The sequence below is a fragment of the Anolis carolinensis genome, chromosome 1 (assembly GCF_035594765.1).
Source record: "Anolis carolinensis isolate JA03-04 chromosome 1, rAnoCar3.1.pri, whole genome shotgun sequence".
NCBI classification, from domain to species: domain Eukaryota; kingdom Metazoa; phylum Chordata; class Lepidosauria; order Squamata; family Dactyloidae; genus Anolis; species Anolis carolinensis.
In genome coordinates this window covers 138,882,879-138,954,967 of record NC_085841.1, presented here as the reverse complement: position 1 = coordinate 138,954,967, position 72,089 = coordinate 138,882,879, and the positions used below count along the sequence as shown (strand labels likewise).

The 72,089-nt window shown below is 40.5% G+C and overlaps 1 protein-coding gene across 1 annotated transcript; it reads right to left on the bottom strand.

Moving 5' to 3' along the window:
* Window positions 1–25,734: 25,734 nt before the first annotated feature.
* On the bottom strand, window positions 25,735–66,778 carry agpat5 (1-acylglycerol-3-phosphate O-acyltransferase 5). The gene is made up of 8 exons (XM_003215441.4): window positions 66,341–66,778; window positions 58,098–58,167; window positions 57,458–57,573; window positions 42,418–42,507; window positions 37,610–37,700; window positions 34,933–35,094; window positions 28,893–29,016; window positions 25,735–27,858 (listed from the first exon to the last, which is right to left on the bottom strand). Exons 1-8 carry the CDS (start codon window positions 66,560–66,562, stop codon window positions 27,633–27,635), a joined length of 1,101 nt encoding a protein of 366 aa, XP_003215489.1. The 5' UTR covers window positions 66,563–66,778; the 3' UTR covers window positions 25,735–27,632.
* Window positions 66,779–72,089: the final 5,311 nt, after the last annotated feature.

The window sequence follows — 72,089 nt, the reverse complement described above, 5'->3', positions numbered from 1 at the left end:
AACTCTTCCAAAATTGACTGACACACTTCCAAGCCCAAGTGAGAATCCTTGAAAGTAAGCACCTCTATCTAGTCTGAATTTTCATTTTTTTCCTCTTCCATCCCATTATCTCCTCTAGGAATTCATTCAGAGGAAGCACACTCTCCTGTAAATAGGTTTGGTGGAATCACAAGACATGGTTGTCTCAAGGCCACCAAGAAATATCCCCCTTTTGGTTATTATTCTGCTGGCAAACAATGACTTTTTAAAAATGCAATTATGGTAAGCCTTTCATGGTTTCTGTTTTATGCTTTCGGCTATATTGATCTTTATTTTAATTTTGCTAAGCTTTTGGCTGCCTCTGGTGCCCAAGGATGTTGATTTTTCTGGTAGAAAAAGAAGATATAGGCCCCTTTCATACAGCTTCATAAAATCCACATTGAACTGGCAGTGTGGCAGTGTGGACTCAGATAACTCAGTTCAAAGCAGATATTATGGATAATTTGCCTTGATATTCTGAGTTATATGGCTGTGAGGAAGGGCCCATACTTTTTAAAATAAAAACTACAGAGACACTAGGAAACAGCCTGAGTATCCTTGGGAATTACAGTGTGGGTTCAGTTGGAGGACCAGAAGCTTTATTCTTTTTGTGCTGGCAATCCATACAGCAGCTCAAAGCTACACAGCAAAACAGGAAGTATCACAGGTTGATGGGAGACATAATATTTGCATTACCAAACATTAATGCACAGTTCAACGGAGTGAAAAAAACAATTTAAATCGTTATGATGCTGTTATTAAGGAAACTGCCATTCAGGATGGGAAACGTCCTATTAAATGCTTGAAATGCAACGCTCTATGCAGGAAAGGAAAATACTTGCAGGCAGAGTTGTCCTCATGCTACTTCTTTATGATAGTAAAGCCGTTCAAATCCCTTTTGTCCCAGGCAGCTGATCAAACAGGGTGGTGTTGAAGTGCTGATAACCTCGACCCCTGGCAGGGGACACAAAACAGTGATGAAGGAGAAGGTCACACCTGGGTAACTGAAAGCACCAGAAATTGTCAAAGATGTGTATTGCCAGGAACAAATGCACCAACAAAAGAAAAATCAACATAGTTGTATTACCAAAAGGGCTGCTAGGCTTATGGGAGAAAGGACTGCTAGGTGTATGGGAGAAAAGCTTGGAAGGCCATATGCCCTGAACTTGCCACGTTATATTGTACATAGCGAGCCCGCACTGGTTAAACCCTTATGCTGGCAGGACTGCTGACCTGAAGGTTGCTGGTTCAAATCCAACCTGGGGAAAGCGCGGATGAGCTCCCTCTGTCAGCTCCATCTCCTCATGTGGAGACATGAGAGAAGCATCCCACAAGGATGATAAAAACATCAAACATCCAGGCGTCTCCTGGGCAACGTCCTTGCAGACGGCCAATTCTCTCATACCAGAAGTGACTTGCAGTTTCTCAAGTTGCTCGTGACACACACAACATTGTACATAGCAGCGTTCATTTTAGGGATAAAGAAAGAACAGATGTGAGACATAGCCAGATTATTATACTAACTTGTTCTGTGTAGATAAGAACAGAGGGAGAATATGTTAAAACATATATAGAATTACCAACTTTATTTTTTATTTTTAAATTTTATTTTCTTTTGATCTAACTATAAAGAAGATTTAAAGAAGTTTGGGAGGATGAACATTTTTGTTCCAAGGAGAATGTCTTTTCCCTGAAGAGGCCAACTGAAGACACCGATATGAAAAAATAGAAAGGGATCCCTATTTTGGGAAGACAGCTCTACACTCTCAATGTTGTTGATGTGTGCCTCCAAGCCATTTCCGGCCCATTACAATCCATTCACCGGATCTTCTTGGCAAGATTTGTGAATCTTGGCAAGAAGGGTCTTTCTTTTAACCTTTACCCTTCCTCTGTGGCTGACAGTGACTTTTCGAAGTTCAATCAGTGAGTTTCCATAGCAAAGCACGGAGTTGAATTCTTGTTTTCAGAGTTGCAATCCAGTGCTCAAACCAATACACTATCCTGGCTCTCATATCTTAGTAGCACACATCTAAGTTGAATATGGTGATTGGGAAATAGTCCATAGGTACAAACTACATCATTAATAAGTAAAATAAAGGTTTGTAAGTAAGCATCCATTTCTCTTTACTCTGCAAGCCAAATATTATGTTGTGTCTTCCTGTAAATGATCTACAATTCCCAGTCTCTTTTTAATATAAAAAATCCTAATTGGAATAAGAAAAACTTATTTTGAAGATGAAGCAGTTAGAAATGATCATTCAGAGAAGTTGGATGTCATGGGAAGACCTCTGTTCTCACCAAGGGCCACAACCATCAGCACATTTGAAGGTACATTTGGGAAAACACTAATTTAAAGGCATTTGACATCTTAAGGAGCATATTCCACCCTTTCATAATGCCATTTGTATTCAGAGCATGACAAATCTGCTTGTGGAGTTAATTAGTTTGTAGTGTCAAAAAGGCAATTCAAATGTGTGTGACCCCAATGATACCATAAAAGCACCATATCCCATCGGATCTCAGAACACCCTTTATTTCAAAAACTAGCAAAATCACCTTTGAGTATTCTTTGCCTTAAAAAATGCTAAGAGATTAATGTTTCACCATAACTTACCCTGTGTATTTTGAAGGCATATGCACAGACTGCTTTTGTAACATAGCAAGAAGGTGTCAAGTAGAATTTTAGGAGCTCGGTTGAGGCAAATGTTTCATAAACAACCATTTAGTAACGTCATTAGTCCTTTATACTGAATTTTGTACAAGGTATGTCTAATGCTTATAGACTTCTTTCATTATAGATACTGCTAAGCTTGGTTTTATAAGCACCATATGGTCAGAGAGTCATCACAGCACAATAAATTGTAGGAATTTGTCCTACACATGAGTATTTTTGCAGTTTATACAGCAGTCAGGAAACATATTTTGAAAAAAATAGCCGATTATCACTTTTTTAAAATAAGGGTGACACTGCATGTTGCCTTGAAGTGGAAACATTAAGAGAATAGTGAATTGAAGAATTAATGGTTTGGTTGCTATTTTAAAATTCTGAACATGTGAGGAGAACCTCTCTCAGCTGGAAAACCCATTCCTTCATGGCTAACCTTTCAAAGGCCACAAGCATATAATAGTGAGCAGCAATCTCAAAGTATATTGCAAGGGTGAAAATCATATGATTTTTCAGATGTTGAACAGTGGTTATTGGCAGCCTTGCCCACCATACTCAATGAGAAGGAATCCTGGGAGATCTTGTCCAATAACATCTTAAGCAATATCTGATACTCATCCTAGAGTAATACTATAGCTTGGAAACATGGGGTGGAATCCAGGTAGGGAATTATGTAAATGCCATAATCACAGTGCTATGCAGTGAATTCCATCACTCCCTCTCCCCCCACTAATCCCCACTTTCTGAGAAGTCTTCATTTTGATTTGTGAGGATCAGTTTCCCTGTCAATCTAGAAACAGCTCTGTTGATGGTCCTACAACTTCACATGATTCATGAGAGATTCCTTGTGTAACAGACAGGCAGGACTCCTACTGCAGTTCCCCTAATGCTGGATATTGCTTGCTTCTTTTTGCCAGAGAAATTTTTCACGCAACACCAGATATATAGATGTCCAAAATAGGCAGAAAAATCAAACATTTACTGATATAAACTAGCATTGTTGAACAGATTGCTATTTCTTTTTTATGAAGTACAGCTGAAGCAGTTGCTACAGAGTCCATTGGAAACACTGCACACTGTTGCTAACAGATTCGTATAAATGTCTACCAGCCACTAGATGGCATTGAAAAACATTTTACTGTTGCAAAATTTTTCACTACCCCAATATTAAACTATTTGAGAGCAATAGTTTAAAAAGCAAGGCCTTGCTTGATTGTTAGCTAGCTGCTTCCTGTACAACAAGGAGGATCTCAGGAGCTGATTCCTGGTGAGTAGAAATGGGGAACTTTCATAGTCCTTAGATCAGGGGTCCCCAAACTAAGGCCCGGGGGCCGGATGTGGCCCTCCGAGGTCATTTACCTGGCCCCCGCCCTCAGTTTTATAATATAATATATTGTATATACAAATAATATTGATAATAATATTATAATGTAATACAATATAACACTAATAATAGTACCATATAATAATATTAATTATATATTCTATATTACATATAATATTACTAATAATATTACAGTATAGTGGTATAGTTCAATATAGTAATATATAATGCTAATATTGTGCTATGCTAATAATATAATATATTGTATGTATGTATAATTTGTAAGCCACTCTGAGTCCCCTTTGGGGTGAGAAGGGTATGATACAAATGTAGTAAATAAATGCAGTAAATAAATAATAAATAAATTTTAGACTTAGGCTCACTCAAAGTCTGAAATGACTTGAAGGCACACAACAACAACAACAACAACAACAACAACAACAACAACAACCCTAATTAACTTGACTATCTCATTGGCCAGAAGCAGGACCACACTTCCCATTGAAATCCTGATAAATGTATGTTGGTTAAAATTGTTTTTATTTTTAAATATTGTATTGTTCTTTCATTGTTCTTCTTCTTGTTGTTGTTGTTTTTGCACACATATGCAGTGTGCATCGAAATTTGTTTGTATTTTTTTCAAATGATAATCTGGCCCCTCAACAGTCTGAAGGATTGTGGACTGGCCCTCTGCTTAAAAGGTTTGAGGACCCCTGCCTTAGATGGTCCTTAAAGCAGGGGCTCCATAGGGATCATACATATAAAACGGTCATAAGTATGTAGCCCTAGGTTACACATTTATAATTGGCATTTTTGGACTATAATTTGCAGAATTGCTAACTGGTCAAAAAATATGCTTTCCCCTTACTTAAGATAAGTAACCTTCCCTCAAGCTATGAACCTTCCGGAAAAAAAAACATAGACTATGGAGCCAAATGAACGAATATGAAATAAAACAACATGTCAAAGAGCCAAGATAAGAGAATGAAGATAAGCAGCATTTCTGTCGATTGGAGGGTAAAATAAAGTGCACTTATTCAAATAATCTGTTTTGAGAAAGATCATCTTACTTGGGCTCGTCTTTCCAGCAAAATTTGACTGTCCAACTAATAGAGGATTCAAGACTTTCCATAAATAAACTATACTAGATTTAGTGCCCGAGTCATGCTCTACAACAGGCCTGAGCATTTCTGTTGCATGCTCTTCTCTCTTTTGACCACTGGTCGCTCTGTTCTAAACAAACTTGGCTTGCAGCCAAGTACACAGCGAGAAGGCTTGACAATGTGGCTCCACTGTCAGCACTTTAATATATCTGTTTGTGAGACAGTATCATAAGAATATAATCTAAGGTCTTGTCACACATTGCCATGCAGGGACAGTGAAACCCCTTTCAGATATAACCAGGCATAGTTATACCACAAATGCTGGGCATTCTTCTGGATTTCTGTCTTAAAATCAGAGGAATCTAAACAGGGCTATGTTACATTGTTCATGAATACTACCAAAGGCAAATCTGAATTAAATATATAATGTGGCAACCTATCTCAATGGGATACACTTGAAATCTATATTTATTATTTGCTATTGCAGGACAGCCCAAATCTGAATTTTATGGCTGTTTTCATGTACAACAATATTTATTTATTTATTGCATCAGAAGCAAATTGAGAATACAGCTATGTACAGCAATGTATTCTGCTAAATTTGGGTGGGTAATCTTCTTCAGATAGGTTCTATAGGTCGGTTCTTAACTTGAATTTGTATGTAAGTCGGCACAGGTGTAACTCCATCCAAATATACTTTAGCTTTGGATAGCATAGGGAAGGGTGAAGACCTCTGTGGTGTTTGTTTTGCTGTCTTTGCCCCTGAGTCTGCTCAGGGAGATAGGGTGAGTTATAAATTATTGTTGTTGTTGTTATTTCACCTCACTTTCTGTCCCTGTGAGAATTGGATTTTTAAAACTTGGCTTGTTGTGGAATCAAGGATTGGTGATAGAGACACCTTTTCTCCATGATAACTCTTTCAGGAGTGAATTTCCCTTCCTAGGGAAAGATTTCTCTCACTTCCTGTTGTCTCACCCCAGTTCTTAACTGAGTTGCTTGTAAGTCGGATGTTTATGTCTTGAGGACTGCCTGTATATTCCCTAGTAGACACTGAGAGCATATTCCTTTTGAGTGTTACTACTTTCTCTTTTAAGAGTTCTTAGTTATAAAATTATAGCTAAACATCGCCTTACAAAGAACAAAAAACAATCTTAATCAATATTGCTGAAAGCAAAGAAGTGGTGTCTGCGTGTGTTGCTTTATAGGCTTTGTTGCATGCATCCTGCATCCAACTAACAGGTCTATTTTTTCAACTCATTCTGATTAAGCAAACATTTGTTCTTTGTATACTATCAGTGAGAAGTAAATTACAAGTATGCCCTGGATCTGGATGAGCTTCATTTCCATGCCAACATGTTTTTCTTCTATTTGAATAAAAACCTTCTTTTCCATTTCCTCCATGGTACACATAATTATTATTGGGATTAATATTTGCTGCCATTTAAATGCTGTCATTTACTGCTGTGTTCACCAACAGAAATTCTGCCAAATGATAAAAAACAAAGGGCTACTGTAAATATAGTCTTGCCATGGTGTTTCTTATAATTGGTAAGATTTAACAGACATTGTGTTGTCAAATGCTTTCATGGCCAGAATCACTGGGTTGCTGTGAGTTTTCCAGGCTGTATGGCCATGTCCCAGAAGCATTTTCTCTTGAGGTTTCACCCACATCTATGGCAGGCGTCCTCAAAGGTTGTGAGGTGCGTTGGAAACTAGGCAAGTGGGGTTTATATATCTGGGGAACGTCCAGGGTGGGAAAAAGAACTCTTGTCTGTTTGAGGCAAGTGGGAATGTTGCAATTGGTCAGTTTGATTAGCATTGAATGGAGATTCAAAGCCTGGCTGCTTCTTGCCTGAAGGAATCCTTCGTTGGGAGTTAGCTGGCCCTGATAGTTTCTTGTTTGGAATTCCCATTTTGTAAATGTTGTTCTTTATTTACTGTCCTGATTTTATAGTTTTTAAATAAATACTGGTAGCCAGATTTTGTTCATTTCATGGTTTCCTCCTTTCTGTTGTCCACATGCTTGTGGATTTCAATGGCTTCTCTTTGTAGTCTGACATGGTGGTTGAGTGGTTCAGCATTTCTGTGTTCTCAAATAATATGCTGTGTCCAGGTTGGTTCATCAAGTGCTCTGCTATGGCTGATCTCGTTGGTTGAATTAGTCTGCAGTGCCTTTCATGTTCCTTGATTCATGTCTGGGCAATGTTGCTGTGTTTGGTGGTCCTTATGTAGATTTGTCCACAGCTGCATGGTATACAGTAAACTCTTGCAGAGGTGAGAGCATCCCTCTTGACCTTTGCTGAACGTAGCATTTGTTGAATTTTCTTAGTGGGTCTGTAGATAGTTTGTAGGTTGTGTTTCTTTATCAGCTTCCTTATGCTTCCTTGATGTATGGTAAGAACACTTTTCCTCTGGATGGATCTTTGTATACTTTGTATACATTTGCATACAAATTGTATACATTTGTATACATTGTATACAAATGCAATTTCCCTAGTCACCACCAGATGGTATTTTGAAAACAAGCTCAGGTTAATGCAGTATTATCTGGTTGCAAGGTATATTGCACTTAGATATCTTCCAGGAAAGGCATGATAAAATAATGTTTAAAAACCCAAATTAAACATAGATACTGCTCAAAATATATAACTGTGGTGTTCCGTTTGCCTTTTCAGATCCTTTCAATCTAAGTTTTCACTCTTCTCAGAGTTGCAAGACATGTTTCTTTCTAATGTAATAATTTTATCCCAGACAAACAAATATTTGCAGATTGTGATGGCACGCCCAAGCCTTTGGGAAAACTATAGTGTCTGGCTTTAATCAGGGCTATACCTTCTGTTAAGATCAAGATTCTTAACATACAGAGGCACTTTAGGCAAGGTGAGGAGATAACCAGAATGAGTTTACTGAAAACAAGATGAATAAAGGATTAACTCCACTTGGGATTATTATAAATTAGTTTAGGACAATACATTATGAAAGGAGATTTTGCTGGTTGCAGTAATCTCTCTGGTATCCTTGAATGTCTTTGGCCTCTGATGCAAAGTGATGGTTTATAAGCTGGTGCTCATAAACTGTCTCAACCTTCTTAAACTGGTCAAAAGCTTATGTTGTCTCTGGGACTGGTGGTATATGAATACTGGCTGAATGCAGGTGCTAAAGATGCCTGTTTTGGATTGCTTGGGCCTAGTATTACCAGACAACGCCCAAGCCTCTGATCACTGTAGCTCTGCTGCAGAAAGAGGAGAAGTTTAGCAAGAGAGCTCTGTACAGGCAAATGGAATAAACCAACTAACGCAGGCCTCTAGGGGTTTTTTATGCTACACCCAAAACTAATACAAAGGGAGGTATCTACACTATTGGGAAAACCTATAAACGGGGAACTAAAACAAAGGAGAGGAAAAGGCAGGCATGTAGCGGGGGGGCGGGGCGCTTGAGGGGCTTCAGCCCCCCCCCCCGAAATTCTCAGGGTGGTCCACGAGAAGACCTTACTGGTATTATTTAAACTGTTATGTTTATTCATATCATGATCTGATCACCATGCTCAATATATCCCATATGCATGGGGGTATTGGGATAACGTTACAAAAGGTTTGCTAGAGTAGATTCTCTCTCACTCAGACTCAGCCTTCCCCCCCCCCCCCCCCCGAATCAAAATCTTGGCTATGGGCTGGGTAGAACCAAGACTTCACACAGATATTTCTTCAATGGCTGAGCTATAGAGATCAATCTACCTACCTACCTCATTTCCATAATCATTTCAATGCTAAGGAACTTCTTTCAGTGATGCTTCCACATGCAGTGGGACTGTGCATTCACAGAAAATGAGCACATACATTGAGAATGGTCACAGGCCAAATTCAGTTAATCACTATATCAATGGGAACATTATGAAATACATAATACCACCTGTTCCAAACTACTTTCAGCTTCTTTGCTCTTTACAAAGTATTGTGTCCTTTAATGCGCATTGGGGGAGGGGAAAGGGAAATTGATGACAGCAGAATATCTCTCTTGTACAAAACTCTCACTTTGGATTTTAGTGTTGCTTAGCCACTCAGAGTAAAGTTGCCAACAGAGAGCAGTTCAGAAAAGATTGCAGGACCTTTCACAACTTTGGTACACTGCTTAAGAATGCCTCTGTGATGCTTTTCTCTAAACCAAATATAAAGATTGACAAAAGATTTCTCTGAGTTACACTTATGGATTTCAGAAGGTTGCAGGAAAGAGTGATATCACTTAGCAGTGAAAATCCAACTGCTGGTTTTTTTTTACCACAGTTCTCCCTTTGCAAGATCAGAGCTGAGTTGTCAATACTAATATGTCTTTATCATTATTATTATTATGTTTATGTTTATTTATACCCTGCTTTTTCTCTCCACAAGGAGACTCAAAGCGGCTTACATAAAAACCATTTCAATACAATTTTAAATCTCAAACCTTTCAAAGACTCTGAATGTTCAAATTATGACACATTGGCACTTATCTGTTTAATGACTGTGGGCAAAAATATCGAATTTCAAGTTTTAAGTTTTGGCATGATTTATGAGAAGCTTCACTTCAGCCAAAGGAGGTCCAAGGTAATTTTCAAGTGTAAGTGAACAGAAATTTTGCCCCCCCCCCCCAAACCACTCACTGAAAAATAAAAGCGTTGGATAAGCAAAAATGTTGGATAATAAGGAGGGATTAAGGAAACGCCTATTAAACATCAAATTACATTAAGATTTTACAAATTAAGCACCAAAAGGAGAAAGGACTCTTGTCTGTTTGAAGCCAGTGTGAATGTTTCAATTGGCCAGCTTGATTAGCATTGAATAGCCTTTCAGCTTCAAGGTCTGGTTGGGAGGTGTTAGCTGGCCCTGATTGTTTCCTGTCTCGAACTCCCTTTTTTTAGTGTTGTTCTTTATTTACTGTCCTGATTTTAAGAGTTTTTAAATACAGCTTCTCTGTGTAGTCTGACATGGTGGTTGTTAGAGCGACCCAGCATTTTTGTGTTCTCAAATAATATGCTCTGTCCAGGTTGGTTCATCAAGTGCTCTGCTATGGCTGGCTTCTCTGGTTGGATTGTAATAATAATTTTATATTTATACGCCGCCAACCATCTCGGGGCGGCTTACAATTGGGACCAAGTACAGAACATACACAAATACAGCAACTAAAACACAGTTAAAAATATAATAGCATATAAACAATCAAGTTAAGACAATTAAAACTCAGGGTATAAAAACATCATTAAAAGTAAAACAAACAACTCAACAACCAGAACCAAGACTAGGGCATGAGCAGATTAGAGAGGGCTGGGCATAGACTTAGTTTGCAGTGCCTTTCATGTTCCTTGATACCGGCTGTTAGGAATTGTGGGAGTTGCAATCCAAAACACCTGAAGGGCCACAGTTTCCCATGCCTGGTCTATACTGTAGAATAGAATATGGGAAGGTTGGCACTTTAAGTGCCCTGACACTATGTTGTAGAGTTGTGGTTTCACAAAACCATCTGTTCTCCTGTTGCCCTCTATCTCTTTGTATAGATCTGTGAGTCCTTCTTCCGCTCGCCTTGGGCCTCCCTAGCTTTGTGAGACGCCCCTTCCCTTTTCCCCCTCCCCCTCCTCACCTGGATGCCACGTCCTGAAAGAGGGTTGTGATTTGCTTCACAGTTGCCAAGCAACAAGGGAGCGAGGCGGCCTGCGCCTCCTGCCACCAGGGCCGGCAGCACTTCCTCTGCCGACGACATCACGCGCCAGGCCCCGGCTCAGCGTGGGTTCGGCTTGGCTCCGCCCCTGGGTTGAGCCTTGGGCCCTTCCTAAGTGGGCCTGGCCTTCCCTCACCCTCTCTCGCCCTGCAGTGTTCTATCTTGACACGATTGCGCCACAGGCGACTGCTTAATTGGCCTCACCTGTGGACTGCCTCTGACTCCAGCTAACATTTACCACACTGCAGAATGTGCATTTTGCCAGCAAAATAAATGAATCTGTGGTACCTCCCACACTACATCTGCCTCTTTGAGGCAGGTTCAAGGAAGGAGAATATCACAAGCCCAGAAATGACAAACTAGAGGCTGATTCCTTATCTTCCTTCTCTTTCTCTAATCCAGGAGGCTTGCCCAGTAAGGCATTAGGTTACTCACTGATGTTATAAACAACTCAATTGCACTTCTACTGTACTGGTGTTAAGAGGCAGGGTACAAACAGTATATTCTGATATATCTTCTTTCAAGGACCAAAAATAGCAGAATATGTCAGAGTTTCTTGATCAACAAATGCCCCTCAAAAGGTTCACTCTATCTCACTGCCCCAAGCTTTTTATTACCTGAAACAATACCAAACTTTGCAGAAGACACTGGAGAGTGAGACATATATTATTTCATGTTCCTTTGGGCAGACTCAGAGCATACATCTTGTTACAAAAGCTGTGCACTATATTTAAAAAAACTGCTTTGTACTATTCATTTTCTCCCTCATCATGGCCAAAGGCATCTTTGTCTTGCAGAAAACAGCAAAATTGTTGGAAATAGCAACCTCCCAAGCCTTTCACTATTTATTTGTTAATGTATATATTTGCAAACCTGTATTCTATGTGTATGCTGATTTGCCAGTTTGTACCTCTTTGGTGTAGGAGTTGCTATAGACAGGTGATTGTACTGAGCATGTTCAAACTCAGGAATTCATTTTGTATTCAGTCTTGCATTAGACCTCAGTGGAGGTGGATACATGCATGTGTTTGGACTTCAATGAAAGCAGATGTATTGTTTTGCATCAGACCTCAGTGGAGGTGCATGCATGTTGTTGTTTAGAGACTTCAATAGAGAAATATGCTTATGGACTTCAGTGAGTACAAATATACTTAAAGACTATGGACTATTAGGAATGATACCCCCCCTGTGTACTCAATACAGAGAGAAACAACATATTATCTGTAACTGAACTTTAATAAGAAATGTGCCTTTATGGTGAATTAATGCAAGTTGTTTATGGGTAAAGAAGATATGTTATTTTTTTTAAAAAAAACAACAACCAACCTTTGTTTTTTTATCTCTGAGTGCATATTTTAAACTAAGAGGTTTCAAGGGAGTGTATATCTTTTGGGCAACTACAAAAGAAACATCTTTAAAATTCTGCTAACCAAGTATATTTTTGCAGTGGTATGTCTTTATCCTTGGCACTTTAAAGGCATGTTTCTTCAGTTTAACAGCCGAGTTACTTGTGTGCCATTACATTAATGCTTGTGAATATCACTTGTTCAAAGAGTTGACTTCTAACAAGGTCATGCTTTTCTTGACTAGTGATTTTCAAAGGGTGGTCTCCACATATTCATGGAGATTCACATTTGCCAAAAGGATATGTGCCCCAAAATTGGGTGCAGTTATTTTCCAATAGGTTATGCAATAAAGATATCCCCAGATCTGTCACAGTTGTAACAAATGGCTGATTTTAGATATCACTGAATTCCCAACAGGGTACAGGAACAGTAAAAAAATGGAGAGAAAAATCTGAAGACATGGAGAATTTGGAGCATCATGGAAATGAACTGCACATCCGTTCAATAAGTCATTTTGAATGTTGAGAAATGTGTGACCCTCCAGATTATGTTGGACTACATGTTCCATAAGCCTTAATCAGCCAAAGGTGAGGTATGATGGGAATTAAACATAGCACCATCTTCTGCCCATGGGGATATTTGAACTGCACAAACAAATAGGCAACTGGATTTAATTGAAAATTGGTGGATGTTTAATTTATATTAAGATGACATAATGGTAACACACTGTTAGTTTTAGATGTAACTGGATTCCCAATAGGGTCCTGGAGCAATAGAAAAACAGAGAAAAAAATTCTTAAGATACATAGGAGTATAACGGAAATGAACTGCACACAAATTCCATTTACAAGCCCAAAGCCAAGAAGCGAGATCCCAGGGCCAATTAAATGATGTAGGAACACACAAAGGGGTGTGAGATGACTGAATTTTTCCTACATTCATGCGCATCTACAACTTATATATTCCTTGATTATCCTTTGACTCAGCTGATGTCTTAAATTTTGTTTCAAAAATTTTGGGCCACTTAAGACTTTTTTCCCCATCACTCCTTGAAAGCCACCCTAGAATATCCAGTTTCTTGAAAACAACAAAAATAGTATCAACACTCCAATCACTCTCCAAGTGGTCTATCTTCATACGAAGGCTGCACTCCTGAGACTCATTCCTGCTTGCTTAGTATCTCAGAAACCTTTTGGGACAAAAAGCAATTATGAGACAATTGGAGAAAGGCAGGGAAAAATTGCCATTCCCTCCTTCCTTTGCCAAAGTAGTATAAATCCACCTCAGTACATGACCCCCTTGGCCATTACATTCCCACTGCTAAGGAAGCAAAACGTGTTTGGCCAAACAATATCAGACTGTTGTCAGGGGCGGCCATAGGTAATTTCACTTTGTAAGCAAACCTAGTGGCCACGCCCCCCCCCTGAAATTGTGCCCCCTACCCCCAAGGCCCCACACATACCTCTGGCAGCGGCGGTGGGGAGGGCCATCACCTCCCTCTCAGGCGAAGGTCTTCCACGTTCGCCGAGGAGGGAGGCAATGATCCCCGCTGCCTCCCTCCTTGACGAATGTGGAAGGCCTATCTGAGGCCTAGGTATTCGCGAGAATACCTAGGCCTCAGTAGGCCTTCCCCTCCTCGGTGGAAGTTGAGGCCTTCGCCAAGCTGGGAGGTGATGGCCCCTGCCGCTGCCTCCCTCTTTGGCAAATGGGGAAGGCCTACGGAGGCCTAGGTATTCTCGTGAGACCTCGCGAGAATACCTAGGCCTCTGTAGGCCTTCCCCATTCGCCAAGGAGGGAGGCGGTGGCGGGACCATCGCCTCCTTCCTCGGCGAAGGCCTCATCTGAGGCCTAGCTCTTTGCCGAGGAGGGAGGCGATGGTCCCCGCCACCGCCTCCCTCCTCGGTATATTTACACAGAGGCACTGTCGAGGCCTCAACAGCGCCCCCCCTTGACGTGCGCCTGACACGTCCACTTCAGTGGCCTCTATGTTGCACCGGCCCTGACTGTTGTCAAAATAGCAACAATTATTAAGGAGAAAGAACATCCAAGCTAGAAGAGGGCTCTTCAAACTTTTACAGCTGAGATCCAGTTCACGGTCCATCTGGCTGTTGGGGGGCCTGAGTATAGTTTTTTTTAAAAAATATGAATGAGTTCCTATGCACACTGCACGTATTTTATTTGTAGTGCAAAAAACTCATGAAAGAACAATACAATATTTAAAACTAAGAACAATTTTAACCAACATGAACTTTCCAGTATTTCAATGGGAAGTGTGGGCCTGTTTTTGGCTGATGAGAGAATCAAGTTCATTATAATTAGGATTGTTGTTGTTGTGTGTCTTCAAATCATTTTAGATAGGATGACGTTGGCTGCCAGTTTGCTACCAGGCTCAATTCAAAGTGCTGGCTTTGGCCTATAAGGCCCTAAATGGTTCTGGCCCAGCTTACCTGTCTGAACACGTCTCCCTTTATGAGCGAATTAGAGCTTTAAGATCAGCTGGGGAGGCCCTTCTCTCAGTCCCACCCCCTTTGCAAGTGCGACTAGTGGGAATGAGAGACAGGGCCTTCTCAGTAGTGGTCCCTCGGCTGTGGAACGCCCTCCCCAGTGACATCAGGCAGGCCCCATCTCTCCTGGTCTTCAGAAAAAAAGCTAAAGACCTGACTTTGTATGCAGGCATTCAAAGAATAGGGTATTATGGAATTTGACTTCATCAGCCTAAATAATGACTATGGATTAATTAATAAGCATGAAATCAAGACTCAGCATTTTATTTGTTTTTAATTTTTTATTGTTCAATGTGTTTTAGTTGTTCATATGTTTTGACTGTTTTATAGTTTAACAGGGTACGTTTTTATTGTTTTATTGTTTTTATTGCTATGTCTATATGCGGCATTAAATTTTGCCAGAGTTTATTTATTTATTTATTTATTTGTTGATTTGTTGCGGCTGGCTTGCTTTCCAGCCTGCGCCACAGCCCAGTCCTGTGTTTGCAAGTCACCTTAAGTTCCCTGCAGGGTGAGAAAGGCAGGGTATAAATGAAGTAAATAAATAAATAATACATAAATAAGTCTAAAGTTTAAGGCAGGGGCCAGGTATATGACCTTGGAGGGTCGCATCCAGACCACGGGCCTTAGTTGCTATGTTAAATGACTGCAAAATACTTTTGTATTTTTAATTCAGTTTGTAGCAACTGAAGTAAACTGATGACAAAGTGGGAAGGTGGGAGAAGGATAGAGAAACTGGGACATTTTAAAAGCAGTTGAGAAAGTAGGACAGCAAAGGACAAATCAGGACTAACCATGTCAAATTGAGATAGTTGGAGGATAGGAAATGATATTGGGAGCATTAACAGTAGGTATTTCTTGACTCTCTGCCACTTCTCCATCAAAAGGCTGAAATCTTTTGCTCATTTTCACACTTAGAAGTTTGCTTCTGAAACTTCACTGAGCTGCTAATATGTATAATCATCCCAGCCTAAAAACCTTTGACATTTAATTTAGTGCTGCTCTAGCTGTGTCTGAAACACCATCTATTTGGTCACAGCAGTTCAAAAGATATAATCCATGCAGTTAACTTTTAATTATTGCCCACCTGGAATGCCCAACAATATTGGGGAAAAGTAAGGGTTTGCTACTAGAGATGTAAGAACAGTGTGTGAAGCCTTTGACTCCAGGACCCGGAGCAATGGGTTCACATTACAGGAAAGGAGATTCCACCTGAACGTTGGGAAGAAAAGCTATGTGCAGAGAAAACAGGTGGTGAATATTATGTACAAAAAAACAAACAAAACCCCAGGTTGAAAAAAGATACATTTTAAAAAGAAAGGCTATAGAATGAAGTAGATAACTTCCATTTCCCAAAACAGTCTACCAAAATTAATATGCTGTCAAATGGCTATACAAGTGACGCTAGTGAGATTTGGCAGTTTTTATGGCAAAGACATGAACATTGCCTTACTTTTCTTATTTGCTTTTAAAGCTCTTTACAAAAACTAACACACAGCAATAGAATGTCCTTTAATACATTCTAGTTATTATACTGCAAGCGTCGAACAGGATTATAAAATCAGAGAACATTGTTTGCTTAGTTCACCAGTTCTTTTTGCTTTTGTCATTTAAGGGGTTTTCGCTTCAGGCCTCCTAACACAATAAGCGCAGGTGCTGTCACAATTCCAGTAACACTTCAGTGTGTAGGGAAAGATTGAAAGTTTCCACATCCTGCAAAATTAAAGTCTCTATTATGTGAGATGCTTTAAAGCTAAGGACCAAATTCAGGCTGCTGCCTTGGAGAGCTTAGAAACCTTTTGTAGCCAAAGACTGTGGCACTCCAGCCCTCCTTTTTGAAATAGGAGCTAACAATAAAAACCAGTCTCCTGGCCAAGTACCCTACTAGAAACTTAAATCTTGTCTTGCTTAATTTCCCCTGCAGTTTCATTTGGATGTTTTTGGATGGTTATCGCCATGTGTGGCTGACTTTTTTGTGCAAATACCTTTCAATCTATTAAGGAGTTCTTTACAAAATGTGTCAATGTGCTTGAAGAAGTGTGTAGGGATAAAACCTGTAATAATGTGTGAATGGAAGATCAGGTTGAAGTGAGATGAGGTAATAAGGCTTGATGAAGAACCTGCCCCACAAATCTTCCCTCCAAAAGGGTAAACATGTCCCATTGAGAGGCATCACACCTCCCACAATGTTTTCAAAATCCCCTACTTTAAGGTTATCTTGAAGTTGGAGAACTTTCTCCCCCAAATGTTCCCAGAAGCTTTTGCTCGTTTGCTTACTTTGCTTCTATTCCAGCCAACATTCCATTCCTCTCTTTTTTACTTTTTCCACTTATTTTCTGACACAAAAGATTCAGCTCTAAATTAAAAAGCCAGATTTTAAAGCTTGGTTTAGTATTTTTATAATTCAGTTTAACCCTCTTAGTAAAGGTAAAGGTTTCCCCGGACGTTACGTTCAGTCGTCTCCAACTCTGGGTGGTGGTGCTCATCTCCATTTCTAAGTCAAAGAGCTGGCGTTGTCCATAGACACCTCCAAGGTCATGTGGCTGGCATGACTGCATGGAGCGTTGTTATCTTCCAACCAGAGTGGTACCTATTGATCTACTCACATTTGCATGTTTTCAAACTGCTAGGTTGGCAGAAAGTGGAGCTAACAGTGGGAGCTAACCCCGCTCTTTGGATTTGAACCACCAACCTTTCAGACAGCAATTTCAATAGCTCAGCTGTTTAACCCACTGTGCCACCCAGGGCTCCAAAGACTAGAGTTTAATATTTCCTATGAGAATGCCACTGTCCCGTCTACCACTGAGAAATGCCTACATTCCCTGAACGGAGACAACCCATATAGGACAAAGGGCATTTTATTTCTGCTTCATCTATTATGGTTCTCATGGTTCACTGGACGACAATGTGGGGCACTTTATGTCCCAAAACGTTACACATTAGGCAATACATGTCCCCTAGTAGCTGGGTAATTTTAATTATAAACTAGCTTGTGTACCTGGCATTGCCTGTGAATGCATTTTCTAGGGATGTTTATTAGAAATATTCATTGATCCTCTGAGGTTGAGAGTGTGATTCAGACATCAGATCTGGCCTCTCCTTGGAAGCTAAACAGTCACGCTCTCTCAGATTCAAAGGAAGGCACAGGCCATGCTATGAATGATTGTTGTCATCATCTCCCTCTTAAATCAGACCTATATTCAGGCAGGTTGGAATCTGGGGCTTCAGGTTATGTTGAAATTTAACATTAGATTGGCTGTTTTAGAGAGAGAGGGAGGCAGTAAAGTTCTTGCCTCTGCTGCTCTTTCTCTCTTTTCTCCTCTCTTGTGAGGGAGAAACTTATCTTAACCATGAAATTGTTGTGGGATCTTCGTGGCAAAGCTGCGTTTCTACCTCACATGTGAAAGAAATAACAGTGTGGAGTTGGTGGTTTTCCCATCAGAGGAGAAGGAGACAACAAATGCAACCCAAATAGAAAGGAAGAGCGGTGGAGGCAAGAGCTGGGGCACTTATTTTTCCCCTCAGGAAAGGACTGCAACATTCCAGCTGTGCCCTCAGTTCACTTCTCATATGATAAATAAATACCACCATGCTGAGTGGAGGCTAGGAAACTAAAACTAATCTGCATTACTGCTTGCTCTGCGGGAAAAGTGCAAACCTGTAGTGAGGTGTTAAAAGCCAAACTACAGCCAAAAAGTTTAGCCTATTTTAATTTTGGCCTCTTACTACTTCCAAGTTGTGCAGGCCTGTTCCAGATCTATCAAGCCATGTAGAAGCCTTTGCGGGTCAAACAAACATACATACATGCGTACAAACATACTTAAGACTTTTATATCGAGAGATGGCTAGTACCTGACATTTGGGATAATTGCATGCAATTTTGCAGATCTCAAAATATGCTGCTGCAGGTTATATACATTATATATTCAGTTCAATGTGTGTGCATATTTGGCACCAAAATGCATTGTGGGTACCACCTTGGTGCCTGGAGTTGACTTCAAAATGTGTTGTTGGTGGTGATAGAATCATAGAATCATAGAGTTGGAAGAGACCTCATGGGCCATCCAGTCCAACCCCCTGCCAAGAAGCAGGAAATCGCATTCAAAGCACCCCCTACAGATGGCCATCCAGCCTCTGCTTAAAAGCCTCCAAAAGAGGAGCCTCCACTACAGTCCGGGGGAGAGAGTTCCACTGCTGAACAGCTCTCACAGTCAGGAAGTTCTTCCTAATGTTCAGGTGGAATCTCCTTTCTTGTAGTTTAAAGCCAATGTTCCGCATCCTAGTCTGCAGGGCAGTAGAAAACAAGCTTGCTCCCCCCACCCTATGACTTCCCCCTATGATGATGGATGAAATGTTGCCCAGCAAATCTTATCATGCCTTTAAAAACAAGAAAGGCTTAGAAACAAGAAGACACAACAGTATTTCATCAAATGCTGTTCAGCTGACTGGAGCGGTTACAAAGTAATTGTGACTGTCTTGAAGTATCACAGAACACTTTGGACATGTATGTTAAATGATCTGACAAAACTATATACTGCACTCCACCTCAATGGCAACTAATGAAGTTTACTTTTCACATTAGAAATTGGGCTAGACACAGCTTTCATTCTTGAAGGGCTGTTCCAGTTTCAATATTTACTTGTGATTATACACTTTCAGAATCAATGCAACGATCCTTTGAAGGGAAAGCTCTACTGTGATATGTTTAATTTTAAACCTGGCATTGCTGTCTTTTAAGTTTCCAGAACAAGGGCAATGAATCTGTTCCATAAGTACAGATCACGACCCTATCCTACGACAGAGTTCGCATTAAAAGTGACAAGAGAAGTTGTCAGATCATTTGCCAAAGAAATATTTGTGTGAACTCTAAGGCATGAAACATAAATCACCCCAATTCGAAGCAGGTATTTTTCTTCTAATGTGAAATTACTAAACTGCTCTTTGGTAGCAGTTTTCACTTTAGCGATGCCTTTCACAGTTTGAATTGTATCAGTGTCACACTTGTTTCACACTCTGTAAGCAGCTTTGGCTTCATGTCCCACCTCTGTGAAATTGCAACTGAACTAGTCATGCGAATTACCCAGGCAGATATGATATATACACAAGTAGCAGAGGAAAAGTGGCAAATGGCTTGTTTGCTTTCATGAAACATTAACAATTCACTTTCTGAATATAGTTTTGTTGTATTTAAATAAGCTTGGGTCAGAGGCCAAAGACTTAAAAGTGAAAAAAAAAAGGCTTTTTTACTTACGTTGGTAGAAAAAGGAAGAACAAGGAGGCGATAGGGCCTCTGCGAGAAGATAGGGTGATAGTGACAAGGGACAGGGAAAAGGCAGAACTACTTAATACCTTCTTTGTCTCAGTCTTCTCACAAAAAGAAAGCCATCTACAACCTCAGCAACATGAATTGGATGAAGGATTAGGGGAAATCCAACCCCAAATAGAAAAACAAGGCCACTCTAAACGGATTCAAGTCCCCAGGGCCAGATCAGCTACATCCAAGAGTATTGAAGGAACTAGCTGAAGATATTTCAGAACGACTGGCAATTATCTTCGAGAGTTCTTGGAGAACGGGAGAAGTCCCAGCAGATTGGAGGAGGGCGAATGCGGTCCCTATCTTCAAGAAGGGAAAAAAGGACGATCCAAACAATTACCGTCCGGTCAGCCTCACATCAATACCAGGCAAGATTCTGGAAGAGATCATTAAGGAAGTGGTCTGCAAACACGTAGAAACAAATGAGGTCATTGCTAATAGTCAACACGAAATTACCAAAAACAAGTCATGCCAGACTAACTCGATCTCTTTCTTCGATAGAGTTACAAGTTGGGTCGGGATTTCAGTAAGGCCTTCGACAAAGTCCCCCACGACCTTCTGGCAAACAAACTAGTAAAATGTGGGCTAGACAAAACTAGTTAGGTGGATCTGTAATTGGCTAAGTGAACGAACCCAAAGGGTGCTCACCAATGCGTCGTCTTCATCTTGGAAAGAAGTCACAAGTGGAGTGCCGCAGGGTTCTGTCCTGGGCCCGGTTCTGTTCAACATCTTTATTAACGGCTTAGACGAAGGGTTAGAAGGCACTATCATCAAGTTTGCAGACGACACTAAACTGGGAGGGATAGCTAACACTCCAGAAGACAGGAGCAGAATTCAAAACAATCTTGACAGACTAGAGAGATGGGCCGAAACTAACAACATGAAGTTCAACAGGGACAGGGATACTTCATTTCGGCCGAAAAAATGAAATGCAAAGATACAGAATGGGGGACGCCTGGCTCGACAGCAGTACGTGTGAAAAAGATCTTGGGAATCCTCATGGACAACAAATTAAACATGTGAGGGGAAGTCATAGGGATGAGGGAGCAAGCTTGTTTTCTGCTGCCCTCTGTCAGGGGTGCTTTGAATGCTATTTCCTGCTTCTTGGCAAGGGGTTGGACTGGATGGCCCATGAGGTCTCTTCCAACTCTACTATTCTATGATTCTATGAATAAACTTCTGATTTTTCTTCTCCCACCACTCTTGTAGATGTGCGTAGTTCAAAGCATTAAGCTATACTCCAAATCCCTGGAATATAACAGACAACTGGACTTATTATCCTAAAAAGTAATACCTTAAACCTCCCAAGACTGTATTCTGTAGTGTAACATATTTATACCTTTCATATAGATCTGCACAGGCATGCTTAAACTCCTTTTATAATGCTCTCCCACAATGCTATAAAAGCATGTATCAAGCAAGTCTACAATTAGGATAATCAACTGGGTCTTTCCAACAATATCATTTCCCTCCTTCTTTAAAAAGTGGTGTAAAAGTCCCAGGGGGGAAATAAAACCACAGCTTGCGCTGACTACCTCTTTATGATTTTTTTTAAGGTGAAATCTTGTATGAAGAGGAACGCCGGCAATCATCATTCTAGGAGAGTCTGTTTTCTCATTCAGCTGTGCCTTAATATGCTTGCAACAAAATACCAAATTTCTGTAGTACAATCCTCAAATCCATGGGGGATATGCTCATGAACTTACCGTGGAAACAGGAAAGCATGGATAATCGCGAACTATATTGAAATGAATGACATCTGCTGGAAGTTAAACCACAGCCACACTGGAGGACCTAAAATTCAGAGGTTTTCTCTCTAAAAATTTGCTAGCTCTGCCAGGATGACTTTAAGGTAACTTCCAGCAAGAATTGCCTGGAGGAACTAGAACAGGCATCCTCAAACTGCATCCCTCCAGCTGTTTGGGCTTCCAACTCCCAAGAGCCCTAGCCAGCTTGTTCAATGGTCAGGAATTCTGGCAGTTGGAGACCCAAGCAGCTTGGATGGTTGCAGTTTGAGGACGCCTCAACTAGAACAAGTAAAACAGGACATACTTTGTCAGAAGTGGATAGGTAAAAATGTGGGTGCCAGTCCACTGAGAATTGTACTTTTGACAGTGCAACATTTAGTCCCAAACTTTTTCTTAGAGTGTAAGAAAAAGTTATATTGGAAGAAGTCTTGATCATATGATGCAACCCAACACTTCAATTTGTACAGAAGGGTTGGACAAAGTGTGGTCCTCTATATGTTGTAGGATTATAGCTTCCAGCATTTCTCACCACAAGTTGCGATAGCTAGAGCAGATGTGAATTCCAGGTCCATGTTGTAGGGGTTCATTTAGAGCAAGCTTGTCTAACCTGGACTTTACATGACCTGCACGAAGACTTGAGGATTCTGGATGAATGGATTTTAATCTTGGATTTTAATCTTGGACATTCTTAAAATTTTATATAATGTGATTTTATTTTGTAATGGTATCTGTTTTATATGAACTGTTGTTTTGTAGATTGTTTTATATGAATTGTTGTTTTTACATTGTTTTTAGGCATTGAATTTTTGCCATTTACTGTAAGCTGCTTTGAGTCTCCTTGGAGAGAAAGGCGGGGTAAAAGTGATGTAAATAAATAAATAAATAAATAAATAAACCTGCATTCCAGGACAACTAGGATTGCGGCCCAACACGAAATTGTGAACTTAAAACATAATGAAAAAAATTGGGTGATTTTGTGTGTATTGTCTCAATTGCATGGTTCTCAAACATTTATTTATTTATTTCCAGCATTTATACCCCGCCTTTCCCACCCGGGGGGACTCAGGGCGGCTTACAACAGTTGGCAACATTTAATGCCAAGAACATAGTAATAAAACAAAAACAGTACATATCCTCAATTAAAACTACAAAAATACGTTGGTAAAATGCATTATAACATTTAAAGCATATGTAAACTAGATCCATTTGTCTAAAACCCTCATGCTTCTACCTTAAATCGGACCATGTCGACATTATCGTATTTGTTAAAAGCTTGTGCACACAGCCATGTTTTCACAGCCTTTCTGAAACCCAGAAGAGTTGGGGCTTGTCAGATATTTGTGGGGAGGGTGTTCCACAGGCGGGGAGCCACCACCGAGAAGGCCCTGTCCCTCGTTCCCACCAGCCTCGCTTGCAAGGCAGGTGGGACCGAGAGCAGGGCCTCTCCAGATGATCTTAGGGATCTAGCTGGTTCATATGAAGAGATACGTTCAGATAAGTAAATTGGGTCATAACCATTTAGGGCTTTATAGGTCAAGACCAGCACTTTGAATTGGGCTCGGTAGCATATCGGCAGCCAGTGGAGCTGACTTTGCAGGGGGGTAGTACGCTCCCTGTAAGCCGCCCTAGTTATTAATCTTGCTGTCGCCCGTTGTACTAATTGGAGCTTCCGGGCTGTCTTCAAAGGCAGTCCCACGTAGAGAGTGTTGCAGTAGTCCAAACGGGATGTAACCAGAGCGTGGACCACGGTGGCCAAGTCAGACTTCCCAAGGTACGGGTGCAGTTGGCGCACAAGTCTTAGTTGTGCGAATGCTCCCCTGGCCACCGCCAAGACCTGGGGTTCCAGGCTCAGCGATGAGTCCAGGAGAACACCCAGACTGCGAACCTGTGTCTTCAGGGGGAGTGCGGCCCCGTCCAACACAGGCTGTAACCCTGTTCAACCCTACAACTTGATCAGGAGGACCTCTGTCTTATCTGGATTCAATTTCAATTTGTTTGCCCTCATCCAGTCCGACACAGCGACCAAGCACCAATTCAGGACCTGAACAGCCTCCTTAGTAACAGGTGGGAAGGAGTGACAGAGTTGGACATCATCTGCATACAGATGACACCGCACCCCGAAACTCCAGATGATCTCTCCCAGCGGCTTCATGTATATGTTAAACAACATGGGGGACAGTATTGAACCCTGCGGGACCCAGAACCAGCCCGAGGTAATTTTAACTGTTAAGCAAAAAAAAAAAATGTTGCCTCCCCATGCCGCGGGAGGCGTGCCCATGTGCCGCGGGAGGCAGGGCGTGGCCAGACTTGGCCCTGCCTCCCATGCCGTGTGCCCTGGCCCTGCCTCCTGCGTCCTGACCCCACCTCTTGTGCAGCGTGGGAGGCGTGGCGTGGCCGTGCGACGCGGGAGGCGGGGCCCCACCAGACGGGGCCCCGCCTCCCACCCCGCGCACCCTGGCCCAGTCGACTAAGGCGACCAAGGCTGTTTCAGTACCATGCCCTGGCCTGAAGCCAGACTGTGCCAGATCTAGAAAATCTGTCTATCAAGAATGCCTGGAGTTGTGCAGCCACCACACATTCCACGACCTTATAGTAACGGAATTTTCACTAAGAACGCTTTAGAAATGAAACGTAGCACCTCCTAATTTTGTAATGTGTTTTGAAACATTTTATTGATCGCACAGCCCTAGCAGGTATCACGAAAATTACGCATCATTCATGTTTGTGTATTTTATGTGGCCCAAGACAATTCTTCAAATGTGGCCCAAGGAAACCAAAAGGCTGGACACACCTGATTTAGAGGGATAAATAGCACTATATGATAGAATGGGAACTACATCACGTAAGGATGCAACTCCATATATCAGTTCCATGTTCAGAAAAACAGACCAGTCCATCGATCTATCAAACCCATATGTATGCTCTGATGACACATCAAATGTCACATTAAGGGAACTAATGTTCTCATTGTGTAAATGAAACAGATTTCTATTGTGCTCAATATAGGGAATGACAAAAACATTTTTTCTGATGAATACCTGAAAGCCTTCCTCCAAACTCTAGAAAATGGAATTTTCTGTGTCCAGGGAGACTTACGTAGATGTTTGTCAATAAGTTTGACTGCAATTTAGAATCATAAGATCCTAGAGTTGGAAAAGACTGCATGGGCCATCCAGCCTAAGTCTCAAAAGGAGCCTCCACCACACTCCAAGGCAGCAAGTTCCACTGCTGAACAGCTCTCAGGGTCAGGAAGCTCTTCCTAATGTTCAGGTGAAATCTCCTTTTCTGTAGTTTGAACCAACTGCTCTAAGTTTTAGTCTCCAAGACAGCAGAAAATTATTTGCCTTAATTATCTACAGTAAAGGGAAACTAACAGGCCTGTATATTTTGAGTCTCCCTTATGTGAAAACCCGAACTCTCTCAAAACAAAACTGTCTTCCACCAGCTGCTCACATTTACCTTTAAAGCAGTAGTGGTGGTGGTGCTACTTAAAGCAGAAGCTGGTGGCTGGTGTAGAGAGAGGCAAGACTGGAGAAGTTGATTTGCTGCTTGTGCTGTGTATGAGATACAAGGTTGCAGAGAGTTGAGGATGTGTGAAATGAAGGGAATCCAGCCATAGTTTTTGTCATGAATCCACCCCTTTCTAACTTTGTAAGAACTGGTACGTACTACTTTGCAATCCAAAATGAAATGAAGATGACATATTAAATACTTATCCAAAGCATTTTGGCTAAGAGAGGCTTAACTTGCATAGCATGTCACCCTGGGACATAGTTTTAAAAAAATCAATAAAAAGACCTATAATGGTGAGTGGCCTTTTTTTTTTAAACTGCCTATGTTCTGGAAATGAAACCAATGCCTCTATTACATTTTTATAATTTATGCACTTTGGGAGAGTTTATGCCAAAAACATTAAGTTTAAAATAAGCTTCATGAAGGGATGATCTCTGTTCCAGATAATTAAGATTTAGGAATATTGTAGTGTGTTTACTTATCTGACTTCCAAATAACCGTTCTGCCTCGCTGCATTTAAGCAGTTTATTTTTATTATACAACTGGACATTATTGTTGGGTTTCTGGGCTGCTGGACAGGCAAATCAATGTCTCTGAATTTTAATACTGAAGTTGAAAGGCAATTCTTCAGGTGTAGATCACAGTGAATGACAGGACATCCTTGGTCTTAAAAAGCATTCTCATTTCAGCATTTCATAGCTGTAATACACAATTCTTTCCTTTCTGAGAGTTCAATACAGGTTGTTTCATTAAGATGCAGAACTGAGTATGTGAAATGAGTATTAGGAGAAACAAATAAGAGCAACGTCATGCTTACTCATTACAGTTAGAGGCAAACACATTTAATATTGTAAAAATCTAAGACATGGCCATTTTAATTCACGTTGGGTCTTAAAAAAACATTCAAGCCCCATTAAAGCCAACAGAAACTGGATATGAAAAATACAGAAAGCTAAAAATTGCCTCTAATTTTTACCCAAGTGGAATCTTGATCTTTTTTGTTTTATTACAAAATATTGACTATGAAACAGAAACCATTCCCTGACTTGGTACAGAACACACAGTCCCTTAACATCAGGAAATAGTTTTATAATATATCACCAAAGAGTGACAAGAATAGTTTTTGAGCAGGTGAAATACTATTAAGAGTGTGCACCCCTCACAAATATGCTACAGTGCAAATTGCATATTAGTGCAAATTCGATTTTTTTCCAGTTCATTAGAACTGCACACTAACCACAAAAGCTTTGGAAATACTCCCCCAAGAAGTCTACTCGTTACTAAGCTAATGATTGTATTGTGAAATATTATATTAAGTTCAAATATCAGTAGACAAAGGCACATACTTTTATGTTTTGGCAAGAACACATGGATGTTTCTTGTTACCATATATTGTTCACTGCAGTTCACATTCACTGAATTCCATATGACTCAGAGTCATTTCAAAATGGTCCACCCTGCCCCCCACTTTCCCCAAACAATTCTTTTCCAGTTGGTACAGTCACAGAAACATATCCATCTGTATTCACAAATGAGTTGCTGTATATGCTTTCCCTGTTGATACAGAGATAGCTTCCATGAAGGCAAAACATCCTGTGTGAAGTAGTCCCGAGGTAACAGGAAACTTTGGAATGTTTACTGCTGTTTTATGGCACTCACAATAGCTTAGCCGAAGCGCTCCAAAACATTTCTGGAATCTAGCATAGGTAGGTTAGTCCAAATTTGCACACGCTTCATATAATCACATCTGCACCAACACAGGGCACTTGATTGAAAAACAAAACAGTTAAAAAGCAGTTTGTGTGTATAACAAAACATTATGCAATTAAACTAAGGTCAGGTAGCAAAATAATACAAGCAACATTGCATTCATTTGCTAAACCCATTCTGTCATAAACAGTTCACTCTCCTCTTTTTATAGAGAATTGTCACACTCTAATAATCTCTTTACAAATTTGAGAAACATACCTAGATTAAAAGAGAAAAAAAACACATTAGGCTTTGGTTTTTAGTTTGTGATGCGGCGGTGATATAAAATTTGCTGAAGTGAACTAAAGAAGAAAAAACTGGCCAGAAATAAATACATAAGCATAAAATATGAGTAAATACATTCACTGGCCCACTTAAACTATACATCTATGAACACATACTCTTTTTAAATCATGGGCAAATAGAGATCCATTCATGGAAGAAAAAGGCAGACAAAGTTTTGCTTATCTGCTTTTTCTCAAATTTCTGCAACATAATTACATATACATATATATTCTCTGCACTGACCATTACTGATTTAGGTCACAAGTCTCACATAATCCAGTGTACCATTAATAAGGCTTTATTTACATTTCTTTAATATAAATTCAGGAGAGTTCGATACAATGTGCAAGACAGGACTGTAGGCGCAGTATCTTTTTATGCTTTTATACTGACCCACAGACAGCCTAATAAAGTCCCATAGATCCACGTTTTCACATAAAGTTTCCGTCCAGATTCTGTCAGTAGCATACTAACAGTTAGTCCACTTAAGAACAAGAAGGATGGCAAAGTTTTCTTAAGACTGAGCTTGGAATAAACACATTTCCCAGGGAATTTGTTCCTCCTTTTAGGATCTTTTGAATCATAGAATTCTATTAGCAGCCTAGAAACAAAGAAAGGGTTAAAAAGTAGGGAAGAATGAATAGCAATTGAATATCTTATCCCCTCTGCCATCACATGTTCTGGATAGAACCTTTTATAAATCGATAGTGACAAGGGAGAATTCGCATGCTGATAAATGGCACTGTAGTATGACCTCTGTATCCCCAAAGATACATTCCAAGACCCCCTTTTGGATACCTGAAACCACAGAACAGAGTGAACTCCCTATTTGCACTACAGTTGTCCCTCCATGTTTGCAGTTTTGATTTTTGTGAATCTAATTGTTCACAGATTTTATCTCTAGGGCCTCCAGCATGTCTCTATGGTTAATTTCTTTATCCATGGACACTGAGTCCATGGATAATCGGTCATACTGTACATGAACTGGTTACATATCTTTTCTTTAAGAAGGCAAAACCAACGGAGTCGGGAAAACAACAGCTTTGCTTTGTCTAGGGACTCTATATACTGAATGGAGCAGCCACGTGAAACCATCCCATCACTGTCAAGCAGACATATCAAACAGATCAGCTTCACTACTTAATCAGCTTACTATAATTCTACTAAGCAAGAAAAGAAACCATGCACGTTTTTGGTGCTCAGGAAAACTGCACGCACAAGTAGCTATCTTAATTAATGAAAGCAACCTCAATCTCAATTAAATAGAAACAATATGGTCATAGCCATAATTAAAAGATCCATACAACAGTTCTGCATCTCATCTGTTATTACCTTAAACGATGTAAGATGCTATTATAGTGGCAATTAGATTGACAGTTGACTAAACAGTGTGAAAAGCCTGCTGAAATAGCCTCAAAGCTACTAAAAACCTTTCTGGTAAGATAGACATTCGAATGTCTTCTTTCCACACCCCACTTTGGCATCAGAAAGTGTTTCATGATACGTAAAAAATGCAGCCCTAAAGAGTATACCAATAGTTGGTACCAACCAGCCAGCTGTCCCTTAAGCTGAGTTGTAGGTGAGAGCTGGACTACTCATGATCCAGACGTAGATCCATGACATTTCATTACTTACTTATCCTTGATTTCAAAACGTTCATGAAGCCATCTCCTCATATACATCTGTTCTTCTGGAATATCCTTTAATTCAATTCGATCAACATAAATATGGATTCTTGGACACTCCTTACAAAGGAAATCTAAAATTCAGAAGAGCATTATGAAAACATTTGGCCCATGCAGTCAATTGTTCTAGCAGAGAAACCCTTGTTCCAATGAAGGTATTCTATTTTTATTTAGTAAAATTATAGCCAATTCCAGATGGTCTGCACCATTAAAACTATCTTTCAAGAAACCAGTTTTTTTTTAAACAGAACCAGGATTGGAACCTTGGCTAATATGATCATAATAAATAGGGGGTATTTTCCATCCATTTTCAGAGATGCCTTGGGTCTCAATTCTAAGAAATAAGCAGGGCAAGAATAAATCCAATTAATCATAATCATGACCGCTCAGTATGTGATGTGAAAACCTCTTTTTACCAATCTTCAATATATAATTGATAATTTTCTCTGAAGATAATAATAATTATTATTGCAGATGCTCAAAAGGTAGCTCTGCTTAATTAAGGAGTCCAGCTGGCTTGGATTGAGTAGAGACAGAGACTGTTCTTTTTAATCAATTATCACAACAAATACATGTTTCTCTGAAATAATTAAAGGGAAGAATGCTTCCCGCCCATGTTATCTGAAATGTCCCAGACAGGTACAGTCAATTCAAAGTATTGTGCTTTTAAAACTATACCACTTACAAAACTCCTATCTTAAGTTGCAATTTCAATCATTTCTTCAAGTTACACCATGAAATGAAAAGGAAGATATACTATTCAATTAAAGCAGCAATGCTCCCTGGCATCTCTCTCTGCAACTTTTATATCCAAGTGCCACGGTAGTGTGGGAGAAACCTTTGCTCTCTTCTGTATGCTATGTCCCTCTTAGCCTGAACACCTCAAATAAATCCAGCTTTTCAATGGAGAGAATGGTCAACTGGATACAATCAGAGTTTCAAGAAACTATGCTAATTATGTAGTTCATCTTAGCGAGACCAATTCATTTTGAAAAGACACAATGTCACTGTAACCACTTTTGCTTACTAGTGGATAAGGACAATTTACAGCATTCCTGTTTTTGTGAAAGAACAGCTGGATTATATCAAAAGAGCCACTAAAGGTTGCATAGTCCCATGACCCTCAATTTCACATCAGCTCAACTCCCCAAAGGCTTATGTAATCACACTAAAAAGGCTGAAGCTCACTGCAGCAATTCATTAAGGACAAATTACATCCAACTTCAGGAATATTGGCTTGAAATGCCTGGATTTGATGGGTGGCTTAGTTCTCTCAAACTTGCCAGAAGGCTATTCTTGGAAGCAGTACTAAAACAAAAATTGTCTTTACAAGAAACAACATAATTGGGAACCATACATTACCAAAAGCTTTTTAGCAGAGACAACTTTCTCAGTGTGAATCAGAAATTATTTTAAATTAAGGGAACTCTTGTGGGAACAAAACCATGATAGACACAAGAAGACACAATTCTAACACAAATTTCAGTCTCAAAAAATAAAGGAATTAAAAATGAACTTCAGAAAGTACCTGCATTTGCTTGCAGAAGAACCAGAAGAATGATAAATGGTTGGAAGAATGAAGACCATTTAAGAGAGTTTAAAAAGATATATCTCCATAATTTGTACTGATAGGAGTGGAATAAACAGAATGCAGGATGGATTTACACTATGTAGACATGTATATTTCATCCAAGATTTCATCTTTCTTTGAATGTGATTTTCCTGCTTCTTGGCAGGGGGTTAGACTGGATGGCCTGTGAGGTCTCTTCCAACTCTGTGATTCTATGCTCCCTGAACATGACATTCTGTTATGTGAAGTGAGAAACAAGTCATGTTCCAATTTAGGCTGTTACAATGAGTAAACCATGATCAGGAAATCTGTGGCTTATATAGCCCCTACCATTTTCAATGGCAGCAAGCAAGCAATGTGCACTGGCATGCTTTCTTGTTCACACTGAAGTGTACAAGGATGCTTAAATGCATCTACAGTGTAATTCTTGGGAGAGTGGAGTGGGAAATAATTCATAGCTAAACATAGTGGAAGTATTGGAGACAACAAAATAAGAAAGAAGAAAAGGAATGTCTAGCTCTCAAAAGGCATGTGTTGTGTTATGCATGTACAGTAGAATCACGGTAGTCCGAGTTAAACGGGCGAACCTCAGCTCGGTCAACCCGGATCTCTCGGATTACCAGGCTTCCTCTCAGTTCGGCCGGGGTTTGGATCCAGAACAGCTGCAAGCGCCACTGAATCCAGGCTGGGTCCGAACGGAGGGGAAGCCTGTCCGTTGGGACGCAGCCTGGATCTGGAGGAGCTGCAAGCTTCTCTGAATCCAGGCTGCGGCCGAACGGAGGGGAACCTCTCCATTGGGACGCAGCCTGGATCCAGAGGAGCTGCAAGCTCCCCTTAATTCAGGCTGCGGCCGACGGAGGGGAAGCCTTCATGGCCGCGGTTTGGATTCAGGGGAGCTTGCCGCTTCTCTGGGTCCAAGCACCCGCCGAATGGAGAGGAAACTTCTCTCTTCGGTGGGCGTTTGTGCCAGCCATTGAGCAGTGAAGGGGGAGGGCCACAAAAGCCCTCCCCGTTCACCCATGCCTCGGCTCCTTCGTGAGGCCAGGGCCGGCAGCTCCGGCGCCCGGCGTGGCAAAGGAGCCAGCCGTGCGTGTTGCTAGGTAGATAGCAAGCTACCTAGCAACACGCAGGGGGCGCTCACCCCTTGGGAGGTGCCTCCTGCGTGTTGCTAGGTAGCTTGCTATCTACCTAGCAACACACAGGGGGCACCTCCCAAGGGGCGAGCACCCCGTGCGTGTTGCTAGGAAGCTTGCTATCTACCTAGCAACACGCATGCCAGCAAGCAGGTTAACAGGGAGGGCCTTTGCGGCCCTCCCCGTTCATCCGCTCGGATTGCACGGAGGCTCGGACGAGCGGGGTTTTACTGTATTGCATTGAGGATTAAATTCAAGAATATAAAGAAGCTTACATTCACTGGCTTGGATTCAGATTTGCCATTCTAGAAAACGTTCTTACATTCACAGACTGAACTGTGTAGTATGTGTCTGTTTAGCACATTTCCCCGGTTTTGAATGTCCTGTAAACTCCTGTATGTTATCCACTTAACAGCTGCGGGTCCAATAAGTTTATAAACACAGATGGAACTGGTACCTGCTGGAAGAAGAAACAGGAGGAAGGAATTTTTTTCCTGTTTCCCATCTTCCTTTCAGAAGAGCTTTGAAAATGGGTCTGGGGACTAAAGAGAGAACCTACTAAATTGTACAAGGCTAAGTCAGAATCAGAGGGGAACACATTGCATTTGACATTGATAGTTAAGCAAGGCATTTAATAGGATCATCATGATTTTCATAGAGTTTTCTTAGATAAGGAATATTCAGAGCTGATTTTGCCAGTTTCCTACTAGCCAGGGCTGATTCTGCTTAGTTTATGTTACCCTCCTCTAATTTGGAAGAGACCTTGTCCCTCCAATGCTATGGATTACATATTAAAATGCATGAGAACCTCATATCTTTCTCTAATCATAACTCTAGAAAGAAAATAATGGTATGCCTTTATTTTGCTGAGCTTCAGAGGAGCTCTAAGCATCTCCAAAGTAAATTGCCGCTCTATATTTCATTACCCTGATCTGGAAAACAGCAGAAACATATTATGTTTGCCTGTGTGTGTATGTGCCTACATGCATGCATGTACTGCCTGCATGCTGTATTCTTACATGTGCAAAAATACTGCAGCAACAGCTGGATTAAATCTAGATGCCCAATGACAGCTAAAAGAATTTTATTTTTTATTTCTGGAAAGATGAACAAGTTCTGTATCTAAGAAAGCATGTGAAGTATGTTGAAGGCAAAGTGTCGTTTCCGGACTGATGACAAAAGATGGTCATTTCAAATCAGGAGTAAGATTTGTATAGAAGGAAGCTACTAACTTCTTGCAACAAAATGCAACAACTTATAATTGCCTGAAAATCCAATAAAAAGTAATAAACTACTGAATTTTAGCTGCCCTTCCCCCTACTAATTATAACAAGAATAAAACTCAGGTTAGTAGCTGCATTTTTGCCAAGGGATCAAATTAGTTCATCATTGAACAAAGAAAATATAGAATCAGTCCCCAGTGTTCTCCATAACACTCCCAAAACTTCGTCCTTTCTACAACAGTTCACCACACCACACCTCCAATTAAACCCCACTTACACAGATACATAAAGGTGACAGACACTGAAATCTGGTTTGCTTTAGAAAACAACTTGTTTTTACTTAACAAGGCTGTGGCACAGGCGGGAGAGCAAGCCAGCTGCAATTAACTGCAATGAATCACTCTGACCAGGAGGTCATGAGTTCGAGGCCTCTCGGAGCCTATGTTTGTTTGTCTTTGTTCTATGTTTAAAAAGGCATTGAATGTTTGCCTATATGTGTAATGTGATCCGCCCTGAGTCCCCTTCGGGGTGAGAAGGGCAAAATATAAATGCTGCAAATAAATAAATAAATAAATAAATAAATAAATAAATAAATAAATAAATAAGTCTAATTTCCATTTTCATGCTTGGGATTCCCTTGCTGCCACCACTTAGATTTTATAGCTTTGAATGAGCAGCATTTGGCATACACTGCTGTGGTATTAGTATTTCCAGACTGCCAGGGCATCTTTGGTGGATTTTATATTAAAATACTCACAAACTGTGACCATAATGACATTAAATTCACTATGGTTATGGGATCGTTCATCTTGTGCCCAGATTAAAATTAAGTGTGACATTAATAATCTTAAACAAAAGGATGAGATGCTCTCTGGAGATAAACATACATTTCAGACAACTCAAACAAGATGGTTAAGAACAAGGCCAATTTTTCAATTGGGAACTGATAAGATTCTTTAGAGAAGCTCCCTGTCCCCAAACCTTTAATGTTAACATAAGGGTCATCATTTTTTCTGCATTGCTCTGGTGATTAAAAAAATATTTGAAGCCTCAATTATAAGATAAATGCTAGATACAAGAATGTCTGATTTATATGGAAGAGAAACAAAATTCTACCAAAGAGTGTCATTTACAAAACTGAATGTTTGGAATGTAAGTAGTTCCCTGTTGGAGAGACAGGAAGCCTCCTCTTAAGATTCAAAGAGTATCTGGCTGATAGTCAGCACAATAAAACTCAGGCCAGTCCATTCATAAGAAGGAAAAGTATGCTGGCAAAGCTGTCCCAGGAAAACTCTTAGTGGTAGCAGTCTAAAAAAGTACAATCACCAGAAATTGACATTCACGTACACGAAGTTAAAAACAAACTATGATGTTTTATCAGTGAGGTTTCGTTGGTTGCCATGTGCAGATATTACCTATTAAAATATTTCCCTTCCTGTGGTTTATAAGCCATCATTTGAACACCGTCTATCATTTCACATCCACCTCTCTTCGAAATCTGCGCAATTGTTTGTTTACACCAGGCATCTGCACAAGTGATATGAGAAATAAAACTTGCTAGCCTTTAAGTTACACATATTATAGTTCTCTTTTTTGCATGTGTGTATAACACAGCTCCCATCTGGGAATACCATAACTGCACTTGTGACTGAAGCTGGCATTTCATGCTTATTTCATATTTGTACGTAACACACTTTAAGCAATGCATTTAAAACTATGTATCTTATATAAGTTTTTATGTAAATCATCAACTTCTAAATTTAACGTAAGTCTTGATTGCCTTCGTCTTTTTGTTTAGAGTATTCTGAGTATGTTCACTGCTTTGCGTACATTAACAAAGAAGCAACAGACTTCCTGATTTTCTCATCTGAATGGGACTGTAAAAATAAAAGCAGTTATAATGTATCTGGCAGTTTGACTTGGCAGATCACAAACTGGCAGAGCAAGAGTACTGAAACAAGGTCATTAAGAATCCATTCTAGGTTCTAATTTTTATCACTCAACTGGGTAAAAGAAGAACAAGACTTCTGTGTATTTCTGTATTATTCAACAGGCATTACTCACCTGTCATGGATGGTGCCTCTTTCCTTTTCCCATTTTGGTCCACAGTGCCTTCATATGCTACTGTAACATCATAAACTGCATCCAAATAAGTCTTCATCAGATTAACAGCAACATGGGTAGCCTTCACTCGTGGTGTAAGAACATGTTGCAAGATTGCAAGTCCTAAGAAAGAGGAAAGATATTAAATGTTGTACCTTTAACAAGAGTTAATCAATGGGGACTTATCTCTTGGGGGTTTCTACAACTTTCTCATAAAGATACAACTCTTTCATTTGAACTACAATTGGCAAGTTTTACCTACACAACACATAAAATTGTTTCTAGATGTTAACAGAACAGAGATTTCTTTAAAAATGTAATGTTTCTTGTCTTAAGAAAATGGGAATCATACAGAGCCTGGATCTCAACTGAGTTAATTTACTACTGCTTTGCCTCAAGTCCCCATATGGCCAAGCAGACTTTACCTGCATTTGATATCTCATCTTAACTGACAACAGAAGTAACAACTGAGACAAGATATAGGCCTGTGACTCTAACACCGAGCGTTTTCTTTTCTTGTATGATTTTAACATCTTTGCCTGATGAAGATGCTAGTGGAATTTGAAAGCTCACATAAAATATTATTTGAGGTGTAATTGGCTCAATAATGGTATCACTATTTTTGATATTGTTTCTTTTTATATAATTTGTTTTAATAGGAAGAAAAATATCTAGAGTTCTAATTCCTCTTAAAGTAAAGGTAAAGGTTTCCCCTGATGTTAAATCCAGTATGTTTACTTCTGACAAGTCCTTATGTTAAGGGATGTATAGTGTTTTTTCATTAAATAGAGAAAAATACAATTAGTTATGGAAATACTAACTGAAATTCTGGCATCTCACTGTTAACACAACATTGTCCTCCCAACAAAGATGTCTGTCTAAATAGTAACGTCTTCTTTTATTTTAATAGAAGAAAATAATCTGATATTATGGGTTTGTGCTACTTTAGAAATGGATAGCTCTATGATAAAACCCTTGTAGTAATATAAATAAGATTTAAATTAATTTTAATAAGTAGAGTTGTCTGAGTGTTGGAGGATTTTGGAGGGCAAGATGTGAATCCTCGTTCAGCCTTGGAAACCTACAAAGTGACCTTGGGGCAAGTCACTCCCTCAGCCTGACTCCTTCAGAAGAAGGCAATGGCAAGGTCGCTTTGTGTCTCAACTACACAAATAAAAGTAGGATACAAATAAATATAATAAAAAAACTCTTCTTAACACACCATGCCAACACTCCCCGTGATATGATCACTTTAGGGCACATTTGTCAAACGCACAGTCCATGGGACAAATTCGGCCCACCATGTCATTTTATGTGGCCCGCGAGGCCTTCAATCCCAAGGCAAGACACTTACATTTATACAGTCTTACAATTACAAATGGCCCTTTGAAGGCAACCATAAGGCTGATGTGACCCTCGGTGAAAAGGCGTTTGATACCCCTTGCCTTACGGGGTGGAAATAACTTGAAAGAACACTACAATAGAAAATTAGTTTAAACATCACAGGATCAATGTAAAAGATCTTGCATAGATCTTTCACTGAGAGCAAAGTGGACAATTGTGTGGAAGGGCAGGACCAAATTTTCCAGCAGCACATCTTTCTGATGGCTGATGTGCTATGGTGCAATTGTTTCCTCTTGACATTTCTAGATAACTTTTGGACTAAAATCTAATTCAAAACAAGGTGGCTCGGAACACGGGAATGGGAAAATGGAGAGGCCTCTCCTGAAGATTTGGAGATTAGGTGACTTCTGGGGGCTCAGATGTGGGTCTGGAGCCTGCATGCATTTTACAGGCCTCACTTCATTCACACTTAAGAAGCTCCATTTTCCACACAAATGGAAATTGGCTACTTGTGTTAACTCACTTTCCTAGGACCCATTTCCCACAAATGCTGGTTGCGTCTACAAGCATTTCTTCATCACTTTGTTATAACCACGGGCGGCACTTGTATTAGATTGGCCAAATCAATTCCAGCAATATTTGCTTTTTCAACAATGACTATACAAATGTTTTCAAATAAAACAAAAGTTCTTCATTATGTGCATTTTCATCAAAGTGTGGCTGTTATATTTTCAAGTTGTTTTTCCAGTCTGCTATGACACCAGTTGTTTTTACTATTAAGTATGATGTTCAACACATGTACTGTTGCTTCAGCTACCAACCAAGTATCACATAAAATAACTCAAACACATGCATGGGCTAAGGAGACAAACGATTTCATCAGGCAAGGGAAAATATAGATCACTTTAAAACATTAGTTTGCTACTTTTTATGTATTTAAAATCTCTTGTGTCCATTTCAAGAATGAGCAGGAGACATCAAATACTGTTTGAAATACACTTTCATTTGGCTGCTAGCACAAATTGACTACTGTGAATAAATCATGCTCATTATTTTAGAGATTAAGTGCCAGATTACATGTGATGCCAAGGATCTGGATTTTTCTTGGTTAACTATAGCACGTAATTACTAGGACCACAGCATGAAAGGCGGAGAGAATTATCCCTTACCTTTTCAACCACAATCTGCTGTGAGTACCCTGTTTTTAAAGTCACAAAGAGGCTATCAAAAAACCTAAGCCTTCCTTCTCATGATTCTTTCATTGTTTCCCAAAACCTTTTAACATTAATCTTACCTTCCTTATCAGCATAGGCTTGACTATCTGCAATGACTTTTGGTAATTCTGGATTGTAACGTGTTCCTTCTGGAAAAATCACAAGGTACATCTGCAATATTAAACAAAGTGTGTACATAGTTTTAAAAACATTGAACATGCTTTTATACATATGAAGATTGTGTTAAACATTATCACATGCATTCTGAAAATGGAGAAGAGAGCAGAATACAAGTTGTGACTATTACTGTATTTCACAGTTAGGAGGAACAGCACTAACATTCATGGAATTACCATGTATATTTGAGTATAATCTGAGCTTTTCAGCACATTTTTTATGCTGAAAAAGCCCTCCTTGACTTATACTCAAGTGAGGGTCCATGATCCAGATCGCTCTACTACGTTTTTGTGCTGGCAAAACCCACAACTAGACCTTTACTCAGGGGAGCCCGAGAAGCGGGACGGGAAGGGAAGGGTGCAAGGGGAGGAGGAGGCAATTTGCAAGGGAGACTCAGAGAGGCAAAGCAGTGACAGACTCCGCAGCCAATGCTGTTTGTCAACCAGGCTCCCCCCACTTCCTTTTTCAAGTTCCAGCACCATTTGAACTCCCCATCCCTTCCTGGCTATTATTTGAGTCCTAGAGTTGGAAGAAACTCTCAAGGGCTGCCCTCCAGCCCAACAACATTCTGCCAGGTAGGAATACACAGTCAAAGCAGTCCTGGCAGAAAGCCATCCAGCTTTAACACCCCCCCCCCCCCCTTTCAATATGTTCCTGCATGGACTGGATGGCCTTTGGGATCTTCAAACTCAATTAATGTACTTTTATTGGTATCTCTTTTATTTTGAATTTTATGACTAGCTGCTGCATTTTCCACTCTAGGCTTATACTTGAGTCAATATATTTTCCTACTTCTAAGATTAGGTGCCTCGGCTTATATTCTGGTCGGCTTATACTCAAGTATATACAGTACTATATTTTTAGAGCAAACTAACTAGGGAAAGAAAACACTAGAAATGTAGTTGAACTGAGAATAAAAGTCTTGCTCAAAATTTTAACTACTCAACTATTTGAGCAGCTAAAGCAGAAGAAAGCATAGATGATTCAGTATTGTGAACTAGTATCTGTTCTTTTTTTAAAAACATCCTATTCAGATTCTATACTAGTTTCAATGCAATTTATTATAAATTACAGGGTAATCTTATAAAAGTCTATCCAGAATGAATGAGGCTAACATCTAAGTAAGCAACCACTGGATTGTAGCCATAAAAATGATAAGAAAGCTAACACGATTTCTTTAATGAAACCATTAAAGAAAAACTGCACAATGAATATGCATTATTATAGCTGAGATTATAAAAATATTTGCATCTGTCTCAATGAATGGGAAACATGTGCTTTAAAAAATGAATGGGCCAGAAAGGTTTGAAATAAATAAGTTGCGAGAATGAGGCTCCACAGTACCTGGATGAGATTACGGCAATCAATAGCCCCATTCTTCTCCCAGCCCAGCCTGATAACACACAAGATTACTTGTGTGAATGTATCTGTTCTTGCACAAAAGGGAATTTTTAAAGGGCTCCAGAGCTCAACAGCAGTTGTTGTTAACAAAGGAAATTCAGTTCTTTTACCCAGTCATAAGCAGTGAATTTTTTCAGCAATAAGGACAGTTCCTAGCTAGGAACAAAAACAACATACAGAGAAATAAAGGATCGTTTTTCTTACATATTGTCCTTGACAGCAAAAATTCCTACAGACACTATTTTAATTGTGAGTCAGTCATTATCTTAATGGAACACAACTGTAACTTTGGGTTATCTTGGATGCCACCAAAATGGCTTGGTTTTGTTACTTAGGAGTATTTTTGCATTGGCCTCCAGCAAAATCCCCAGTGCAGTTTACAAAAATAGTGAGCTTGTTCAGTATGAAATGACTGTAAGTAAAGTAACAGCCAGAAACCAAAGTGGATTGCATTTGTACTGTGAGGCCGAGACTAATATTGTGCACATACTTTAGGCCTTTAATGGATTCATAGTTTTACAGTTCAGAATATATACTACAACTCAGCACCTCAATGTACTATTATCAATGGCAATCACCATATATTTAATAACAACGGATTTTGTTAAAATGCTAATTGTTTCATAAAAGAATAGGTCTTTAAGAAAGAAATGTACCTCTATTTCAGGAAGGCAAAGTCTCTTCCACAGGTTTAACAGACCTAATGGCCTCTCAGGGCCCTTCCACACACCCATATAACCCAGAATATCAAGGCAGAGAATTCCACAATATCTGCTTTGAACTGGGTTATCTGAGTCCACACTGCTATATATTCCAATTCATCGCAGCAAATGTGGGGCTTTATTCAGCTGTGTAGAAGGGGCCCCATTTGAGGAACTTTTATCAGATGTAAGTCCTTGCAAATTCAGTATTAGAACTTTATGACATAAATTGTTACTGCCTCATAAAACTACAAAAAATCTCCTTGGATAGTTATATATTAAACTCTTGGATAGTACCTTCTAGCAGTTTCAACCAGCATAGCGAGGGATACTTGCAGTTGGGGGGGGGGGCGATGGACAAGATTACCATCCTTGCTATACAGTTTGGGGTTGTTGTTTTTTCATATTATGGGTTTATTGGAGCATGCCAATACTTCTCATTTCTCAGTGACTTTGTTTTAGTTCAATTACTGAGAACATTAGCTAAGCCTCTTTGGTTTTCAGGCAACCCCTCTAGTAACTTTGCAGACCCTCCTTCTATGGTTCAAATGCCTGCTTGAATGCATAGTGAAAACATTTAGACCAGGCCTGCAAAAGATACTGTCCAGGGGCCGGATGCAGCCTCACAAGGATTTGGTGTGGCCCTCGGAGGGTCTGAATCTAAGCCTTAGGGAAGGAGGTCGCACACAGTGCAACCCGCCATTGCCCATCCAAGTATTTTCACTCTACCTGTTTCCTTTCTCTATGCACCAAAGTTACCAAACTTTTTTTGTGTGTGTCAGGAGCGACTTGAGAAACTGCAAACTAAAATGTGGCTAAGAGGGTGCCATCGGTCAGGACGCAGGAAGTGCTGGTCTCCGTTGGAAACACAGCCTAGGGAGGTTGGTGGACTAGGTTAAAATAGTGGGAATGTAAAGGTAAAGGTTTCCCCTGACGTTAAGCCCAGTCATGTCTGACTCTGGGGGTTGGTGCTCATCTCCATTTCTAAGCCGAAGAGCCGGTATTGTCCATAGACACCTCCAAGGTCATGTGGCCGGCATGACTGCATGGAGTGCCGTTACCTTCCCGCCGGAGCGGTACCTATTGATCTACTCACATTTGCATGTTTTCGAACTGCTAGGTTGGCAGGAGCTGGAGCTAACAGTGGGCGCTCACGCCGTTCCCGGGGTTTGAACCTGGGACCTTTTGGTCTGCAGGTTCAGCAGCTCAGCGCTTTAACACACTTCGTCACCAGGGCTCCGAAGTAGTGGGAAGCAGGGATGAAATGTTAAGCTGTTTTGGACCTTTTCCAGATTATGTTAAAATCTAACAGAGGGAAGTGGTAAAGAAAGTGCCTCAGTTCTCACCTCTGCTGCTCTTCCTTTCACTTTACTTCTGTCGTCTCCTTCTCACTCAATGACAAAACTGCCAATTGTGTGTTGTTCATTTCCTTCCTTTATGAGGGAGAAACATAGGCCCCTTCTATACTGTCACATAATCCAGATTATCAAAACATATAATCCACATTATCTGCTTTGAACTGGATTATGATTTTATACTGCCATATAATCCAGTTCAAAGCAGATAATCTGGATTTTATACGGCAGTGTAGAAGGGGCCTTAGCTTCACTGTGACTTTGTTGTGGTCTTCTTGGCAAAGATGCATTTGTCCCTCACAAGTGAGGGAAATGAATGTCGTGGGGTTGGTGGTTTTTCCCACTGGAGAAGGAGATGATAGATGCAACCCAGAGGCAAAGAGAAAGGAAGAGCGGCGGAGGGAAGAGCTGAGGCACTTCTTCTTTCCCTCAGAAAAGGACTGCCACTCACCACCATATTGGGAGAAGGTGGGGAAATTAAGACTAATCTGCTTTGCTGCTTGCTCTGAGGGAAAGGCATCCTTTTGCAAACCCTGAATGAGGAGATAAAAACCTATCTGCAGCCCAAAGAGGTTGAGCCTATTTAATTTCAGCCCCTTACTACTGCCAAGTTGTGTAGACCTGATGTAGACAAGTGTCCTTTGTATTTTTGTGGGACTTTCTCCTGAAGAAGCTCAAGATTTTTTTAAGAACCACTGGAAGAGGAAACATGAAAAGTCCTTGTGCATTCCTTTTATCCTATAGCCATTTACCATAACAGATGTTCCGCTTTGATATTTTGCCCAGAAAACAAACTGGATCATGGGGAGGGTAAAATCAAGGTTCCACAAAATGCTACCCAGTTTCAACTGGTAAACAAGAGTTGCACTGCAGAACCTAGAGATTCCCAGAGATAATCTGCAAAAATTAAACAAACAAATATGCATATACTTCATTGTTTAATTTGCAATAAGACATAATGACTCCAGTTCAACTAGCGTACATGTTCATGAGGTAATGGAACTTTTGCCTCCTGATAAAGACTGTTCTGTGTGGATAGAATGTTTCTCCGTTGAACACAAAGTAACAACTGTTCAGAGTAGGGTTTGTGGAAGGAGAAAGCAAACCAAGCATCCTCTTCCAACCATTCCTTATAGAATGCATATAGGAAGATTAATCATACAAATGGGCCAAGAGATACGAAAAAGTCCATGTATGTTTCTGCCACGCTTATAGTAACACAGTGATACACATATGAGAAATATACATTCTTACCGGAGTATTAACTTTCATCTGCGCTTCTAGCTTGTTTCTCATTGTCTTCTCATTAAATCTGGCACTTCGTTTCACATAGACTCCCCCATGCTAGTAGGTAAAAAAAGACAATATTTATAAAACCTAATAATTCAGAATGTACAGTGCACTTTAATATGCTAGATTCAAAGAATTTAAAAACAACTGACTTTTTTCAAGAAAAAAAACTGCTTCCCTAATAATTTTTAATATGCTTGCATTCAGAAAAAAAAATCTATTTATGCAAATCAATTCTGTTGAATTCCACAATTTCCACACAGTGCTGCAGTCTTCTGTTTCTTATATCTCATTGTTATACTGGGTTCATCAATCTTATGTATACACAAGCTGTAAGAGGAGAAAGCATAGAAGCCCTCTCACATAAGCAGAGTTACTCTTTGGATATCTATTTATCTGTCTATCTATCTATGCCATTTCATATTAAAAGATATCAGGACAACATATAATTAAAATAAATCTAAAACATTTGAAAAACATTTAAAACAATAAGAATAATTTAACTAGATAAATAGTATTTTAAGTACAGTCACCGCTTCACATTTGCGGAGGATTAGACGTACAGGGTTTCTGCAAAAGTGGAAAAACCATAAACTGCATTTCTAAGTTCTCCAGCACAATTTTATGGCCAATTTTGAGTGGATGTAGACCATAGAATCTTACTGGAAGACTTAGAAATGCCTAAAGAGAAGAAGCTGCAAATTTGGCGGTGGAAGAGCAAGAGGAAAATACAGTCATCCACAAATAATAACATCTTTGAATGCTTAACCCGCAAATGTTAAGGGACAAGTGTAATTTGACAAATTAAAAACAAGACAGTTTAAAGCCAACTTAAATTTGGATTAAATCAACTTGGTCTAAATGGCTTTAGTAAAAAGCCGTAATTTTAATTGGCACTGTAATCTGACCTCCAAGGAAAGGGTATTCCAAAGCACCATTCCACAATGCACCCCCACCTACATGGGAAACAGAGGAACCCACTTCAAGAGAGTCAATTTCCAGGCATATATAGGGACAGGTGTTCCTTCAAGTCCCCATTAATCTACGCTTAATATAATCAACGTGGACTGGAATCAATCCTGCATGTTCACTTCATATTTCAGTTTCACAATTGTTTCTATAAACGTGTGGGATTTGTTACAGCTCAAACTGAAATTTGTATATGAAATTGTAGAATTGTATTAAAGAATGAAAACCGGTTGCTGAGATCTAGTCTCCTCTGAAGTGAAAAGAGAGTAGCAGAGACAGAAAACTAAGCCCCAGGAAAGGGAAACTACAGTAGGAAGAATCTAGTCCTAATAGAGACCTGTTAGGTAAGTAAAGAGGCTACACACAGAACATGTACTTTGCAAGTGGAAGGTACCAGGTTAAATCTTCGGCCACCTCAATATCAAAAAATCTTTGAGACTCCAGAGAGCTCCTGACAGTTAGAGCAGACAATATATTTGACATGGTAGACTTTGCAAATTCCTATGCTTTGATTTGAGCACACTTTTAATTTTTGTTGTAAACTTTACATTCTTTAACCTAAAAACAGATGATTCGGTATGAAATCTAGTAAACATCAATTGAAACATATTCAAAGCTAAAAATCACAGTCCTCCCTGATTTGCTCTTAATAACTATCAACCTGTCTCCACAAGAAAAACAAAATTGATTTAGTTTTTGTCATATTAATAAGCTGAAATGATCCAGGATTATAGCAAGTAGAGATTACAGAAGCAAGCTGAAACAGCAGTCATTGACAACCTTGTTTTTCCACCAGTTTTAGCATCTTAGAATAAGCATGGGAATAATGATGTTACAAGGAAAAAAGCTGGTTGATTTATAATCTATATTGATATGCGGGTCTTCTAACAAGAGTGTACAACAAATAGAGACATTTTGATGCAGCAGCAAAGTGGGAAATAAGAATTCAAGTCCTTTGAGACCATAATTGCTCTCTGTGGCATAATACTGCTTTGCATAATACAGCAAATTTTGCATTCATTTGTGTGCAGAGCTATAGAAATTGATTCATTAGAAGTGTGTCTTTTAAAATGAAAATGTTTCAGTTTTTTCTTCTTGTGAAAGTCTGCTGCAGTTGATATAATCCTGTTCAAGGCCAATACTGTTACAGTTTCTTAATTATAAATGGCTCCTTTTGTAGGGCTCATTCTTTCCTGTATTTTTAACGTCTTTTGCAACATTTCCCAGTAAGACATTATTTTTAAATTTCATCAGGGGGATTTACCCATAGAAATGGATGAAGAAACACTGGATCTTATTTTGAATGGAAACATCCTTCCCCCAATGACAAAATGTCAAAACTTAGGGAAAACACCTCATAAGAGCCCTACTGGGCACTCAGAAAGTTATCTTAGCTGTGGGGAGAATTTCAGGGAAAAAAAGAGAAGAAAACAGAGAGGAGAAATAGTAAGCAGAGACTTGGACAGAGGCAGTCTGGCTTGACCTGTTCCATAAGTGCTGGTCATCTGTTCTTTCTAAAACCAACTGAATAAATCCTATGCTTTCAGAGTCAAAGCTGTAAAGTTCTTACACAAATAAAATAGGCAGCAGTGGTCTGGATGCAGGGATGGGTTGGATGAAAGCTTCTTAAATGAAACTGAATCCTGCAAAGGTGTGCGTGAGGTATGGACTTTGGAGACTTTTGCTGTCCTGTATGGTGTTGCATTCCCTCTGAAGGAACATGTATGCTATTGGAGGTATTCAAGACTCATAATTTTCTGTGGAGTCTCGAGTAATCTTTATGACAAGGAAGCTCTAACATCAACTTGTGTCCTTACTAAGAAAGGGACAGTGACTTATATACTGGCATTATCTGGATCAGTATAGCACATTCTGCATGGGGTTTCCTTTGAATAACAACAACAACAACAACTTTATTTTTGTATCCTGCCTCCATCTCCCCGAAGGGACTCGGAGCGGCTCACATGGGGACAAGCCCAGTATCAACATAAGTTAAAAACACAATCCATAAATTAAAAACAATATAACAATATAAAATGAACAAGATAAAGACATAAAACAACATAAAACATATCAAGTACTTGAAAACCTGGGCATGAGTACAATATGTGTAGAGTGAGCTTATACAGAACTCTGAATCAGGCTCAAGAATAGTATGGGGACGATCAGGGGAAGGCGGAAAATCTCACTGAAAAGAGTTAACAAACCTACAAGTCTGAAGGGCAAGGATAAAGTGCAGTAATTGTAAACAAGCTGGGTAACTGGCTTGGCTATTCACTCAAAAGCGTATTGGAATAGCCACGTTTTGAGGTCCTTATGGAAGGTGGCCAGCGAAGGTGCCAATCTGATCTCCCTGAGGAGTTCCAGAGCCAAGGGGCCACCACTGAGAAGGCCCTTTCCCTCATCCCCACCAACTGCACTTGAGAATGAGGTAGGAGCGAGAGAAGGGCCTTCCCGGAAGATCCCAAGGCCTGCATGGGTTCATAGGGGAGGAGGCGATTACGGAGATAAGCAGGACCTGAACCATTTAGGGCTTTGTAGATAATCATCTGAACCTTGAATTGGGCCCAGAATTTTATCGGTAGCCATTGGAGCTGCTTGAACGGGAGGGTTGACTGCTCTCTGTAGCCTGTTCTGGTTATCAATCTGGTCGCTGATCTTTGTACCAGCTGTAGTTTCTGAGCCGTCTTCAAGGGCAGCCCTATGTAGAGCACATTGCAGTAATCCAGTCCAGAGGTAACTAAGGCATGGACCACCATGGCCAAGTCAGACTTCACGAGGTACGGTTGCAGGTGGTGCACAAGTTTTAACTGTGCAAAAGCCCTCCCGGCAACCGCCAACACCTGGGCATCAAGCATCAGCGCTGAGTCCAGGAGGACCTGCAGTCTGTTGCCACCCTATGCCCTGATCGGCTGTGCAACTAACTTGGAGGACCTCTGTCTTGTCAGGATTAAGTTTCAGCTTGTTAGCCTTCATCCAGTCCATCCAGGCCAAGCACTGGTCCAGGATCTGAGGGGCTTCCTTGGAATTCAGTGGAAAAGAGTAGCAAAGTTGAGCGTCATCTGCGTAGAGATGGAACTGAACTCCAAAACTCCGGATGACCTCGCCCAGCGTTTCATGTAGATGTTAAAAAGCATGGGGGACAGAACCTTGCGGGACCATACAGGTCAATGGCCAGGGGTCCGAGCAGGAGTCTCCCAGCTTCACCAACTGGGAACGGCCCTCCAGGAAGGCACGGAGCCATTGCAAATCAACGCCCCCAATACCCATTCTGGAAAGGCGACCCAGAAGGATACCATGGTTGATGGTATCGAAAGTCGTTGAGATGTCCAAGAGACCCAGCAGGGTCACACTCCCCATCGAGCTCTCTACAGAGATCATCCACCAAGGCGACCAAAGCTGTCTCCGTCCCATGACCAGGCCTGAAGCCAGACTGCGACAGATCTAGATAATCGGTCTCAAGCAGGAATCCCTGGAGCTGCGAAGCGACCATCCGCTCCAGCATCTTGCCCAAAAAGGGGAGGTTGGGAATTGGCTGATAGTTGTTTAATACAGACGGATCAAGGGACGCCTTCTTCAGGATTGGTTTAACCAATGCCTGTTTTAAGGCAGATGGGAAATGTCCCTGATCCAGTGAGGCATTTATGATCCTCACAAACCAACCTCCCACTGGCAAGTTTTATTAGCTAAGAAGGGCAAGGGTCTGAAGCGCACGTAGTCGCTCTCACAGCTCCAAGGATCCCCTCGACATCATCAGGCTGAAGAATCTGAAACGAATCCATTAAAACTAGACAAGCAGGTGCCTCGGTTACCTCCTGTGGTACTGTGAAACTGGTTTGGAAGCAGCATCTGATTTAGGATGCCAATATCTTGAAGGATCAGTGAAGTATGTTATCAAACACAGTGAGCCCTTGGTATCTGCTGGGGTTTTGGTTCCAGGACACTGGCCCCCTTTTTTAGGACACAAAAATGTGTGGATGCTCAGGTTCCATTGGCACAGTAAAACAGTATCTCTGGTATCAGTGGTTCCCAACCTTTGGGTCTCCTGGTGTTTTTGGACTTCCCACCATTCCTAACTGCTGGTAAGCTGGCTGGGATTTCTGGGAGCTGAAGTCTAAAACACCAAGTCCAGACCCAAAGGATGGGAACCACTGTCTTATATAAAAGGGCAAAATCCATGTTTGGATCTTTGTTTTTGATTTTGGGGGGGGGGGGGCACAGACATTTTAACACTGCAGATAGTAGGATCCATGGACGTAGAATTCAAGGATACAGAAGTCCAGCTGTGTACTATTATACCGCAGTAGGGTGAACTGCAGTAATTGTCTTTAAGATACCAAGTGACCTTCCAATCTATATATATATAAATGAGTAATGGTGTCTGTCCCTCCCACTAAACAACAAAAGTACAAGCCCCAGAACCTAGAAATTTGGCAGCACAATCCACCATCCTTGCCCCTACATTCCGACAACAGAAAGAAAAGAAAAATAAAGTCCTAATTAGAGGGAGAGGAATAATTGTTTTCAGCCAATTGCTGCCAGTTAGAAGGCTAAGCTCCACCCACTTGGTCTCCTAGCAACCTACTCAGCCCAGGGGACAGGCACAGTTAGGCCTCAGGCCTCTTCCACACTGCCTATAAAATACAAATTATCTTATTTGAACTGGATTATATGGCAGTGTAGACTCAAGGGCCTTCTACACAGCTATATAACCCATTTATAATCTTATATTATCTGCTTTGAACTGGATTATCTTGAGTCCACATTGCCATATAATGCACTTCAGTGTGCATTTTATTCAGCTGTATAGAAGGAGCCTTAATATAATCCAGTTCTAAGCAGATAATATAAGATTATAAATATACAGTAGAGTCGCACTTATCCAACATAAACACCCCGGCAGAACATTGGATAACTGAATATGTTGGATAATAAGAAGGGAATCAGGAAAAGCCTATTAAACATCACATTCCCTCACGACCCTATCTGCTACCAAACTGCCATACATGTCTATGCCAGGCATCCTCAGAGATTAGGAGATCTGTTTGAAAACAGACAGGTGGGATGTTTATTTCTATCTCAGCAATGATATCCAGGATGGGACAACTCTTATCTGTCTGAGGTAACTGTGAATGTTCCACTTGCCCAACTTGATTACCACTGAATGCCCTTGCACCTTCAAGGCCTGCCTACTTCCTGCTTCAGAGAGGAATCCTTTGTTGGGAGATGTTAGCTGGCCCTCAGTACATCATGTCTGGAATTTCCTGATTGCTCAGTGCTGTTCTTTAGTTAACTGTCCTGATTTCACAGATTTTTTTAAACACTGGGAGCCACATTTTGTTCATTCCAGGCAGGCAGGAACCATCCAGGCTTTGAAGCTACAAGGCTATTCAGTGCCAATTCCAACATTCACACTTGCCTAAAGCAGACAACAGTTCTTTCTTCCACCCTGGTCATTCCACAGATATATCAACCCCACTTCCTTTTGTTACAACACATTTCACAACCTCTGAGGATGCCTCCCATACACGCAGGCGAAACATCAGGAGAGAATACATTTTGAACATGACCAGGCAGACCACAGAACTCATAGCAACCCAATACAAACACAAACAAAAATAATAAAATTAATACAAAAAACCCATAAAAATAAAATACAATAATACAATAAAAAAGAAATAAAAATAATATAATCAAATAATAAAATATAATACATACAAATAATAAAATAAAATAATAAAACACAAATAATAAAAGAATAAAAAATAAAATAAATACAAATAATACAATAAAAATAATAAAAAACACTAAAAAATAATAAAAAACACTAAAAATTAATACAATAAAATACTATAATAACAGAAAATAACTAAAAATAATACAAGAAAATAATAAAATATAATAAATAAAAAGATAAGTTACAATAAAATTAATTTAAAAATACAAATTATGTCAAATAAAAATTCCACAACAATTGTAACCAATACCACCACCACTTTGCCACAGCAACGCGTGGCTGGGCACAGCTAGTTAATTAATATATTGTATAAATCTTGAATAACTCTAGAAAAGGCTACTTGAAAATTACTTTCTAGACCCACAAAGGTTATTATGGCCATTTGCTCATGGCATTTGCTCATGGCCACTGCTTGGCAATAATAAACAAGCAATTTTTTTCCTTTCAGTGTCTCTTCTTTGTAGTGCTCTGCCCATTTTTAAAACTATAATGTTGAGTGTTTCAGATGTTTGCTGATGACACCATTGTTTGCTCAAGCTATTCCCTATCTTATCTTTGTGAATACAGAACTTTGTTTGAGATGTACTTTGTTTTATCAGTTTGAATATACTCAATTTGAATATCAGTTTGAATATATTCATAATGTATATTCAAAACATGTGTTCTGAATATACCTTTTAGACATTTCATGATAAGCAGCCTAGAAATGATAGTAAATAAGGAAAGCAGATCAGAGCTGGCATCCTGTTGGTGACATATGTAGGTATAATTCGGAGTTATCTCTGCAGAAGAAAGCACCTCATCTGCCCTTATTCAAGCAACTGTGGCTACTAATGAGCTACAGGAAGGGAAATCCAAAACAGTCTTGAAAAATTATCAAATGCAAGAATTGTTAAAAGATACAGGGCCCTTTCACACAGCAATATAACCCAGAAAATCATGGCAGAAAATCCCATAATATCTGCTTTGAACTGGGTTATCTGAGTCCACACTACCAAATATTCTGAATCAAAAAAGATAATGTGGGATTTTATTCAGCTATGTGGAAGGGGCCCAAAAGGGGGCAATGGATGTGGGGCATAATCGAATGGAACAGTGGGTCTCAACCTGTGGGTCCCCAGATGTTTTGACCTTGCTTCCAGAAATCCTAACAGCTGGTAAACTGACTGGGATTTCTGGGAGTTGTAGGCCAAAACACCAGGGGCCCCACAGGTTGAGAATTATTGGAATAGAGCAATGAGAGAGGGATAATGGAAGGAGATACAAATTGCTATTTTAAAAATAATCAATACAGAAAGGTCTATAACAGGCATGGGCAAACTTGGGCCCTCCAGGTGTTTTGGACTTCAACTCTCACAATTCCTAACAGCCTATCAGCTGTAAGGAATTGTGGGAGTTGATGTCCTAAACACCTGGAGGGCCAACGTTTGCCCATGCCTGATTTACCAGATCAGATCCAAAGCTTCAGCATGTTGTTTGTAGCATGGTCAGCCAAGTCTAAGGGAAGCACGTAAGTAAGGTGTCTGTTCCTTAGCAACTGTTATTTGGAAACATGTTGCCTCTCACGTACAGCCATAGTAACTACTAGCCAGTAATGAATTTATCTAATTCCTTTTGAAGCCATTTGAGCTCAATACTGCTTCAGAGCAGAATAAGGAGCAGAATTCAAAACGATCTTGACAGACTAGAGAGATGGGCCGAAACTAACAAAATGAAGTTCAACAGGGACAAATGCAGGATACTTCACTTAGGCAGAAAAAATGGAATGCAAAGATACAGAATGGGGGACACCTGGCTAGACAGCAGTACATGTGAAAAAGATCTTGGAGTCCTTGTGGACAACAAGTTAAACATGAGCCAGCAATGTGATGCGGCTGCTAAGAAAGCCAACGGGATTCTGGCCTGCATCAATAGGGGTATAGCGTCTAGATCCAGGGAAGTCATGCTCCCCCTCTATTCTGCCTTGATCAGACCACACCTGGAATACTGTGTCCAATTCTGGGCACCACAGTTGAAGGGAGATGTTGACAAGCTGGAAAGCGTCCAGAGGAGGGCAACTAAAATGATCAAAGGTCTGGAGAACAAGCCCTATGAGGAGAGGCTTAAAGAACTGGGCATGTTTAGCCTGCAGAAGAGAAGGCTGAGAGGAGACATGATAGCCATGTACAAATATGTGAGGGGAAGCCATAGGGAGGAGGGAGCAAGCTTGTTTTCTGCTGCCCTGCAGACTAGGACACGGAACAATGGCTTCAAACTACAGGAAAGGAGATTCCACCTGAACATTAGGAAGAACTTCCTCACTGTGAGGGCTGTTCGGCAGTGGAACTCTCTCCCCCGGACTGTGGTGGAGGCTCCTTCTTTGGAGGCTTTTAAACAGAGGCTGGATGGCCATCTGTCGGGGTGCTATGAATGTGATTTCCTGCTTATAGGCAGGGGGTTGGACTGGATGGCCCATGAAGTCTCTTCCAACTCTACTATTCTATGATTCATGCTGAAGAGCTATTTTCAAATTTATCAGAAAAAGAATTGAGAACTACTCACAGAAGTCAACAAAAGAGACCCAAGATTTCAATGTATATGGGACTGGGCAAATGTGTATGTAATACATTTGCTCAAAAGAGAGGGAGTCCTCCCAAAAATAAGGCCAAGGGGGATTGAGGATTTTTAGTGTAATAATTATATGTAATAATTATAACATATTGTATATACATATGTGATGAGTCATGGGCCATGTAGTCCCGTTTCTGGCACTGTTGTGCCAGATGAGGAGGAGAACTTGGGTTTTTCGCCGTTTCAGTCAGAATTGGAACTTTCCCAGCCAAATTTGGAAACCTTGCACCTGCAAGAGATTTGTCTTCCAGAAGTCTGTCAAACAAGCCCTGAGCCTAAATCTCCTACGTTTTCCCGCCATGATTTTTGTAAACAACAGAGAGGAGTCGATCAGGCGTCTCGCAGGAGTGCTAGGATAGCTGCTAAACATTCAGCTGATTAAGCCTGCTTCCCATGGGAAAGTTTAGGGAGTCATGCATCTGGACTCAGAAAATAGCTTTCGTTTCTGGTTCTCCAGAGAACTGCTCTTGGGCGGGAAAACGGGACCCTATTTAGGTGTTTTACCCACAAAGGGATCTTGCGGAGTCAATTCGTCAGCAACCGGAGTAGCGTGTGTGGACAGCTACTCCGCTTCCAAGCCTCCGTTCCTGTCGCCAAGCCTTCGTTCCCAGCTTTGTTTACTCCACGAATCCTGCCTTGCTTTCTAAGACTCAGCCTCGTCTTGTTTCCCGGATTTTACCAAGAAATTACCACGGATCTTGCTCTTGTTCCTTGTTTCCTTGTTGCCTTGAATCAAGCCTCGTTTTTCCAAGAATCAAGTTACTTCCTAGCCTCGCTCAAGTTTCATGGACTAAAAGACCTTGTCATCTCCCCTCACTTTGCCTGGCAAAGTGAGTGTTTCGGTTATTGGATTACAACTTTGGACCTTAATATTTCATATTGGACATTGTTTCTTTGGACTAATTTTGACCTTTCCTGAAAGGTCTATTTCTGGACTATTTCATACACTTGCTTTTATTAACTTTATATATTCCTTCAATAAAGATATTAGTTAGATTCTGGCCTCTGTGTATGGTTATTGGTGCTCTGCAACCTGGGTCGTGACAACATATAATATTCATAATATTATATTGTAATACGATATAATACTAATAATACAATATAATAATATTAATTATATATCATATTTTACATGTAATATTACTAATAATATTACAATATGTTGATACAGTACAATATAGTAATTTGTTACCAGTATTGTACTATACTAATATAATATTGTATGTAAATTTAATTTGTAAACCGCTCTGAGTCCCCTTCGGGGTGAGAAGGGCGGCATATAAATGTAGCAAATAAATAAATAATAAATAGTGAACACAAAACATTGACTATACAAGGGATGGGGGAGAAAACAAGGCTGGACAGGAGTGGAACACAGTAGCTAAAACTTTGAAAGGTATCAGTTTACATTGCAACAATTTTGTTGCACATCTCTACTTGCAATCTATTCTCCCAAATGGGAGACAAAAACAAACAAAACCTTTATCTTTCAGAAATCGTTTCTACATAACCACATGATCGAAGAGAAAAGGACCATTTTCTTCTGAATTCTAATTGGGTTTATAACATATAATTAAAGCCAGACTGCCAATCTTTAATTACTTTGAAAATCTTACATTGCATTCCCATCTTTGTCGTGGACAACTACTGTTTTATGTTGATTTGTACTATATTGTTATATATTTTTTAATTTCATGGATTGTTTTAACTTATGTCGATGTTGGGCTCGTGCTAATGTGAGCCAACCCGAGTCCCTTTGGGGAGATGGAGGTGGGATACAAATAATAATAATAATAATAATAATAATAATAATAATAATAAATTATTAAATACCATGTGCTAAACATAAATACCATGTGCTAAACAGTCTATCTGCACTTTACAATTCGCATAATTGGGGCGCCTATTTAATATGACACTCCTAATAAAAAGTGAATTTGAAAAACTATAGGTTAATTCAAGTATTAATAAGAGATTTAGAAATAATCAAAGGGGGTGTTTTTGGAAAAAGAAAAGATTTTATTTGAAAATTGCTTCTCTTGTTTGACCCCTTTAAGGCTACTTTCACAAAAGCTGTTACAGTGCTTATATCCAAGTTGTTATCCTATACGACAGTTAGGTTAGTTAGAAGTAAATTCCGTGGAAACCAAGAGTTTCCTTCCAAGCAAAAATATTTTAAATGAAGACATACATTTTCCAATCTGTCAGACTAGTATAATGTTATTCAGCCCATTTTAAGCTATAACTTTGCCACAACACCACTTCATCAACTACATCACATATGCTGTACTTGTCTGTGAACATTACTATTTTATGCCATAATGTATTTCCAAAAAACAATCAGTATTTTTAGTTCTAAAATATTATCTCACCTATAATTTAAGGACCTGTTTTGTAGACCAAACAAAAACAAATATACACAAAATAACAGATATGTTTACTACCACATTTTCCTGACTTGTATTCTTCTTTCTGCATATTCAGAATATATGCATATTTCACAACAGGATGTTTATTGGAGGTAGGAAACATGCATTCCATCACATTTCTGCAAGTAATTGTCATTGGAAAGTCCTGAGTGTGAATGACATCACTAGCACAGCATCAACAGGAAGAAGAGGAAGTGCTTCGTGTTTTGCAGGATTTAACGTGACATGGAAAATAATAATTAAAAAACCCATCAGTGGGAAGCATAGCTGTTGTACATCCTTTTTCAATACTGTAATAACCTTTTCTTCAATATCCTTTAGGTGTCATTATTCAAATTACTAACTGTGGCACTGAATTATTCAGTCATAAATTTCCCCTATTTGCTACTCCCTCTGCTGCATGGAAAGCATCCAAATGTTTTTCACAATCACGTGTCCTAAAGGAAAACCTAGCCTTGATTCATATAAGTCATTACCAAAGGCAAGGCTCAACTGACCACTATGCCAACTACGGGGGGGGGGGGGGGGGATCCAGATTACCTTGAACACCTAAAAGGAATAAACAGAAGAAACCCTCAAAGGCCAGTTAGTAAAACTATTTTGTGAGGCTGCTGAGCTGGAGGGAAAAACCTTCTAGTCAACATCACATAATAACATATGTTGGCAATCAGTCACCATGCCTCTTGGCAGAGGGTTACCAGCCTGGTGAGTAGGCCAAATCTGGAACTTATGGAAAATCTGGAAAACATGGTGCTGAACTGGATAGGCCCTTGGTCTGATCTCGCAGTGGGTGTTTATGACCTTCATTTGATTCTACCTACCTGAAAAAACATTCATGCAATAATTTCCCTACAACTGCAGCAAGGAGGAGAGCATGGCCTCAAGACAAAACCAAATGCTTCAAAAACTACAAGATATTCTCAGAACTGGGGTGTTGTGTGGTTTCTAGGCTGTATGGCCATGTTGAGCAGCATTTTCTCCTGACATTTTGTCTGCATTTGTGGCTGGCATCTTCAGAGGATCCAACTGAAGATGCCAACCACAGGTGTAGGCAAAATGTCAGGAAAAATGCTGCTTGAACATGGCCATACAGCCCCAAAATCACACAGAAATGTGAATAATTGCTTACACATGGATCAGATTGATGATGCAGACAGACAGACCATTAGCAGGAGCTGCCAGAAACTTGCTCCAACAACAAACACTTCCACATAATTAGTAATGAGTACCCACTGCATGAATACTATAGAATTAAATGGCTCTTAGTATTGAAGTTTCAAACATTAAAGTTGAAAAGGGTTATTCTGAGCACTAGAAATAGCTTCAGTGGTATTACACAATGAGAGCTCAGCCACTCCCATATTTAACTTGACATACAGTTGAGACCTATATGAATGAATGGGTAGTAGAACAAAGATTTTCCAGGGTTCCTCAGAAGTGAGAGGAAAAAAGAAGGGGTTATCTATTTGATGAATATGCAGATGGGCATTCATTAAGCAATGATATGAAATATGCAACCCATACCCACTTTTGTTGCCTATAATCAGCATTTTGTAGTATTCATTCCAAAAGGTCTACGTTACAGGACTACGTGTAGAGAAACTGACTTTTTTGACATTAACTTTTCTCGCTACTTATAATATATGGCACCAATTCAGATACGGAACCACCTCATTTAATGAGAAATACTATCTTCTGAATATCAACTACTGTGTCTATTGGAACCAGCTCACTAGATCACCCTGACAGCCTACTAGGATGAAATTCACACAAAGCTCAACTAGAGGAGCAAAAAAAGCAAAAAGGAAAGAAAATAAGAGAAGATAAAAATATATCTAGGCAACCCATTAATTTGGGAAGGGGACTTATTTTAATATGAATTTTCACTATGACAGAGAACCAGAATCTTTACTTTTACTATAGGCAGGCATTTTTTGAATTATGTTTGGGAGCTTTACCTTCCAGAATTGTTAAAGATAGTGGGCATTCAAGGTATAACAGTGATAGTATCCCCCAAACAGCATTTTACTCATATTAGAAGAAAATCAGAATTAAATATGTAGGAAGCAATATTGGCTATGGGATTCAATGAACTAAATGCGAACTTTCAGATATATGGCTACAGTACAATCCTAAAGACACTTACTAGAAAGTTAGTCCCACCAAATTCAACAAGGTTGAGTCCAATGGGAGTTATACCCTAGATTTCTATCTTCTAACCTCTTTCCTAGATGTAAACCACTGTATTTAATATGATTTACTTCTAAGTAGAGCCCCTGATGGTGCAATGGGTTAAATTCTTGTGCTGGCAGGACTGCAGACCGAAAGGTCAGCAGTTCAAATCTGGGGAGTGGGGTGAGCTCCTGTCTGTCAGCTCTAGCTTTCCATGCAAGGACATGAGAGAAGCCTCCGACAGGATGGTAAAACATCTGGGCATCCCCTGGGCAACGTCCTTGCAGACAGCCAATTCTCTCACACCAGAAGCGACTTGCAGTTTCTCAAGTTGCTCCTGACACAAAAACAACAAACAACAACCCTTCTAAGTAAATATAATCAACATTGCATTTTAAAGCATTTTTCAGAGGAGTGACTACATTTAGACTTTTGTAGCAAAGTAACAAGAAAATTATGGTGCATCTTAGGAATCAATAAATACATTAAGGCACAAGCTTTGTAGGACTGCAGTCCACTTAATCAGGAAAACGGCATGAAGTGTCATGTCATATTACAAGCACATTTGGTTAGTAGGTTGAGTTGGAAATAACTGTAAAAAGTTATTTTTGTATTTCATTACTGTTGATCTCATTTCATCCCATGAACAAATTCTTGTGAATTAGTTTTCAAAGTAGCCATGTTAATCTCTTGCAGCATAAGGAGCCTAATATAAAGTAATATATTTCTTTGTTTACTTGATGAAGTGGACTGAAACCCATGAATGTTAAAGTCATAATAAATGGATTCTTCTTTAAAGTTACTCTTCAGCATGTGGGACACAGGCACATCTATTCCATTCTAGCAGCTGTCCTATGTTCACAGATTTTCAGTTGATAACAATGGTAAACCAGGCTGAAAGCCAAAGACACCCATGTTTTTTTTTTTAGCATTCAAATAAAATCACCAACTAGGAAATACAAAAGCATTTGCACACATTACTTCTATCTTGCTACAGTTCTTTATGTGGATTGTTTTACTGAAGCTAATGGTAATGTGACAAAAATAAGCAATTAAGCCATTGTTTGATGTAATATGGGAAAGTTACCTGAGAAAAATACCACCCATACAAAGGAAGCCATTTTAGCCCATCTTTCAAAACATATCGAACGTGTCCGAGAGCATTTTGTCTGATGGCCAACATGTCTGCTACAATCCAGTCAACTGCAAAGCCAACAGAAGAAATATATATATATATATATATCCATGATGTTTTGAAAAGTCAATATTATTATGTTCCATATCTTTTATTTTTAAAAGATCTTTTTCTAATGATATATCACACACTGACAATGAAGCTCCTTGAAATGTAGGAGAAGCTGTTTCCAAAATCACATTCTTTTATTTCCCTTTTTACTATTTTAATGTCACCTTCCCTTGAATTCCTGAGCTTTCACGTTTTAGATATTCTACAATGCCGAATATCCTTTATCCTACTGCCAGCATATAATATATCCATACTTTTGAGTATATGACTTGGACAGCCAATACATATGGAAACCACTGAGGAAGTCTGAACAGAGTTAAAAATTGATGTCTGATGTTGGTCCACAATCAATGTGAAGTCACAAATATTAAAGCCTTATTGTTAACCACGCCCAACCCCTTAATTACAGAACTCAGGCCTTGATTGAGATATATTTTCTGTGCAAGGAAGTTTACTATATGTAAGCAAACTGTATACAAACCTGTACACTGATGGTTCGATATATATATCACATTCTCTTTAGTTTTTGGCAAATCACCATATATAAATATCTAGAAGAGAACAAAGGTACGTGGTTAACTAAATGATATAAACATTTCATATAAACTCTCAACACTTATCCAAGAAAAAAATAAGTGTCATTTTAACAGACTAATTAAAAATGGAAAGCAGGAATATAAATTACTCTCTAATCATTCAAGTGACACTAGACTGGTCAGTATAACTATCTATTAACACAAGGATCAATTTGAGCATAAATAGCTAAACTTAAAGAATGCAGGGTTTAAATGATTTGTTTATTTTATAAAGATAAACCCATTATAGTAAACTTAGGGGGGGGGGGAAACACACCCTTTTTTGCAATAGTATTGCATGTCTATAGTAATGTTATATGCAAAAACATGATATAGTCCTTTCTGTTATATATGCCTGTGTGTGTTCATGTCATTTGTCAACATATAGTGATCCCATGAATTTAATGGAGTTTTTTAAGGCAAGAAATACTCAAGAAGTGGTTTTGCCAGGTCTTTTCTCTGACGTAGCCTATAGCACCTGTTCAGTAGCCTGTGCTTCTGTTCAGAAGATTTCACCTTGCTTTCTGTCCCTGTGATCACTGGATTTTGAAAAAAAAATGGCTTGTTGTGGAAACAAGGACTGGAGATAAAGCTCCAGTTGAGACACCTTTTCCCCATGACATCTCTTTCAGGAGTGAATTTCCCTTCCGAGGGGTAGATTTCTCTCACTTCTTGTTGTCTCACTTTTGTCATTTCTAAGTGGGATGTTCATAACTTGGGGACTGCCTGTATACTCATGTAAGACAGAACCCCCACAAAATTGAAAAACAGCAAATAAAAATGTGCTCTTTTAATCTGAGAGAATACCTCATGTATTAGTGGAGGGCAGGGTTTGAAGGCAAAATTGTGGATTTTGATTTAACCCATGGGTAAGCTGTGGGTTATTCTACAAAGAGAGGAAGTGCCAACAATGCCTCATGGGACCAGCTGTCCCTGCCATTTTCCCACCCAAGCATTCAGAAAGGTCAGAAGTCCTGCTGCTGTGTAAAGATCAGTGTCACAGCCCAGGATGGACTGAGCTTTCACCTTTTGCCACTTTAGACAGGGAAGATAGTTCCTTTTTGATAAGAATGGAGGCACAGTACTTACACTGATCCATGGATAAGGTACCCCAGATTTTTTGACTACAATTTCTAGACTTATATCTATGGTATATCTATTGGTAACTCCAGAGCCACATGAAAAAGGAAGACAAGAAAATGTCTCCCTGCTACTGAAAGTACATCAAATTTAGAAATTAATGTGTGGAAATGACACAGTAATGTACAAACGGTGAGAATACACGATGTTACATGTCAGCCGAGCATCCACATTTGCCCCACAAAAAATGGGCATTAGCTAAAAAGAAATTTATAAGATTTAAAGTTGGCTTACAGACACTGGCGCAAAAGGAGCCTCTAGCTCTATTGTGTAGTATCTCTGCCCGGGTCAGACTTTTACAGCTACACTCATCTTTTTAAAGCCAAAATAAAATCATACACAACCTGTATTACATATCAGCAAAACAGATATTTTTAACTATGTGCACGTGTTTGCTGTATTGGTTTATGCCCGATCACACAACAGCATCAGCCACAAGTGAAACAAGTAGAGAAGGGGGAGGCCAAATTCTGACCTGCAAATGTATGCATAAAACCAAATTCTCATAACAGTCCCCAATGAAAGGAATTATAGTTTTTTTCTAGATGCTGATGCAACAAGGGAACTGCTCTACCATGGTGGGAATGACCATCTGATTCAGGTAACCATCACCAACCTTCCACTCTACCATTACTGATTCCATTATGATCCTGATTCAGGAGTCAAGCTGCACATTTTAAAAAGCTGGTTCTTCTCCCAAATGGCAGAGTAAACTGTAGTGTTTTAAAAACAGTCTTAAAAGTCCTCAAGCAGCAAATGGGGATGTTTTCACCTTGGAGGGAGAGAACACCGAGTGTTCCAACAGGGCTAACATCAAGGTAAGGGCACATTATTATCCTGGGGGATTCAGCCAGTGCAATATAATTTGTTGCTTTTCCATCCAGATAAGTGTCTTGCCACTATAGCAGTTCAATCTTTCAGGAGGAATCCTGCAAAAGTGACTGGGCAGAGTGTACCAGCATCATATTTAGTGTCCATAAGCTGAAAGAGCTTAGTGTTTTGTGTGAACACAGCTGTAGAATTACACTGATAAATCTGGGAGCATGGAACAGGTCTTAAGGAAGGACTTTCAATCTGTGAAATCCCTTTGTGTAAATGAAAAACCCTTTTCAGTATTCGCTGCAAATCATGTTGTGGGAGTAGCCCACATAGGAGCCTACAGTTGTGTGTTTAAAGAAAACAATATTGTCCAAATATGTAAAACATTTGTTCCCTTTTGAACATGATTTACATAAGTTGCACTGACTGCTGGACAGGCCTTTTGTGTTGTCACTTTGAGTGGAGAGGCATGTGAATGCCAAAGAGGGGAAAAAAACTGGAGGACATTAAGCTGAAACTCATGAATGAGGGGAAAGGGATGAAAGCACTTGGAAGTACATAACTGGTCAGGACAACAGGATGCAGAGGCCTTTGACCTCTAGATCACCAGTTTCATTCAAGCCTGGTCAATGGAGGGACCATCTGACATCCGTTTGGTGGCCTCACTGAACAGAGGCTGAAACATCTGTCTATTGGCAACCACACTAAAATGAGCAGCTGGTTCTAACCACATTTTCCTAAATACATTTTCTCATCTGCAAATCCTATTTATGTTAACTGACCCTCTAAATTGGCAAGTTTAAAGACCAGAAATGTTTTGTATCTGCTATTATCCGAATTAACAAGGGTGGGAGGGCTGAATATAAAGACGGTGCAACACTTTTGCACTCCATATATACTTCCAAGATTAAAATACCTGGTATTTTATGGTATTTAGACCCATTTCTGCCAACCTAGCAGTTCGAAAACATGTCAATGTGCGTAGTAGATCAATAGGTACCGCTCCGGCGGGAAGGTAACGGCGCTCCATGCAGTCATGCCGGCCACATGACCTTGGAGGTGTCTACGGACAATGCCGGCTCTTTGGCTTAGAAATGGAGATGAGCACCAACCCCCAGAGTCAGACATGACTGGGCTTAACGTCAGGGGAAACCTTTACCTAGACCCATTCTATTACTGTATATACTCGCATACAAGTTGGCTCGTACACAAGTCAAGGGAGGTTTAGGGGGCAAAATTATTAACTTTGATATGGTCCGTGGATATGTTGGGGGTCATTCTGCAAAGAGGGGAAAATATCTCAGAAAACCAACTGCCTTTCGGTGCCACTGCATTTCCTTACACTGTGAATAAATTGAAGCTTAATCTAGCCAAAATAGAGGTGGTCCTGGTTAGTTGAAAAATAAATCTGAGAATTGGTATGCAGACGGTGTTAGGAAGGGTTCTGCCCCACCAAAAATGCAGGCTTTCAGTTTGGGGCACTCCTACATTCAGCCTGGAGGCCCAGGATTCAGCAATGACTGGAAGCACCTTTGCACAGTTAAAGCTTGTGCTCCAACTACAGCTGCTGGAAAAGAATCAGGAAATCAGGAAAAGTCAGATATGGACATGTGAACACATGCCATGTTTCCGTCCTGTTTCAATTATTTTAATACGCTTTATATGAAGTTGCTTTTGAAAAAGTGTTCAGAAACTTAAAAGAGTGCAGCCAGATTACTAAGTAGGGCTGACTATAGGGCACATACACTTGCCTTATTGCAACAGTTGCCAGTCTGGGCACAATTCAAAGTGCTGATTGTGACCTATAAAGCCATATACATATACATTTGAGTCCAGGCTATATGAAGGATTGTATTTGCCTTCAGGAACCCATTGAACATTGGTTGTTATAATATTATGTGATATTGTTTTATAGTTATACAATTTTACGTTATATGCTGCACACTGGAATGCCTTTGTAAGCTGCCCTGAGTTCCTTTGGGGAGATGGTGGCAGGATATAGAGGTTATTATTATTCTTATTAGATCCTCTGACGAGACCGTTTTCTGCCCCACCACAGTCCCAGGCTTGTTTGGTAGGAACAAAAGTGTCAAACTAAATTCCTTCCACAATATAGGTGCATAACATGTGGAGAGCAGGATGCTTAAAAGTACAAGTCCATTGTTTCCACAGCATAGAGCCATGGCAACTAAAGTGGTACCAAACTGAATGAATTCTACAGGGTCAAGCGGAAGATGAATAAAACATGGAGGGCAGCATGCTTCAAACTCCAGGGATCCAAAGCATTGAGCCATAGCAAACCAAATGGAGTTCAATCTCAATAATTTTAAAAGCATTTTAGATTTGCTTCAATTTCTGTTCTGTTTTAATGTTATATGTGTAATGGTTGATTGGTTATGTTATTACTTAAATTTGTTTATCAGTGATAATTTTAATTTTGTTATACAGTAGAGTCTCATTTATCCAACACTCGCTTATCCAACGTTCTGGATTATCCAACGCATTTTTGTAGTCAATGTTTTCAATACATCGTGATATTTTGGTGCTAAATTCGTAAATACAGTAATTACTGCATAGCATTACTGCGTATTGAACTACTTTTTCTGACAAATTTGTTGTATAACATGATGTTTTGGTGCTTAATTTGTAAAATCATAACCTAATTTGATGTTTAATAGGCTTTTTCCTTAATCCCTCCTTATTATCCAACATATTTGCTTATCCAACGTTCTGCCAGCCCATTTATGTTGAATAAGTGAGACTCTACTGTAGTTGAGAATTTTCTTTTGGGATCTGGGGGGTTGTTTATTTCTCTTTATTAGGGCATTCTGGCATTGAATGTTTGACATTTTTGTTGGAACCCACCCTGAGACTCTTTGGGGAGATAGGGTGGTATATAAATAAAGTACAGCCGCCCCGAGTCCCCGTTGGGGAGATGGTGGCTGGGTATAAATAAAGTTTTATTATTATTATTACTACTACTACTAGTACACTGTCTGGGAGTGTGGTGGAATCTCCTTCTCTAGAGGTTTTTAAACAGAGGGTGGATGGCCATCTGTCATGGGTGAGTTGATTGTGCTTTTCCTGCATGGCAGTTGATTGGACTGGATGGGCCCTTGGGGGGGGGGGTCTCTTCCAAATTGACATTCCAACTGCAAACCCAATAGCATTAAGTCATGGTAGTTGTAGCAGTATCAAACTGCATTAATTCTACAGTGTAGCTAAACCAGGGACAAGCGGAAGGTGGATAACATGTGGAGGGCAGCATGCTCCCAACCGCAAACCCCATAGCATTGAGTCATGGGAATTGCAGCGGTATCAAACTCCATGTATTCTGCAATGTGGCTGCGTCCAGAGTCAAATGGAAGGGCACAACAGATAGAAGGCAGCATGTTTGAAACTAAAACTCCTGGGGTGCCATAGCATTGAGTGGTAGCTGCTGTTGTGGTGTCAAAGTGCATTAACTTTACAGTGTATCTGCACCAGGGTCGAAATGAAGGTGCTGAACACATGGAGAGCAGCACGCTTCTGAAAGGCAAAGGACTCAAACTCACAGTAGCTCACGGTCCTCTGGATATAATTGAAAAAGTGCTATTTCTGATTCTAGGGCCTAAACAACACACACAATAATTGTCAGTAAAGAAATAGGGAGTAGGAAAAGTAGGAAAAAACAGATTATTGGATTTTTGTCATATAATAATTCAAGGCAGAGACCAATGTGGTTTAAGCACTAGACTCTTTTGGGAGACCAGAATTTGAATCCTCAGTCAGCCATGGAGACCCATTTGGTCATCATTGGCAAGTCTCTCTCTCGGCCTCAGAGGGAGGCAAACTCTTTTGGAATAAAATTTGATGATTCCATAGCATTAAGTTGTGGGAGTTATAGCGGTATCAAACCGCAAGCATTCTACAGTGTAGCTACAGTGGAAAGGTACAACAGGTGGAAGGCAGCATGGTCGAAACTACAACTCCTGGGATGCCATAGCATTGAGCTAGGGCAGTTCCCGTAATGGCAAACTGCATGAATTCTACAATGTAGCTGCACCAATGTCAAAATGAAGGTGCTGAACAGGTGGAGGGCAGCACACTTCCAACCACAAACATGATTCCATAGCATTGAGTGGTGGGAGTTATACTAGTATCAAACCATCCCAAGCACAGTTGGTGGGGACGAGAGAGAGGGCCTTCTCTGTGGTGGCTCCCCTGCTCCAGAATAACCTCCCAAAGGAGACTAGATTAGCCTCACCCTTCAATCCTTCCAATCCAGCCTAAAAACATGGATGTTTAAACAGGCTTTTGACCTCGAGTAGGCTGAAATGGGCCCATATGAGGTTGACACTCTGGCACTTTAGTTGTGAATCGTTGGCAGCTAGTTCTATCTACAGAAGTTCTGTGTTTTTAAAGTTGTGCTATTTTATGTTAAATACCTTGGGCACCCAGCGTTGCAGGTGAACTACAACTCCCAGAAAGAAAGGTCAGTTCCTCCTAAACTCCTCTAGTAATCAAATTTCGGCATATCTGGTCTGTGTGCCAAATTTGGTCCAGATCCACCAGTGTTTGGATTCACAGTGCTCTCTGGATGTAGGTGAACTACAACTCCCCCAAATCAAGGCGAATTTCCCTCAAAGACCTCCAGTATTTTTGCTGGTCATGGGGACTCTGTGTGCCAAGTCTGGTCCAATTCCATTGTTGGTGGAGTTCAGAGTGCTCATTAATTGCAGGTGAACTATAAAACCCCAGTACCTACAACCCCAAAATGCCCAGGCCAATTTCTCTCAAAACTCACTAGTATTCAAATTTGGGCATATTGGGTATGCATGCCAAGTTTGGTCCAGATCCATCAATGTTTGCGTTCATAATGCCTGCTCTGGGTGCAGGTGAACTGAAACTCCTATAAATCCCACCAAAGACCTCCAATATTTTTTGTTGGTCATTGAGGTTCTGTGTGCCAAGTTAGTTCTAGGACAATCGTTGGGGGAGTTCAGGGTACTCTTAGATGTAGGTGACCTATATATCCCAATACCTACAATTCCTATAAATCATTGTGAATTCTCTCTAGTATGTTCAGTTGCTGATCAATTCCTGTTTGCTGTGTGTCATAGAAAAGAATAGGAAAGGGTTATGGGAGAGGCAGTGAGCATAGTCATGCAAATTCCACATCAATGGAGAGAGTAAGAAACACTGGGGTGTCGTGTTGGAGGAAAAACAAAATCTAGGAGGAAATTGTGCCCGTATGAAAGCCTTCACTTGGGTGGTGGGCCGTATGATGTTTGTGTAGGCCATTGGCAGGGCTCTTGGACATGTTCACGGCGCTCTCTATAACCTGCAATGTCATTGGAGGGAGAGCTGTTAGTGTCTCTCAAGTAGTGATAGCTATAGCTGTTTGTGAAGGCAGGAGTTTGTCTGTGTAAGTGAGTGGTTCTCAACCTGTGGATCCCCAGATGTTTTGGCCTTCAACTCCCAGAAATCCTAACAGCTGGTAAACTGGCTGGGATTTCTGAGAGTTGTAGGCCAAAACACCTGGGGACCCCAGGTTGAGAAACGCTGGTGTAAGTGGACACCCCAGCCATATACATACATATATATTTTCACTTTTATTATGTGTATAGGTGTGTTGATAGTTGTTATACTTCTATACAACATTGCTTTAAACTCTTGTATCGCTTTATATTAAATGCTGCACCCTGGAGTGCCTTTGTAAGTCCCCCCACCAAATTCCTTTAGGGAGATGGTGGCGGGATGTAAATAAAGTTTATTAAGCATTCTACAGTGTAGCTTTACCCAGAGTCAAGTGAAAGGGTGGAACAGGTGGAGGGCAGCATGTTTCTGACCACAAACCCCATGATTTCACAGCACTGAACCACTGTAGTTAGTAGTGGTATCAAAGTGCATTCATTCTACAATGTAGCTGCACCAAGGTCGAAAACAAGGTGCAGAAGACATGCTTCCATAGCATTGAGCCATAGCAAACCAAGTGGCGTCAAAGTGCATTGATTCTAGCGTGTGGTTGTATCAGGGCCAAGAGGAAGGTGCCTAAACACGTGGAGGGCAGCATGCTTCCAACCTCAACACCCCAGGATGCCCTAGCATTGAGTGGTGGCAGCTGCAGCGGTCTCGAAGTGCATGTGTTCTCCAGTGTGTGTGCAGCCGGGGCCAAGTGGGCGAGGCGGCGGCGGCGGCGGAGTTGTACCTGGACTCCGGTGTAGTTCTCGAAGAAGAAGAGCACCATGCTCTGGTAGAGGGTGTAGAAGCGGTCGTCGACGCGGTGGTAGAGGCGGGCGGGCAGGAGGAGGGCGGCCAGGAGGCGCCAGGCCCCCCAGGCCACCACGTAGGTGGGCGCGGCGCCCAGCATCAGCGCCGCGGGCAGCACGTAGCGCATGGAGTACGTGTGCAGCACCAGCGAGAGCAGCATCCTCCCTTCTCTCTCCCGCTCCCTCAGGCGCCGCGGCTCATGCCCAGCCCTCCCGCCGCGTGGCCCAAGGGCAGCCCAGGCAACAGCATGGGGACCCGCTCGACCCGCAGGCAATGCCAATGCTGCTGCCGCCGCCGCCGCTTCCCCGAAGTCTTCACACAAGGAAGGCTCCCCAGCAGGCTCCTCCTCCTCGCGGCAGCGGCCGGGAATGAGACTTCCGGGGCCGGGCAGAGGGCGCTCCAGCCAATGGGCTGCCGCCTCCCTTTTGGAAGCTTTAAAGGCGCCAAGCACGGCTGCTTCCCCCAATGGCATGGCTGAGAGAGGACACTAGCCACCAGGCATGGGCAAACTTCGGCCCTCCAGGTGTTTTGGGCTTCAGCTCCCACAATGTGTTGGCGAAGGCTTTCATGGCCGGAATCACTGGATTGCTGGGAGTTTTCCGGGCTGTCTGGCCTTGTTCCAGAAGCATTCTCTCCTGGCAGGACTGTAGCGGGGGGGGGGGGGGTGTTAGGGGTTCAACACCCCCTCCCCCGAAATTTTTCAGATTATAAAAAAACCCTGTTTTACTCATGAATTTTAACTGGTTAACCAAATCCCCATGCTAAATCTATGAGACGCAAAACATTAAGAGTCCCTCCAGGCACTATCTCAAGCAGATATTGACAGGTTTGTAGCGGGTGTGTGTGTGTGTGGGGGGGGGGGGGGGGGGTGCTAGGGGTTCAACCCCCCCCCCCCCCCGAAATTTAAAAAAAAAAACCCGAATTTTTTTTCTGGCTACGGCCCTGATGGCAGGCACCCTCAGAGGTTGTGAGGTCTCTTGAAAACTAGGCAAGTGGGGTTTATATACCTGTGGAAGCATTGTCCACATCTCGTGTCTCTGTTTTTATTGCAACCCGTGAACAAAACATTTGAGAAACTTGCACACACCAAACAGCTTCCGAATACTATGTCCAAAGTAAGAAAAGAGGTACAAGGAACAGGGTTTTGGGGGTGCAAACTGGTCTTGCAAAGCTCTTGGCATCTGTACTTCCGAGGCTCAATTCTCTTCCTCTTCCTTGAAATCAAGCTTAGGTTGAATCCCAACCCCAACAAGGCATACGATCCCAAAAAGGGAGAGCAAAAGGGGAAGGAAGCTCAAAAAGGCGGAACGAAAGGTAAATAAATGAACCACATGCATATGGATTTCAATGGCTCCTCTGTACTGTATACCCTGCAGCTGTGGACAAATCTACATAGAGACCACCAAGTGCAGCAGCATTGCCCAAACACAAATCAAGGAACATGAAAGGCACTGGAGACTAGTCCAACCAGAGAAGTCAGCCAAGCAGAACCCCTGAGGAACCAACCTGGACACAGCAGATTATTGGAGAACACAGAAATGCTGAACCACTCTTAACAACCACCATGTCAGACTACACAGAGAAGCCATTGAATCCACAAGCATGTGGACAACTTCAACAGAAAGGAGGAAAACATGATAATGAACAAAATCTGGCTAACAGTATTTTAAAAACTCTAAAATCAGGACAGTAAATAAAGAACAATACTCAGAAAATAGAGGAATTACAGATATGAAACAATCAGTGCCAGCTAACACCTTCCAACAAAAGATTCCCCCAGGCAGGAAGCAGCCAGGCTTTGAAGCTACAGGGACATGCAATGCTAATCAAGGTGGCCAATTGCAACTTTCACACTTGCCTCAAGCAGATAAGAGTTCTTTCTCCCACCCTGGACATTCCACAGATATATAAACTCCACTTGCCTAGTTTCCAACAGATCTCAAAACCTCTGATGATTACCATAGATGTAGGTGAAACGTCAGTAGAGGATGCTTCTGGAACATGGCCATACAGCATGGAAAACTCACAGCAACCCAACTCCTACAATTCTTAACAGGCTGTTAGGAATTGTAAACGTTGAAGTCCAAAACACCCAGAGAGCCAAAGTTTGACCATGCCTGCTAAACCCACGTCCCCAACTACAGAACTCCATGTTATGGAGTCCTGGCAGGTGGTAGTCTGTTTGTTTTTGTAATTTTTCTTAATTGATTTTCAGAGAGAGAAATGCATACAATGCCATAAGACACAAAGAAGAAAAGACACACAAACCATGGCCCCTTCTAGAGAATCTATTCTACCATATACAATTCAGATGATCTGTTCTGAACTGGGTTATCTGGCAGTGTGGACTCCTATAATCCCGTTCAAGGCAGATCATGTGAGTTATCTGCTTTGATCATCTGGATTATATAGCAATATAGAAGGGGCCTGAGCAAATATCAACATAATCAAAAACAAGAAATACCCTGAGGGTTGTGGTTTGGAGAGGCACCAGCCCTCTTTTGGTACAGAAGGCTCAAGACCTTGTAAAACTGCAACTCCCACCACTAGGTAGCATTGAGCCCTGGCCCTGAAAGCGGTGTCAAATGGCATCAACTCCATCCACAGTGTGTAGATGCACTCTTAGCAATAATGATGCTCTTTTGCTTTGAACTGCACGATCTCTAGTATAGATGCATCCATCATTTAAGGAAGACTAGACTTAAATGATGGATGCATCTATACTAGAGATCATGCTGTTTGACACCACTTTCACTACCAGGGCTCAGTGCTGTGCAAGCCTGGGATTTCTGCTGCCCTAGAGACTAGGGGCCCTTCCACACAGTCATATAATCCAGAATATCAAGTCTGATAATCCACAATATCTGCTTTGAACTGGGTTATCTGAGTCCACACTGCCACATAACCCAGTTCAAAGCAAATAATGTGGGATTTTATACAGCAGTGTGGAAGGGGCCTACCCTGTTTCCCCGAAAATAAGACATCCCCAGAAAATAAGACCTAGTAGAGGTTTTGCTGAATTGCTAAATATAAGGCCTCCCCCGAAAGTAAGACCTAGCAAAGTTTTTGTTTGGAAGCATGCCCGCCAAACAGAACACCAGAGCATGCAGGATTGGTAAATGTACTTACCATAGATTGTTGTACATGGAAATAATGGTAGCAATAAGAAATTCTTGATAGGATTCACAGTTTGTCTGGTTATGCTGACCAACTCCAACTCTTTTGGGCTTTAGAAGAGCCCTAAAAACATGGCTATGTGCCCAGGCTTTCGATGAATAAACGATAAAGATGATACGGACTGACTCATGGGTAAAGCACGAGGCTACCAGACAAACGGATCTGAGCATACGTATTTTTTTAATTTATATACTGTAATTTTATACTGTATTTAATAGTTTTTAACTGATTTTATGTATTGTTGATTGATTTTGTATAGGCATCTAATTGTGCCAGTGTTGTAAGCCGCCCTGAGTCCCTTCGGGTGAGAAGGGTGGGATATAAATATTGGAAATAAAATAAAATAAATAAATATATAAATACATTTGTGATGGCAACTAATGTACATTATATAATAAATCAGGGGTCCTCAAACTTTTCAAGCAGAGGGCCGGTCCACAATCCTTCAGACTGTTGAGGGGACAAATGATCATTTGGGAAAAAAACCGAACAAATTCCTATGCACACTGCATATATGTTATTTGTAGTGCAAAACAACAACAATAACAATGAAAGAACAATACAATATTTAAAAATGAAAATATTTTTAACCAACATAGACCTATCAGGATTTCTATAGGAAGTGTGGGCCTGCTTCTGGCCAATGAGATAGTCAGGTTAATTAGGATTGTTGTTGTTGTTGTGTGTCTTCAAGTCATTTCAGACTTTGGGCGAGCTTAAGTCCAAAATTATTTATTTATTCATTTACTACATTTATTTACTACATTTATATCCCACCCTTCTCACCCCGAAGGGAACTCAGAGCAGCTGTATGTATATACAGTATATTATATTATTAGCATAGCACAATATTAGCATTATACATTACTATATTGAACTATACCACTTTACTGTAATATTATATGTAATACTAGCTGTGCCCGGCCACGCGTTGCTGTGGCGAAGTATGGTGGTATGGGAAATAAAGTATTGAAGAATTGGTGGTAGTTAAGGTAAAGGGTAAAGGTTTTCCCCTGACATGAAGTCCAGTCATGTCTGACTCTGGGGGTTGGTGCTCACCTCCATTTCTAAGCTGAAGAGCCGGCGTTGTCCGTAGACTCCTCCATGGTCATGTGGCCGGCATGACTACATGGAGCGCCGTTACCTTCTTGCCGGAGCAGTACCTACTCATCTACTCTCATTTGCATGTTTTCGAACTTTTGGGTTGGCAGAAGCTGGGGCTTTAGATAACCTATGGAAGAGGCCTAAGTGAAGCCTAACTCTGCCTGTCCCCTGGGTCTCCTAGCAACCAAGTGGGCGGAGCTTAGCCTTGTAACTGGCAGCAATTGGATAAAAACAGTTATTCCTCTCCCTCTAATTAGGACTTTATTTTTCTTTTCTTTTTGTTGTATCAACCTAGAGCCGTGGATGATGGGTTGTATTGTCAAATTTCGAGGTTGGGGGGCCTGTAGTTTTGTTGTTTTGTCCGCTGCCCTGATGCCATCACTCTTTTATATATATAGATATAACATATAATTAATATTATATGGTATTATTAGTATTATATTGTATAAAATGGTAATATTATTATCAATATCATATGTATATACAATATATTATATTATTAAAACGGATATAAAAATATTATATTATAAATGAGGGCGGGGGCCAGGTAAATGACCTTGGAGGGCCGCATCCGGCCCCCGGGCCTTAGTTTGGGGACCCCTGTAATAAATATTCATTTTTTTTGTTCAACAATAAATGTGAATTCTTCTTCATGGAAAAATAAGACATCCCCTGAAAATAAGACCTAGTGCATCTTTGGGAGCAAAAATTAATATAAAACACTGTATTATTTTCAGGGAAACACAGTAGGACTTGGGGCAATGAGTTCAAATTACAGGAAAGGAGATTCTACTTGAATATTAGGAAGAACTGTTCAATAGTGGAACTCTCTGCCTCGGAGTGTAGTGGAAGTTCCTTCCCTGGAAACTTTTAAAACAGAGACTGGGTGGCCATCCTTGACAGATGTTTGGGATTTTGGATTTTCCCCAGATGTTTTTGACTACTTTTATTTTCTAATATGGAAATAATCAGATTCAGGTTGAGTCTCCCTTACCTGAAATACTTATGGCCAGAAGTGTTTCGGACTGTATGGTATTTACAGATTTTTTAACACATGTATTTGGACATATGTAAATAATGAGATGTCCTGGCGTCGGAACCAGGTCCAAACATGACATTCCTGTGTGTTTCATATACACCTGAAGATAAAAATACACAATATTTTTATAATCAGGCAATTCCCAAGTTACGAACATGATACGTTCTGCAGGTTTGTTCTTAAGCTGAATTTGTACGTAAGTCAGAACAAGTACATTTTTGAAGTGTTTCTCCAGCCACACACACACACACACACACACACACACACGGGGGGGGGGGGTATAGAGAAGGGGTCAACACCCCTGTGGTGTTTGTGTTGCTGCCTGTGCTCCTGTTTAGAAGATTTCACCTTGTTTTCTGTCCGTGAT

Coding starts and splice junctions, on each gene's coding strand:
- agpat5 (XM_003215441.4), bottom strand. CDS start 66,562: ATGCTGCTCTCGCTGGTGCTGCACACGTACTCCATGCGCTACGTGCTG. Junction 42,508..57,457: donor ATGGGTGGTATTTTTCTCAG/GTAACTTTCCCA, acceptor TTTACCTACTAG/CATGGGGGAGTCTATGTGAA. Junction 29,017..34,932: donor AGAGGCACCATCCATGACAG/GTGAGTAATGCC, acceptor TCTGAATTTTAG/ATTTCCTTTGTAAGGAGTGT.